Source organism: Hippopotamus amphibius, chromosome 2 (assembly GCF_030028045.1).
Source record: "Hippopotamus amphibius kiboko isolate mHipAmp2 chromosome 2, mHipAmp2.hap2, whole genome shotgun sequence".
Lineage (NCBI taxonomy): Eukaryota > Metazoa > Chordata > Mammalia > Artiodactyla > Hippopotamidae > Hippopotamus > Hippopotamus amphibius.
The window spans coordinates 17,549,333-17,621,421 of NC_080187.1; the positions used below are offsets into that span (position 1 = coordinate 17,549,333).

Sequence of the window (72,089 nt, forward strand, 5' to 3'; positions counted from 1 at the left end):
CCAGGCAAGATGATGAAACTTAGGAACAGAGGAGTTCAGTAACCTGCCCCAGGTCACGCAGTTTCCACTTGGTAGGTTTAGTCTGTCTTTCATTAAACCCCCCATTCTTAATCACTAATCTTTGCCTTGTGTATGTCACACTATAGTGTAACCCACAAGTTCATGTCTGTCTCTCTCTCAAATAAATCAGCAACTCGAGCAGATTAAGAATAGTGCTTTTTGTTCATTTGTTCAGCCCTAGCTGGAGCAGAGCCATAGCAGACATTCAGAAAATGTTCTCTAATTTGTATTCTATTCTATTCTATTCTATTCTATTCTATTCTATTCTATTCTATTCTATTCTCTCCTTGTGGTAGATAGAGACATCATAAGAACTATATTCTAGGTCCAGACTAGTTCAAATCACATTTCTGTGACCTCTGGATTTGTCATGATGTAGGGCAGAGTGGTTAGCTGCTCTGTGCCTTAGTTTCCTATTTGTATAATGGGGTTTGAGTGAGAAGTAAATTCACATCAAGTTTTTGAAGAATGCCAGGCATAGAGGACGTTTTCCACAAAGGTAAGCCCTAGTTATCAGCTGGCTGCCTGCTGACCCACAGCATTTTGTGTTTACTTTTAGGACTGTGCCCATCATGCTGTGCTTCCCTGTCTGCTATGCTAGACCTTGACCTTGACCCTTCTGAGTGTGGAGGTCATGCTTTGTTTGGGTTTTTACACCACTTCCCTTCAGGGCCTGGCAGGTAGTGTGAGCTCAAATATTTTAAATGAGTAGGCACAAGATTCTGGAATTATATATATGCTGCTATCCAGTCTGTGGGGACAAGAAGGCCACCAGGTAGGGATTCTCAGTTGCCTCCTCCAGTTTCCATGTCTGTAAGAACTACATTCGACTGCTTCCTGATGCCTCTTTCAGTGTTTGCTCAGCAGCCAGTTACTGACGCTGACCACATAAGTGACTGTGCAGGAACCATGTGCTGGGCACTGCTGAGTCTCTCATATGCGTCACCCTATTTCATGTGAACACGTTACATTACGTACCCCAGTGTGCTGGAGAGAAACTGGTGAACAACACAGACAAATGACATTCCTCGTGGAGGTGGCAGAGGAGGGAACCTCTGTGTGTGATCGTTCAGCATCTCCTACCTCCCAGAGACCTCAATCAGTGTCTTGGAGAAGGTCAAACAGCCAAGCTAGGAAAAAAAAAGTCTCTGTGGGAGGCTTCCCCCGGAATGGTGTCCCTGCTCCAGGGCAAAGGCTTTCTGCTCCAGGCCGGCCAGGAGCTCCTGCTGAGCAAAGGGCAGGGTCTGGCTCCAACTGCCCTTCTGGACAAGACTTTATTTCACACCCCAGTGCCTGTAAAGCAGCAACTCTCAGCACTTTTTCTGTATCACAGGTGAAAATGATGGACCAACTCTCATGCATAGGAAGATGGATTTGGGCTCAATTTAAATATTTCTATTTATATATCTGTCAACAGAGTTGTCAAACAATGAAATGAGACACTTGGGGGAATAATCAGCCCCATCACTGGAGTTTTGAGCATAATCTGAACAGTCATGAATAATAGATATTTGAGGACGGGATTTGAGAGCCCAGTCTTGGTGATCAGTCACACTTGGGTTCCAGCCTTATCTCATACTAGCTGTCGTTCACAAGCTACATGATTTGGAAGAATCAGTTCAACCTCTCTAAGCCTGAGTTTCCCCTCTGCACAATGGGGATGATGAGGACACCTACCTCAGGAGGTTGTTGGGAACATTGAATGGGGTGATGCACGTAAAACGACCAGCATAGTGCCCAGCACATGGTAACTGCTCAAAGACTGCCTTATTACTATAAGTAGAATTAATTTTTTTTTCAATTAGTGTGGTTCTTTATTCCTATTGTTTTATGGTTGTGGAAGGAATTTCTGCATTGGATAGAGTGCTGAGCAAAATCTTTAGCTGAAAGAAAGAGAAAAAGAAAGAAAGAAAGAAAAGAAAGAAAGAAAGAAAGAAAGAAAGAAAGAAAGAAAGAAAGAAAGAAAGAAAGAAAGAAAGAAAGAAAGAAAGAAAGAGAAAGAAAAAGAAAGAAAGAAAGAGAGAGAGAGAAAGAAAGAAGGAAAGAAAGAGAAAAAGAAAGGAAGGAAGAAAGGAAAGGAAAGAAAATAAGGCTAAAACCCTTAACCAGAGCCCCGACATAAACAGATTCAAGTGGAACCACTCCAGTTACTCCCTCATGTGTTTCCCCACCCTTTTCCCTCCATCTCTGCCCTTCTGTGTCATCATCAGTAGCGGTACCGTTATCATTTTATGACTGCTACTACCCCCACTACTCCAATGGTGTTTCCTTCACACGCAGTCAGTGGGATCAGGCAGAGCTGACTCAAATCTAGGGCTGTGCCTCTCTCACTGTCCCTGTGACATTAGGCAGAACAGGAGGCCAGCAGAGAGAGACAGGGGAGGCCAGTCTTGAGTCTGCTGTACTAATGCGCCTTGTCATACAGAGTTCTTTGGAAGATTTCTTTTTCTTGTGTTTCACATTCTGTCCCTACTACTCAACTGGCATCTCCTTGAGGGCAGGAGGCCGCGGTCTCTTCTCTTTTTACCTTTTCACCATCTGGTATAAAACTTTGCTTTTAGTGAATGTTCTCTGGTTGCTGACTCTGTAGCTGCTAATTTCTGGGTGATGGATTCTTTTCAACTGGAGTGTCTCCTCTGAGAAGCAAAACTGCCGTGTCATGAATCTTTGACTCTTTGTCATAAAATAGGGGAAGGGGAAATTATGTAACCCTGTTATACAACTGACAACAATTTTACAGTGAGTGACACATTCCCTTTAGAACGGTGATTCTCCAGCCCTGATGTTGTAACATTCCAGAATGTCTTCTTGTTCCTTGAAAGGGAAGGTGGGGTCATGCCAATTCCCGGAAAGCAAACTAAATAACCAGTCACATTACCTCAGGTCAAAATTATAACTTCACCTGTGTCGCACAGCAAGTGTATAGCAACATCAGGATGAGAACTTGGGCCTCCTAAATTCCAGGAACCAAAAGCCAGTGGATTTAATGCTAAATTACTGGGGCTTTCAATCTGATTGTATCATCCCTGTCTCTTAACAAAAGCATACACCAAAAGTTAATATTTTTGAGTGATTATTAAATGGCTTGCTCTTTGCTTGTATTAATTCATTTACTACATTATCCTTAATTGAAAGATGTGTCAATTGAGACTGATAAATGAATTTACCAGGGTCTACGGATGCCAATTAACTCTCGGCATCTACACAATTAACTATTTCTGCTATATTCATTCCACCACTTTGTGCTGTAGCTGTGTTCTTCTACCTCCTGTTTCCCAGATTTAAGCTTTGCATTCATGCTGTTCTTTTGTCTAAGAATTTTCCTCCCTCACCTTCCACCATGCTCCACATGCAGAACTATTCTTTTAAAATTTCCAGCTCAAATAGCACCTCTTCTATAAAGCCTTCCCTGACTGCCTCTAGGCAGAACAACCCCAGTTCCCATGTTGGCATAACAGTGTGTGTGTGTGTGTGTGTGTGTCTGTGTCTGTGTGAATTGTCTATTGACACATCTCCCTCACCAAACCGAATCTGAACTCTGGTGTTGAGAGCACAGTCTTTGTTATTTACTCCCTCACCCTTATGTCTCTTGCAGTGTGCTAACAACAGTGTAGCTTCTCCATGAATGTTAGATGGGAGGATGAGTACAAAAGAAAACTTTCAAGGATAAAAAGGAGAGTGAGAGCTTTATTTCAACTAATTAAACTGCCAACAAATCTAAGAGGCACATATTAGTATCCTCATTTTAGCACTGAGGCAGACAAAACAGATACTATAAGACTTAGCATCAGAGCAGAGATCTGTGTACTTCCCAAGCTGGCATTCCCTTCTTTCTTTTAGAAGAAGAAAAGGCACATTCTTTGGGGAATGCAATTGGCATTGTCACGTGTAGAAGCAGTTGATGGAGATCACAGAAAGAAGGGAAGGGAAAGAGCAAAGGGGGAAAGAACATCAAAAAGTAAGGAAGGTGGCCATCTGTTTTATTCTGTTTTACAAGTACCTCACATACTCATTGTGTGTATACCCCACTCTCACAGTTTTAAAGCAATTCATGATTTGTAGGCTTTTCACCAGATCACAAAAATAAGCCTAAGCATTTGTTTGATAGGTTTCTTGAAGTTAGGTTTATGACATAAGCATCTGTAATACATCTCTCATTTGAGTTTGTGAACCATAAAATTTACAAACTAGTTGAAAATATTACGGGCAGCGTTATTACTATCTTCTACTCCACAAAGAACCACAACACACTGGAATGTTTTTCTCTGGAATTATATTTCTACTCTTGTATTCAAAATCTTTTCCCACTTATGTTCAAAATAAAACAATGACATCATTTAAAAAAAAATAAAAGTAAGGAATGCAGAATATTGTCAGTTCGAGGCAGAGAAGACGACATCATTTCCCGGGTAAGAACCAGCCTAGCACCCAATGAGAAGGTGCGAAGGAGGAAGACTGCGGTGACATTTAGACAGGCTAGAATGACTCCAGAATTGGACCCCAGATAATGGGATGAGTTTTCTTCAAAACTGTTTCAAGAGCCAGAAAAGAGTGATGGGCAAAGACAGGGGCCTGCATCAGGCAAAGGAAAAAGGATGATTTAAAGGCAGATGTCACGGCTCAGGAAGGGGACGGCCTGACCTCGCTGCTTGAGAAGGGAAGTGCCTGGGAGGTCTGGCAGCCTGGCCACTGAGTACATCTTTGGTGGCTGTTTGCAATGGCATATGGTTGAGGGATGATAGCAGCTCCAGTGATAGGAAGGATAATCGTGGATGGCATTTTAAGAAAGAGAGCATGAAGAAAGGAGGAACCAGAGGCCTCCGCAATTACCAATCGCCGATTGTGAAATTGATGCAGAGTGTTTACTCTTAACTGGCGAGAATTCACAGATGGTGAGAGGCACCAGGGGTCAGACAGTGCCTCCATGGCTAACTGTTTAGGAGCCTGTGAGATATCACTTTAAATGTCAAGTATGGAAGGAAAGGATAATTGCAAGCATTATAGCATAAGAAAGTGCTTGGATTTAGACAAACTATAGTTTTTTCCTTAAGATAATTCAAAATAACCAAGTATACACATTGCTAAAATTTAGAAGAATCTTATAAAGGTGACATGGATTAATTTAAAAGATTTTTAAATGTGTAGGCAAGTTGGGAGGTACTTGGGGGATTATACCATTGGACAGAAAAGGAACCCTTCTTTCAAGAAGTTTTCCATCCAGAGTGATACTCACCACTCCAATGTAATAGCACTTCCCTAAAATGTCTTGAATCCTCTGTTCCATTTGATTCTCATATTTGTCATAGAAGTGAGTCCATAAACTGTCCACTCCCCAGAAAAGAAACAGGGGGCCAAGGGACAAAGAGATCAGTGACTGTTTGTTAAGCAGATAGTGGTGGAGGCGATTCACCATCCCATTGTCTTAACCCCTGCTCCCACAGTCTTTCACCTAACCTTCAACTCGATTGATAGCTGAATCTTTTCCAGAAATGAGGGAGAGTGGAAAAAATTATAAATGCATGAATAAAACTGCTTGATTAGTGTTTCCCATTTTCATACAGTATCAGGAGCTTTTAAATGCTAGAACCACATGTTAAGGATGCTGGAACATCTGCATGATAGAGTTACACCTCTAATCACAGAATAGAATTGCTGGAAAGGACATTTACTCCAACCCCTGCATTTTATAGATAAGAAAATAGTCCTGGAGAGGTGAACATGCTAGGATGTCAGAGAGCTTGCCTGACCCTCAGCGGCCATTTGGTTCATTGCTTTCCAATAGGCAATCTTTTTTCACGGCACTTTCAATTTTTTCCCCACATCTGCATAGCTCTTGTATTATTCATTTTGTTCTTTGTTTTTTTTTTTTTTTTCCTGAAAAGGCCCACATTATAAACTTACATATACATTTTAAGGGATCATATTCCTTACTACTTACAAACCTTATTACAAATAGAAAATAACCATAAAAATATATACATATTCATGAAGGTAATACACTCATCAGTTATCCACATAAAACCATCTTTTTTATCAACATACCACACTTTGAAAAATGTTGCTCCAGCCCAAGTGTCCTATTTTACAGGCAAGAAACTCGAGTCCAGAGAGGAGTTTTGTACTGTGCATCTACCGCCTCTGCTCACTTACCTGATCTCAGTAACTAGTATTCCAGTAACTGGCAGAAATGTTCCCTGCTTCTTGTGGTTCGCAGTTCTCAGACCTGGACAAGACCCTGAGACCACAGCCAAGCCAATCAAAGATGATGTGTAGACCCGGCAGTGAGCTGACAGTCAGAGATTTATCTGCTGCCATTAATTTCAAAACTGCTCCTTGCAAGAAAGAAGTTTTAACAGCAAGTATTTCCCTCTGGAGAGCAGTAGACCCTTTCAGAGATTCAGGGTCTCAAGTTTAAAGGTCAAATCTATTGAATATCAACCTTCAAGGCCCACCGCCCCACCTGCCCCCAACAATTCCAAAAAGAGGATCCGGGGAAGACTGATAACTGCCCAGCAAGTTCTTGCTCAGGAGATCCCGGTGTTTCCCAGAGAAAACCATTTTTGGAATCTTGAGAGTCAGTGGCAAGCTGAATAGTCAGTTTGCAAAAGTAGAGCTGACAAGTTTTATTTTGATTTATTTTGGAATGGAAAATCAGAAAAATAAAATAGGCAGCAGATGCCTCAGAGAGCTCAGGGCAGACCATGAATCTTTTCTGGTATAAGTTCATGCTGCGTCTCAGCTATCCCGGTGCATGAAGAAAGGAAATTGGCAACACACTAGGAGGAACTAGGAGAACTAAAATCTTGCCTAAGTCACAATGTCTAAATGGATATTGTAAGCTCAGAATCAAACAGGCCAGGCTAGTGCCTCAGTGAGTCTGATCTGATAGGATTGAGGAGAAGCAAATGTACCGTGTGAAAGAAAGAGAAATTTTCTGACCAGTAGGGGAGGTTTTCTTACCTTTAGCAAGAAGAATCACATATTTCATTCTGTTGACCTTGCCTTGGCTGTTATGAATCTTAGCAATAAATCTCAAGGACAAAACCAGTAATCATATTAAACGTAGGGTATTATTTTCCATTTTCTGTTGTAACAGTGATTCTCAGATCTGTCAATGCATTAAAATCACTTGGGAAATATTGTAAAATACAGATTCCTTAGGCTCAACCTCTGATACAAAATCAGAATTTACAGCAATAAGGATGATAAACAAAGCTATAAAAATAGATAGAAATATATAATTAAAGACCTCAAGTGATTCTTAAGTCAAGCACTTTTTTTAGAAGTCAGAGTTGGTAAGCTTTATCATCTTGATATGTTATTTCCAGTTTTAATAGTTCTAAAGCATCTCAATTATAAGCTGCCTGAAGTCCTTGGTGAAAACAGACTGAGTGCAAATGAATGGTGAGGGAAGAGGCTAGAAGAAGAGAGAACAGATGAGAAAGAGAGAGAGACCTAGAGACACAAGAAAACATGTTGGATTAAGTAGCTTAATCTAACTTTAGTATCTTGGAACAGAGAAGTCTTGTCTAACCTTTGGAGAGAGACTTCTGTTACCCATCTAAGAAATAAAGTCAAAGACAGCTTGTCTGGGAATTTTGTGAGAAGTTCAGAGCCTCTGAAACTTTTTCATATAATCTTCCCTTATTTTAAACTTCTTTCCACATAATGCCTCCCAGAGATTTCCTTAAACAGAAAGAGTGTTCATCCCTTTTTTGTGGAGGTGGGAAGACCACCAAGAAAGAGTCTAAAGAGGAAGAAAAGACTGAGTCCCAGAAAGAAGGTGGGCCATGCGACCACATCTCACAACAGGGCCCTGGAAAGATGGAGGCATGTTCTGGGGAGCAGTGGATAAACTCCAGGCTGGGTTATTTCAGGTCAATCCTGTCTTGCATGGCTCATGGGAGATGGGGTGTTGTTAGTGTGAGACAAGAGCTCAAATTGGCGACTGACTGGTTTTGATTTAATTACATAGCAAGATAGTTTCTTAAGAGCATACATCACCATCCTTTCTCCTAAACGTGGGTTTAATTTTCAACAAAACACTTCTCGCATAAACAACATATCGTTTCTAAACACTTATTGCCATTCCCAGAACTGCTTGCAGCCTTTCAGAAACCCATTATTTTATAATTATAATCAAGACTATTAGGACAGGACAATTTGTGCCAAAATGCACATTTACACTCAGAATTGTCACTTAGCACTGTCACAGGGAGGTATCATCTCTATTTCTGTAGAAATCAAGGAGAGTAGCAGACACTGCCTTATAAACTTTCAATTTCTAGATGGTGTGGGAGGTACTGACCTTGTCTGAATTATTCTCCAGTCAGTCCTCTGAACACCCCTGGTGGAATAGCTGTTACTTGGTAGAAAGAATGCAGCCCTGGGAATGAGGCCAGCTTGGTTCATATCCTAATTTTCTTCCTTCCAACTATACAATTCACCTTTGGACCTCAGCTTCTTCATCTGAAAAATGGCAATGCTCTTCATATTTGCCCATTTAATTTTAACAATTGAATTAATACACAGGTTGGAACCGTCCCAATATTAGTTACTGTTGTGATTAATGCGCAGAAACTGTGTGACCTTAGGCAAGTTACTCATCCTCTCTGGGCATACATTTCCTCTTTGTCAGAGTGAGGAAATTGGCAGTGGCAACAATCAGATGCGTGCACATGATGCTCAATGTATCTGGTTCCTTTTGATCAACCGTGTATCCACAGGTTTCACTATGAGTTGAAAAGCTCTGTGAGCTCCATAACAGACCCCAGAGCGTGCGATCTTATTCCAGCCATCTGGAAAGTCCTTAGCTTTAGGAATTTCCCCATGACCTCTGTGTTCAGTCACAGGTCTATGATTCCCATCAGGAAGTCAAACTGACTAGAAAAATGAGACAGCAAACGAAACGTGTTGTTTACAGGAAAGGCATGATTGAGTGCACCTGATTGGTCCATTGTTAAAAATCTTTCATCATGTGTATCTTTTATTTCAAATTAGTCTAACAGCTCTGTTAAGAGAGGAAAGCAGAGCCCTTCTTCCCCCGTGGTCCTGGCGGTGTTGGCCGCAGGCTCTGAGTATCCAGGCGTCCTGTAGCCAGAGAGGCATCATGTGTATCTTTAATTTACTTTTCCACTGGTTCTTATGGCTGTAATAGTAATATTGATAAATAACAATAGTACTAATTCTCTTTGGTCAATACCAATCAAAATTATGATGATGAGATAGGATGTTTTATGCATTTTTGTAGGAAGAGGGTGCTCTTGGCGTAGTCCAGTGCTTAGCAGTCCTGGCTATGGAAGTAGACTTACATCCTAACTTCAGAGCTGCCATTCATTAACAGGTAACCTTAGACACATTACAGAATAACTCCAAGTGTCAGTCTCCTCATCTATGAATTGGAAATAATTTGTATCTTCAAAATTCATTGATGTGACAAAGTAAATGAGGTAGTATATATAAGGCCCTTGCACAAAATGATTGTTCAATTGAAGATAACTTGGTTATTATTTTCAGCATTGTCATAATAGCCCAGTGAGGTCTGCGAAGAAGATAGTATTACCCCCATTTTATGTATTGAAATCTGAGCCTTAAGGCACTTGAATGATTTGCCTATAATCACACAACAAGTTAATGAAAAGCCTGGACCAGATCTTGGTTTCTGCTCTTCAAGGAAGTTCAGCGTCCACTGCATCAAGATTCTGTTCCATTATAAATGGACAGGGTCTGGCTTTTGCCCTTTTTTAAGATATATATACATTATTTTTTAAATATTCTTTTCCATTATTGTTTATCCCAGGAGATTGGATCTAGTTCTGTGTGTTCTACAGTAGGACCTTTTTGTTTATCCATTCTAAATGTACTAGTTTTCATCTACCAATCCCAAGTCTGATCTCTATGTCTGTTTTGTAGATAGGCTCATTTGTGCCATATTTTAGATTCCATGTATAAGTGATATAATATGGTATTTGTTTCTCTTTCTGACTTATTTCACTTAGTATGAAAATCTCTAGTTGCATCCATGTTGCTGCAAATGGCATTATTTTGTTCTTTTTTATGACTGGGTAGTATTGCATTGTATATACATACCACATCTTCTTTATCCTTTCATCTGTTGTTGGAAATTTAGGTTGTTTCCATGTTTTGGCTATTGTGGATAATGCTGCTATAAACATAGGGGTATATGCATCTTTTTGAATTATAATTTTATCCTGGTATATGCCCAGGAGTGGGATCGCTGGATAATATGGTAGCTCTATTTTTAGTTTTATGAGGAAATTCCATACTGTTTTCCATATTGGCTGCAACTTACATCCCCAACAACAGTGTAGGAGGGTCCCCTTTTCTTCACACCCTCTCCAGCATTTGTTATTTGTAGATGTTTTAACAATGGCCATTCTGACCAGTGTGAGGTGGTACCTCGTTGTAGTTTTCATTTGCATTTCTCTAATAATTAGTTATTGAAAAGATATTGAGCATCTTTTCATGTGCCTACTGGCCATCTGTATGTCTTCTTTGGAGAAATGTCCATTAAGGTCTTCTGCCCATTTTCTGATTGGGTTGTCTTTTTGTGGTTGAGTTATATGAGATGTTTGCATATTTTGAAGATTAAGCCCTTGCCGATCAAATCATTTGCATTTTACCCCTTTTAAAATACTAGCAATGGTGTCCGACAATTCAGTGTGTTTTTCAGAGCTGGGACCCTGCCATCTCATTCCATTCTTCCTCCCTGAGAGTCGAATCCCTGAGTTTGACTATGGGTGTGAGCCTCCTGCCTTAGAGACTTAAAGGATTCCAGATTTCTATGTCAGCTTCATGCCAGGCTTGGGATCTTTCTTGCTCTTAAGGCAGCCCCTTCAAGCAGGTTAATTTAGAGCTGTGCTCTCTCTTGCTTCCAGTCTCTATTTTATCTTAGTAGTATCCCTGTAGTGTAGGAGAGACTTACCCTTCATATTTAAGAAAACAAAATGAAATTAGAGAGATGAAGAAACTTGTCCAAAATTGTATTGTGAAGATGTGGCAGGACCAGGATTCAAACCCAAGTCCACTGTACACACCTGCTAGACTAGTAGTCACATAAAGAAGTCCATATAGAATTTTTTAAAACCTGCCCCCACCCCTCACATTTAGCAACAATGACTAGAATATTCTATTGGAAGAAAATAAAAGCCAGATTTTCTACCCACTCCTGATTTTCAAAGCATCTCTATTCTTCATTTAGCAAAATAGATTGTTGACATTCTAGGTACTAAGCTGAAATTCTAAGTCCAAATTCTCAATTATTTGACTCCTCTCATTAGGCAACCTAAAAAAAGTAAGAATAATGGTGCCAGTAGGAAAGTCAGTCCAAGGGACATGCTTTTTGCTCTTCCTCCAGACAGTCCCACTTAAGTCCTATATCAAGGTGCATTGCTAAAGTTGATGTACTCAGACCATATGAGCTAAATCTCCTTATTGTGTGGATTTCCAATGACACATCCCTGCCATTTAATGAAGGCATTGAAAGGAACAGCCTTATTCAAAATTATGTGGCAGAAAGGATCTCTGAGATCAGGTCAGTGAGTAAGTGCTATAAATATAGAAACAGGCCTATCTGGAAGGCCATTTGTATAGACCTATTTGCATAAAAGTCCTGGGAGCCTCATGAAAAAGAATTCACTAATCAGAAAAGAAAGTCGAAGTGGGAAAGGTTTAGTCTGTTATTGTTGGAGGAAATGGTTGATTTCAAGCACTGCTTCATGTCTCTCACAGCTCATCTTTCAGCCCAACACACATCCTTTGGTTTAACTTTCATAACTGTATTCTGGTGTTGAGCCCTGGCCAACCAGCGGAACCATAGGAGGACTAATTCTAATTAGGGAGTTTCTTTCTGAATTGGCCTCCACCCATGAGATTGTCAGAATTCCAGCCTCCTTCTGGACTCTCACTTCTCTGGAAATCACCAGCAGGTTCCTGGAAGGTCCTACATGAACTCACAGGTGTCCTAAGAAGAATGACTGAGAGGTCTGTTGTGTTTAAATCCAAGCTCTGCCATTTCCTACCTGTGGGACTTGAGATAAGTTACTTACAAAGCCTTCATTTCCTAATGGGTAATAATGCTGGTATTACTAGTGCCCATTTAATAGGCATAGTATGGAACTTCAAATTAGATATCATACATAAAGGAGTAGAATAGGGCCTAAACATAGCCATTAAGAGTAATCATTATTAGAGAAGTCCTCTTCTCCCATTCTACAAAGTCTTTTTGAATATGAGAAGTTAAGGAACCAAATAGAGGAGGTGGTTGAGAACATCCACACAGACAGTAGGAACAGGAGACATGTGTGGATGTCTGGAGCCCCAGCTACTGCATGGGCAACAGAGAACTGTGGTCTGGGACTTGGTGGACTTGACTGGGAAGAACAGATGACGTCACCCCCTGCAGAGATGATTCTTTGCTCACTTCATCAATTCTTCAAAAAGCAGGTGTTTTATGTCTGCTATGTGCCTGCCATTAAGCTCAGGGCTGGGGGAGCAAAGGATAAACAGATACGCTTTCTGTCCTGCTGCCCTCTCAGACCACTCAGTCATTCTTTCGAGGACTCCTGTGAGTTCACAGAAGAACCCCTCCCCCCCCACCCACCCAACCCAAGGAACCTGCTGGTGACATTTAGAAAGGTTATAGAGTCCAGAAGAAAGCTGCAGTTCTGACAATCCTGTGGGTGGAAAGAGACTGCCTATACACTTATATTCCCCTTGTGGTCTCACAGGCTGGGAAAACAGCAATTGGTAAAGTGGCATTATTGAGAAAACCACTCAGTGTTCCTCCCTGTGGCCCCTTCTCAAAGCCCCAGAGGATTACTCCCCTGTAAAAGTGTTCCTTGTATTGAACATGTACTATTTTTAATACTTACAACAGTTTTGCAAAGTAATAATCTACACTGCTTTTATATTTGAGTTAACTAGACTCTCAGGGAAGTGAAGCCAATGTCTGCAGGGTGAGCAGTGAATACGAGTTTTGGCTTTTTCCAAAAGCCACACTATCCAAAACACTAGGGGTGTCTCTCTGGAGTTAGGACAGGAAACCACTATGCTAAAGCTTACTCTAAGTATCTTTTGTTCCCCTTTTGTTCTTTGTCCAGATTTTCTAGTTCTAATTAACTATACTTGTCCGTGTATAGTTTTTTTTTAATCTCCCTCATGCTCCTTATGGAAAGAAAGGTGTTATAAATAAATCACTCAGTATATATAATGTATATATGCATATGTACCTAATGATTCATGGTTTCAGTGAAAAACCCTTGACTATTGTCAACCACACAGAGAAATTCAGGAGTTTCACTTCCCATTTTGTGAACTTGAAGCATGAAGCAGTGGGGTACGGTGGAACGCGAGCTGCCCAGTGTCAGCTAGAAGCCAAGTTCAGGCCCTGCCACTTTACTCTGTGGGCTAATAAATTTACTTCCTTGAACTTCAGGTTTTACACCAGTAAAACAGTGAAACTACTTCTTAATCTGCTACCTCACCTGGATCATAAGAGATTTCGGTGTGGTTATAATTGTGTGAATGTGTTCTAAGTTGCAGGGTATTACACAAATTTAAGGCATTAGTATTACTTTTTCTTTTCTTTCTATTCCACCCTATTCTATTCTCTCTTTAATCCAGATAATTTAAATGGCTGCAAAGAACCTGTCCTAGGCCTAATTCTCCTCTTTCTTCCCCTTATGTTTCTGTCATTTCTTTCCTTTCTTGTCCACCTCACCTGCAATTTTCAGAATTCCCAGCTGGGAGAGGGGACTAATGGGAAGAAGGCCAGTAACTGCCTTGTATACAGGAAATATTCCAGTTGTATTTTGATTTTCCTCCTTGGAGTCTTGTATATTTGCTTGAACTAACACACAGATGCAGAATGCATGCTTAAATGTGAACACAAACACACTCACATATAGCCTGGACACACACAATAATACATGCCTTTACGCATACTCAGAATCTAACAGACATTTGTATATAAGCAGTCACATACCAACACTAGAGTGAGGACCTAACTCAAACAGTTGGAGACGTCTGTATCAAATGTAAATATTCCCCTTGCAACATAATCACACTTTCTTCCATGCAGATGTGATCACACAAACATGAACAAGAACATATAGAGGCATGCATACAAACACATACATCGACTTTCACTAGCACATAAGACCTATAAACACACCCAGGCATGTTCAGCAACTCCAACCATGCTCCAGCCAAAATACACCCTGGAACACTCAGTCACAAACACACTCCTAAATGTGGCCATATTTCCAGTTTTTGACAACTGTATTTTCCAAATGTCCTCATTACCTTTCTTTGCATCATTCTGGGAAAGCTAGGTACATGTGCTTTTCAAAAAATTCCCCTTAACATGACACACAGTAACCTCAAGGACATTACTTTCTCAATGAGAACATCTACTCTTTTCTAAATATGGTCATGAAGTGACACCCAACAGGAAAGAACAATGTGTGCTCCCTACCTCAAACTGTTTCAAAATCCCCTGAAAGATTCAGTCATCCATCAAACAATACTCATTTGCTGTAGAAGAAATCTTTGCTGCAACTCTCATCATGCAGTCCCCCCAGCTCTATCAGCCCATGTGTTTCTGGGGTCATTAAGAAGAGCTGACCTCCTGAGGCCTTCCCACCTCTTGCCCTGTCTCTAGCCTGAACTGCTCATGATGACGCCAGGAAGTTGGACTTGTCTCCCTCTATTACAAGTGCCATTTCAACCAAATTATTTTAATGCTACCTTCATGACAGTCATAACTTAGAATGGCATCAAGTGACAAAGTGACAGAGTGTATTTTACATATTTGCTCAAAAGATAGTGGTTAAATATGGATATTTCAACCATGTCTCTAACAGCCTTGTTTAAGATATGGCTTTATAGAGAAGACATGAAAAATGAGAACTGGATTTATAAAGATGAAAATATATCAAGGACTAGTAGTTAATAGACAGAACATGCTAAGGGGTAAAGAGGCTGTTTGTGAACTGACTTAAAGTAGGGGTGGGGGTGGATCTGAAACTGGAGTCTCCTGCGTCAGCAAGTAGAATTTAAATTGTATTGAAAAGAAAAGGGAAAAGTGAGCCAAAACTTAGATCAATTGAAACTACTAAAATCGCTTTGTTTTAACATGGCTAAAACATAAAACATAAAGTGATTTCTACTCAAAAGACTCAGGAGAAGAAGTCTGTCCTTTTCTAATCTCACTGAGACCCTATTTCTTAGTTCTAATTCAATTTGATGGGGTAAGAGTTGAGTTGACTTTCCCTGCCCTGGACTGCTTAGCTGAACTGGTTGAAACATCTCCCTGGAAGTTCTGTATTTCAGTACGATGTTTATTCCCTCTATATTGTAAACTCCACGAGATTAGCAGTCTTGTATATCTTGTGCATCACTGAATCACCAGCCTTTAGCGCAATGCTTGGTATGTCACAGCATTTAATACTTGTGAACTGAACACTGTGTCCAGCTGGGCAAGGAGCACATCAGGAGATTTTGCTTCTCAAATGGAGGTTGTTGCTTCCTGCTGTCTGCTGTCTGAATCTGCTGGTCCTTCTGGTCTCCATGGTTTACCATCCAGCAAGGCTTTTCTGAGTCGCCTCCAGAAGATGTGCCGCCCCAGAGCACTGTCCTCCCACTCCAGGTAGGTGTTCCTGCTGAGAAGGCGATACAGCTCCACCTGCTGCCGTAGCAGAGACTTCTCCAACTTCTGCAGGACGACGAAGATGATGCCAGCGTGGCTGCTCAGAAACTGCCAGGTCTGGGCAATCTCATACTCGAAGATACACCATCGGCTCTGGATGAAGTGCCGGGACACCACGACAATGACCTTCCGGCTTTTGTGGAAACCTTCCTGGATGATGTTGGCAGCAATGGCCACCCCAGGAACAAAGTCTCTGTAGTGAAGGCAGAGCTGAAAGGGGGGCACCCCCTCTTCCAAGTTCTTTACCAATTCATTCCTCACCCAGTCTTCATCCTGGCTTGAATAGATTACAAAGGCATCATAGGTGCTTTCACCTTTGCCATACTTTTTGCAACCAGCAAGAAGCATCAGGTGGAAATAGAACTTATAGGTCAGGACTCCTGCCACAGACACCAGGAGTACAGTGAGAACTGACACACTAATGATTGTCTTGCTCATCTGACAGGTGGCATTCCTGAAACTCAACACAGGCATGCCCTGCATATCTAAAGGTTGTGCACACATCATTTGCTCAGCTCCCACCAAGAGCTGCCTCTGGTCTTTGATCCACTGTAAAAAGCGCTGGTGTTCACAAACACAAGCAAAGTCATTCTGAGTAAGATTTAACGAAGCTAGGCTCCTTGGCAAATGCTGTAGTTCTTGCTCCTTGGACACCACAATATGGTTGAAACTGCAGTCCAGAACCTGGAGGGAGTGGAGTGGTTTATAAGGAAGTGTATCCAATGACAAGAGTTTGTTGTAACTCATATTTAGCACCTGAAGTCTAGGGAGGGAGTGAAATGCCGTCTGGGATATCTGTTCCAGTTGACACTTAGAGAGGTCCAGGAACATTAAGTTAGTCAGGTCTGTGAAGATGTCAGGAAGCAAGTTGTTCTGAAAAGAATTGCCTGCCATTTTCAAGGTTTGGAGGCTGACCAAGCCAACAAAGATGCCACGGAAGACAACTCGGGTTTGGGTATAAGAAATATCAAGGTAACGGAGGTTTCTGAGTGATAGGAATACTGAAAAATCATTGGCCTGTTTCAAATTGGAATGCTGAAAATCCAGATGTTCTAGTTGCTCTAAGCCCAAGAAGTTTGAACCCATGGTAATGACATCATTGAAGCTCAGATCTAAATGCTTCAGTTTGGTTGTCCCAAAATCAGTGTGAGAACAGCAACCTTTGAAACTCAAACGATTTCTTTTGAGGTCTAGAAACTGAAGGTTTGGTTGCTCAAATTTATTAAAAGTGCTTATACCTTTGTTGTTTGTTAAAACAAACTTTTTGAGAGACTTGAGCTTCAATGCGGGAAATTGATTAAAGGCACAGTTAATCAATTCTAAGTGTTGCCATTTGAAATCTTTGGGAAGGGATTCTAGACTCTCTAAACACAGATGCAACAGAGAAATCACAGGAACATTTGCCAAGCAATTAAACACCTCTGTATCAACCTTTGGGAAGTGACTGAAGTATGCTATCCGGAATTGCTCAATGGTCAGATTACACAGCCCCCCCAGGACAGATTTGTCAAAACTTTCCAAGTTCCTTTCATTTTTAAACTCTCCCAAAATCAACCGATTGATTTTTAAACCAGCCAGACCTTGAATACAAGTTTTCATTACATCTGTACTATTAAAAGTACTTCGCAAAGTCAGTTCATTGAGCTTAATTTCTTTAAAGGTACCTGGTTCGATAAAGTCTAAAGGGTTCAGGGACAAATCTAAAGAGAGGTTGAGTAGAGGCATTTGATGTAGAACCTTCAAGTCTTCATGATAAATATTTTGGATTTTGTTATTAGAAAGATCCAAGTACTCCAGGTTGGGCAGGTTAGAAAAATATTCAGGTAACTTGAAGGAATGAATAAGATTGTGAGCCACATTAAGCTCCTTCAAGGTTTTGAGATGTCCAATGGGGAAGTCCTCTAGAGACACTAGGTTTATCTCCACAGCTACCAGCTTCTGTAAACTCGATAGCCCAGAAAAGGCTCCCAGTGCTAAACTCTGGATAGGGTTTCCCGTCAATATCAAGGTGGACAGGTTGTTTAGGCCCTGGTATGCATCATCTTCAATTGTCTTAATTTCACATCTACAAGGAAAAGAGGTACAGATTATATAATATTTCTGCTTAATAAAAAACCGAAATGAGATATCAACCCAGTCATCTAGGTCTTCACTCAGATGTGACATGCCATATGATGGTGCACTGGCAAAAATATCAAGCAAGGCAGTTGCAGCAAAGAAGAAGCCCCAGGATTTCCCTGGTGGTGCAGTGGTTAAGAATCCACCTGCTAGTGCAGGGGACATGGGTTCGAGCCCTGGTCTGGGAAGATCCCACATGCTATGGAGCAAGTAAGCCTGTGCACCACAACTACTGAGCCCACCTGCCGCAACTACTGAAGCCCGTGTACCTAGAGAAGCCACCACAATAAGCAGCCTGTACACTGAAATGAAGAGTAGCCCCTGCTCGCCGCAACTACAGAAAGCCCATGCATAGCAATGAAGACCCAACGTAGGGAGGGAGAGGAGGGAGGGAGGGAGGGAGAGGAGGGAGGGAGGGAGGGAGGGAGGGAGGGAGGGAAGGCAGGCAGGCAGGAAGGAAGGAAGGAAGGAAGGAAGGAAGGAAGGAAGGAAGGAAGGAAGGAAAGAAGGAAAGAAGAAGCCCTGCAAATTTGGTACTATCGTACTGGCCACCATGACAGTCTCTTTTTATCACACTAGGCGCACATGCTAAGCAGAGGCAGCCCATCCAACAAAGGGAAATCAGTTAAAGATCAATGATTGGGGCACATGAAAACTGAACCTTGGATCAACTTTAGCCATTTCCTACCACACATAATTGTGATTATATATCCGATTGGTACAGATGAGATAGATAGTTGTTAGCTGTTAGGCATGATAAATGACTGGTGATGTCAATTTCAAAGGTATAAAAAATTACACCGCAGTGTCATGGATATCCTTAAAGTTCATGAAAAGTTCTCCATATAAGGGGGCTCATCACTTTAGAGAAGTAGAGTATTAAGACAAAGAGAACATTTAATTTGGAAGCAGGAGATGTGAACATGAACCTCAGGCCTGCTGTCCACAAGCCATGTAAATATATATGAATCCCTTAAACTCTCCAAGCCCCAGTTTCCTCACCTACAAAAAAAAAGAAAAAGAAAATGTATCAGTAGATTTCTGTAAGAAGAAAAGGCTGCCTTGCCTATCACAAAGCATCCTTAGAAGATAAGTGGAGTTACTGTACATGAAGAACACTGTTAAACAGCATGAAAAGGCAGAGTATCTATTGCACTGTAATCTGCCCTTGCCCTAATCCAGAATCTCCTCCTGGCTAACCAGGAGGGGGAGCTGGCCTCTCTCTAAGCACGTATTTAAAACCTCTGAGGGCAGTTCCTTGAATGTGTGGTGGGTCAAAAATGAATTATAAAAGACATTGATGAGAAACCCCTTGTTTTGTTTTTTGTTTTGTTTTGTTTTGTTTTAATTAGAGGAGGGTTGGTCTGTCTACCTCAATTCTGTATACTTCTTGACAAAATGCTTACTCAGAAAACTGAAATTTAGAAACTAATGGAATGCTATAATAGTATTTTATACATATAAAGTCTACTTTACAAGGTTTTTAACACATAATAGTTAACATTCAGTATCACAGTTAATCCTGTGGGGTAAGGTTCGTCATTTATGTTTCATAGACATGAAAATATATCAGATGAAGTGACATGCCTCAGGCCACATGACAGTAAATGTTGGAGGAGGGCACAGCTCAAGTCTTCTGACCTCCACAGGGCTCCATGTCACTGCCTTCAAAATGCTTGATCCCCTCTTTGCTATAGCCTATCAATATCCAAGTTAGAGTATAAGGTATCAGATGATCACTCTTCTGCAGAAATATCTACTATCCTCTCATCCTTTATTAAGAGTCTCTACAATAAAGTGTCATATATAAAATGTTTCTTTGTTTTTCACAAACTCTTATAGAGATTATACTCCATTATCTATTACATTTCTAAATAAGGTCCCTGATGATGAAAATGGCTTTAGGGTTCAATTCTCCCCCAAAATGATGAGGATAACTTCACCTGTTCTAATGAATGATATACTTCCCTGTATCAGAAAAGAAAATATTAGTCACTGTTCTTTCTCACAGCAGATGTTTTTCTTTGATCTTGTCATCTTTCTCTTTGGATTACTTGTATTTTCTTAATTCCTTACCCTCTCCCCCACTTTCAATATGCTAGACATTATTTGAATCCCACTCAGTTCATGAACTCTGGATTACTCACTGCACAGAAGACCCTTTTCTGTACAACACAATGTATTGCCTCTAGTTTGCAAATAACTGATCCCCTACTCTTATATATTATGATCCTTATCTCAGGTTCAAAATCCAAAATCAGAATCAGGTAACATCTATTGAATGTCTACTATGTGCCCAGCACTATGCTCAGAATTTAAACATATTAATTCTTTCAAGTGGATATTCCCTCCTTAATAGCTAGGGTTGTGCGCTATATTATCAACGTACTCTTGCTTCCTAGCAGCGTGAACAACGTATAGCAAGTAGTCAATAAATACCTGCTGATGAAAGAGTTCGAGTCAATTTACTCCCCTAACTTAAAAGAAAATCAAAGATAGAATTATCCTTAGAAACTGTCTCATCCAACTGCTCATTTCACAGATAAGAAAGCTGAGACCTGGAGAAGGGAGGTGGCTTGCCCAAAGATACATAGCAAGTAAAATGCCTGTTGAATGAAAACAATAGGTGAATGAAAATGAGACTTCATTAATCAGGCTTTCTGGCTTAAGAATGAAATGATAAAACAATGAACATTTCTCCTTGTACAATGGTAAAACTCATACATTACCTGGATAAATCAAGCACCTGCAGTTCTGAGAAGTTGGAGAAGCTATGGCTGCCTAAATGGCTCAGGTAGTTAAAGCTCAGGTCCAGCATCTTGGTGGATGTGGGGATGTTGTCAGGGATCTTGTAGAGATTCAGCTCCATGCATTGGTAACTAATGTTAGGAATCACCTGAAATGATCAGACATTAAATGCAGTGTCTTCCTTCATGCACCTTAGCAGACGTCCCGGCAACTCTCCCCTCCTAGGCCAGAGCTCGGGAGGTCACTGGGACAAGCACAGGGGCCAGTCAACCTTTCATCCATTCACCCATCCATTTATTTATCTACTCACTTCATTCTTATAAAATGTCTTACTCTAGATTAGGAAGGGAAAAGCACCTATCCATTGTTTAACCTCTACTATCACAATGGCAGTATTTAGCAGGAAGCAATGGAGTCAAGTGGTGAAGAGCCGAAGCTCTAGAGTCCAAAAGCTCTTCCCTGTGATTTGCAGCAAGGGATTTTGTTGTTGTTGTTGTTTTTCTAAGTGCACCTCTCGTTGTACACAAGCTTAGGGAGACTGCCAGTCGAGTGTCCAGACGTTCCTTAGTCATAGCCCAGTTTTTGCCAATTGTATTCTTTCCCTTGGATCACTGACCTTTGAGCAGATGAGACAGAAATGGGGACAAATCTTTGAAGTGCATATACGCCAGTGGTGGAGCCTAGTAAATAACGTCAAGCGCTTGATGCTGCCCTGGTTCTTCAGCTGATTTCTATCATACTTTCCCAAATGCTTTGTAAGCCTTGTTCTCCAACCTCCCATTCAATTTCCTAATTCTCCGATTCTTCAACAAAATTCCTTGCTTAAGCCAGCTAATTTTGGTTTTCAGTTTAATACCAATAGAACCTGTTAAAAGGATGAATGAGATAAGGTATTTAAAGAGATTATCTCAAAGCCTAGTACAGTGTAAATGATCAATAAATGTTAACATGTATAATGATTGGTTGTTATTAATTCCCCACTATATGCAGGCTTATTTCTTATATGTTACATACTTGAATTTAATCTTCAAATAAACCTTTTAAAGAAGAAGAATTCAGCAAGATGAAGTGAGATGTGTGAAGTCTCACAGGCCATAGTGCAGCCCTTTGCTTTATTCACTTGTCTCCTGAAATGTTATTCCTCATGGAATCCTCACTGTCTAATAGAGGATGGTGCCAGGCATCATCCCTGACCCTCTTTTATCCTCCTTCACAGGATGTACTACTATCTAACATTATGCCTTCTATGTGATTGTTCCATGCGAACTGTTGGTGTCCCTCTCTAGAGCGTAAGGTTTGAGAGGCTGGCTCTCTGCTGTGCCTCCAGCGCTCAGTGACGCCTGGAAAATAAATATTTGTTGAACAAATGAATGGATAACTGATTCCATGGAGGTGTATTCAAATCCCAATCGAAGGCATTTTCTGCTAAGTGCTATGGGCAGCACAAAGACCAGTGTGATAAGGCTCCAGATGTCAACAAGCTCACAGTCTAGAGTAAGGGTTACATAGGAGCACATCTCATTCCTGAAAAGGGTCTAAAACCAGCTTGGAAAATGTTCCCTTTGGTTCAGAAAAGGTAGAGCTCAATCCTGCATCCAGGGATTGTAGATTGTAGAAGGCTTCCAAGAAAGAGAACATTTCCACATGGGTCTGGAAGTGTAACTGAGGTTTTGGACACAAGGGAGGAGTGTGAGTACACAGGGGTGGGTAAACAAATTTGTCTTTGGTACATATTAAAGTACACGATTTCCCCCATGTCCTCAGTGTCAGGACTCTGGATGATTATACTTTTCTGCCATACCCTAAATCCCAGGACATTCCTGTGGCTGTTTGGTTCCACCCTGGGCTTTCCAAAGCAATTGTGAAGTCCATGAAGGGGAAAAACAAAAGAGATCCTTTATGAATGAGATTGCGAACCAGCTGGTTTGTGTTTCACAAAGAAAGAAAGCATTGCATTAACTGATATTTTGCATCTTTCTCTGTCTCTTTTCCTTCTCTCATCACTCTGTCTTTCTCTATTTCTCTGTCTCTCTTTTTCTTTTCCAACTCCTTTTCTTTTCACTTTTTGGACAGAACTATGACTAGATTCAGAAGTCTGAAATCCACTTACAAAGTTCTCTCTATTGAGACAAAAAAAACCCCCATCTTCTTCCTGAGATTGAAAGGGGCAAAGCAACAGCTTGAAACAGTGTACAAACCACTAGCAGAAAGGAATGACAGAAAGCAGGCTTCTTACGACTTTCTATTAAACACTATAATTCTTTTATCAATGTGAAAACTAGTCTCAGAGAGGTTTAATAATTTCCTCAAGGTCACACAGCCCCAAAGTGAAAGAACAGTGATTTTTAAGCAGGTCTTTCTGACCTAAAATGCCTATGAGCACTTTAACTCCTAAATGTTACACAACCCAATGGGCTGCCTCTTAATGCCCTGTAGCCATGAATCATTTGGTCCCTGTGGTTTCTTAAGTCTTTAAGGTAATTTGACATCTGTTTGCAAATGAAACTAACCAGGGCCCGTCTAGGGAAACTCTGAGCAGAGAGCAGTTTTTCAGAAGCAAGGCAGCGCTCAGGGAAGCCGAGCTGACTCCCACCACTTACCTGTACACAAGGGTCCCAGCTCTCAGATCTCAGGCAGAAGAAGGCCATGGCTGGGATCAGAGCCGCAGCCAGGCGGGTATGAGGCATCATCCTGGCATCTTCTGTGACCAGAAGTGGTCCTGTGAAAGCATGACCCTCGGTATCTGCCAAGTCAGGGCAGCCTCCCTCCAAGGCACCGTGCTGTCTTCTTTCCCCTCTCAGTGCCCCAGGGCACTGACTCTATTCAAAGCAGCGCTGGGCTAATGGAGGAGAGGAAGTGAGAGTGCCAACCTTAGCATTCTGGACTTTTGTTTCTCTAATATTTATCTCTTCTGTCACCGGAGAGGAAGTTAGAAGAAGAAGAAGAAAACGTCTGCAGATCAGGGGCTGGAGTAACAGCAAGAGGAAGCTGACTTTTATCCCAGGAAGTCATCTGACCTCAGAGTTAGTGAGTTTAGGAAAGTAATCAGACCGGTCAAACAGCCTGTGTGACTAACTACCTAGGACTGTGGCTTTCCACTTTTGTTTGAGTAGTGGAAACTTACTGTCTGTATTGGTTTCCTAGGCCACCATGCCAAAATACCACAGACTAGGTGGCTTAAACAACAGACATTTATTTTCTCACAAGGTTCCAGAAGCTAGAAGTCTGAGCTCAAGGGGTCAGCAGGGCTGATTTCTTCTCAGGCTCTTTCCTTGGCTTGTAGATGGCCGTCGTCCCCCGGTGCTTTCATGTGGTCTTTCTTCTGTGTGTGCCTGTGTCCTAATTTTCTCTTCCTATAAGGAAACCGGTCATACTGGATGAGGGCCCACCCTTATCCATGACCTCATGACCTCATTTTGCCATAAGTACCTTTGTAAAGTCCCGATCTCAAAATACAGTCACATTCTGGGGCAATGAGGTGAAGACGCCAACCTATAAATTTTGGCAGGGGATACGATTCGGCCCACAGCGCTGTCCAGTTTTATGAAGAAACCCACATTTATGAAATATTGAAGATAAAGCTCCAGTGAAACGCATTTTGGAAAGAACAGGAATACTGGGAAAAGATTGAGATAAAGAACCAAATACACTGAAATTCAAATCTGGGCTAGGTGATATACGCTCTTGTAGCGCTGGTCAAGTCACTTAAACTATTGAGACTTAACTTCTGGTCTGTAAAATGGGATAATAGTTCTAATCACAACAGAAGTTCACATTTATGAAATTTCATAAATTTATATTTAAATGTATGCATGATTGGATTAAGGTAATTTACATGAAGTGCCTAGTCTAGTGCAGGGTTCATCAGGATATTCCATAAATTGGTAGCTATTAAGGTGATTAGAAATACAAATAAAATGAGGTTAATGATATGTACCCCAAAGTGTTGTTATGGGATTAAATAAACTGGCATTTGTAAAGCTTTGAGGACAGAGTCTAGGGTGTAAGAAGTACAATGTAAGTTTCTGTTAAATAAGAACATAGTTTAAAATGGGGATGCTACTGGTATTGTATCCTAAATAGTTCTCCCAAGATATCCCCCCAGGTACCTCAAATCCAACACATCTGAAATCAAGCTGTGAGGGAGTACGTCGTAGGGGATGGAGCACAAACTCTTGCAGACTTCTTCAACAACGCTCCTGTAAAATTAAGCTAAAGAGTCCCCCTGTCAAAATGTTGCTTTATGGATTGAGACTATGTAAAGGTCTTAAAGCAGTACCTGGCACAGAGTAGGTGCTCAATAAAATTTATTTCCCTTGAAAGTTAACAGCATTTTATTTCCATAGTCATCCAAAATGGAAATCTTTTTGACTTTCTCATTTCTCTCATCAAATGTATATTAACTATACTTTCGTATTGTCTGTATTCTTGATGCTCTGGCATTGGTGGCCTTGCTGATGGGGATAGACTGGGCTAGTCAGTTCTTAGAGATTGCAAATGATTTGCCCTGGAGCATACTTTTCATATGCAAACTAACAAAACCAGAACCCATACTCTGAAATGCCTCCTCTATCTGGCCTTTATACAGTGAGTCCCCTACATATGAGCCTTCAAGTTGCAAATTTTCAGAGGTGCAAATGTGTGTTCGCATGTCCAATCACGTGTCAGTTCATGTGTCTGGTGTACATTGTCACATGCATGCATCCTCTATAAGTGGTTGTGCTTTTGTGTACTTTACAGTACTGTATGGAGTACAGTAGTGCAGTATCTTTATTTCAAGCTAGATCTGCAAGAGGACGACTTCATTGAACTCCTTTCTGTGCAACACAAGGAGCTTACTAATGAAGACCTGATGGAATTGGAGGCCCGGAGAAAGGATGAAGAGAGACAAGAGGAAGAAGAAGTAACTGAAGAGCCGAAGGGAGTCACAACGCAGGAAATGGCCAGGGGATTTTCTTTATTTGAGGAGGCACTGTTAGTATTTAAGGCGTAGGACCCAAACGTAGAACAGTACACGAAGGTTGCAGCAGCCATTCTGAATGCAATCCAGTGCTACCGTGTCATCTGTGACAAGAAAGAAAAGAGCTACTACCCAGACATCACTGGATCATTTTTCAAGAGGGTAGATATAATTGAACCCAGCAAGGAACCAGAACCTGTGCTGTCAACATCAGGCATGAGTGAAATTGCAGCTCACCCTCCGTCTCCAATTGCAGACGATCCTTCTGCTCTCCCATCTCCCACCTCCTCTCCCTCCTCCAGTCGGTAAGGCTTCTTGCCTTCACTTGATGCCAGCCCCTGTATGCCAGCTGTTGTACTGCACGACTGTACTTTTCAAGGTGCTGTACTTTGTAAGATTAAAAGTGCTTTCTTTATTTTTTGCTTGTTTGTTTTTTATGTATTATTTGTGTGAAAAGTATTATAAACAGTATAGTACTATATAGCTGATTGTGTTAGTTGGGTGCCTAGGCTAAATTTGTTGGACTTACAAACACATTGGATGTACGGATGTACTCTCGGAATGAAACTCATTTGTAAGTAGGGGACCTACTGTAATCTAGAAGGCAATGTTCTTTGGCCTTAATCATCATAGGGCCAGGTACCAGGCAACTAGAGAAAACCCGTATACCCCAGAGCCTGCTGACTTACTTAAACTAGCGAGTCTTAAGCCTGCTTACCCTGCTTTTTCTTGCCTTTCCCACAGAAGCCACAATAAAGGCCCCAGCCTATGCCTTCCCCTTGCTCCTTCTGCCTCCTGATGGGCTCTGATGTTTCCCCGTGTGGTTCTGCAGGGTGTTGTGTGCCCCCTCCTCTTGGGAACAGTAAGTAACAAAGTTACTCTCTTTTCAATAGCAATTGTCTCCTGATCTGTCAGTCTCACACCTGCATAATAATAAAATCAACATTTTAAAACAAAACATTCTACCAAGCTCTAAAGATTTTTATCTGTAAAATAAATCTTCATTTCTGTTAACACGACCATTGAACACATCCCTTGGCCTAGAGTATTACAATGCACTGTTCAAGGGTCTCCCAGGATCCAGACACACTTCTTCCAAAATCTCAACTCTTCTAACCCATCCTTTATCCCCAAATCAAAGCAATCTCCCTAAAATGAAAACAGAACTATCTCATGCCATGGCAACAATATTCTGAGTCTGAAGCTGTGTATTGCCTAGACCTCAAGCATCTTAGTCTACCCCCCACTACACACACACGCACACACACACACACACACACACAGAGTCACTGAAGTGTTCTGCTCCGCAGCAGCAATTCAATTCTACACTATGAAAGGGGAACACAAATCTCTGTTGACCAGGGGGTTATCTGTGCCGCAACCTTAGCATCCTATAATATCCATTTCATGATGATTACAAGGAAGTAACAAGAGTGAACAATTACAACATAGCCTGGCTCAGAGAATAAAGTCCCTCATAGTTTGATTTATCTAAGAACCAAATCTGATTCCATCCAACAATTCCAAGTTTCACATTTTTTTATATGTTAACACTTCTCAAATCAGAATGTGTCTCATAATTGACAATATATTACAATTATCATTGGCAGAGGGTTTTTTTTTTCTTTCCTGGTGGCAAATAAGGTAATGGTACATCTAACAGTCAGTGGTACCTTATATTCAATGAGGAACAGTCTGTCATTAAGAAGACAAAGAAAAAAGTAGTACAGGCTCTGTTCAAACAAATAAAGAAAACAAATGGTTAGAGAATAAAGAGACTTGTTTCTTAAGTACTCCTTAGAACATGTACTAGAGTAATGGGTGTTTAGCATCTACAAAGAAAAATAGAGTACTTGGTGTTTCCTAACCTTTCTGACCCACGGTGACTCTTCTTTTATCCTTGGATACCCATCGCCAGGCCTGCATCCATTAGCGTGCCTTGGAACTGTGTTCCTGTGATCTATAGTACAGAAAATGCTGCTCTTAAGCAGAAGCGTGAAGGATATGCTCCTGGCACCCGGCAACCCAATTCATGTCTCTAGGGCTGGGTCATCACATTAAGTTCTGCTCTGTACATCTCAGTATTTTTCACCCAAATACCCCTCCTACCAGTGACTAGTGAGTGCACCCCACAGGGCCTATCAAGGCAAACAGCCTAAGTGGTGCCTACCCCTCCCCAGCCTGAAATGTCTATGGCATTTCCTTCATTATTTTAAAAAGTACTTTGAATCTCCAATCTCTGTATTGTCTGCCTCTACCAGTAGACTGTAAACTCCATGAGGGTAGAAGCTTTGTCCAGTGTTCATATATACTGAATGCATGGGTATAGACCCAGTAAGTAATTAATGAATGAATCAATGAACAATATATCTGAATTTGTTTTTAATAAGCTGCTGGTATTTTAGAGTATTTGTCACTTTTCCAGTAATATGATTCTCTTATTATATGTTCAGTGATTATTCTGGGGCTTTCTTACTATTTTCATACGTTTAAACACTTGTTCTTTATATTTTTATTATGGTTATACTTTTCTACCCCCTAATATTCCCTGAGAGTGCATGTGCCCCGGTTTGAACAACACAGAATAATAGAGTCAAAGCAAATGGATTGGGATAAAAATCCTTATTGCAGGAAACACCATGCCTTGTCTTGGGTTAGAAAAATCTTCCTTGTCTCTTTGAGTCATGAACCTGAAGCAGAGGCTGGTTGATTACGGCCAAAAGAGTCTTTCCTCCTTATTCTATCTCTGTACTCCCCCAAATCATTCAGTGAATCTCTGCTTGTCCATTCAGACCCTGGAAAAGTATGGTGTAATATATAGAGGGCTATATTTTAAAACATTTAATTATTCTGTTTACTTTCTGGCATCATCATTTCCTGGTATGTGACTTACCTTTAACTTCACCGAGTTTCCTTAACTATGTAATGGAAATAACACTCTGGCCTAATCAATAGTATCGTTTGAGGGTTAAATGAGATAGTGTATGTGGATGTAATTATACACGTTACAGTTCTACACAAATGCTGACTACCATTCACTCATTCAGTCATTCACCGAATACGTAGTAAGTGCTTAACATCTGCCAGGTACTGTTCTAGGCACTAAGGGTACATCAGTGAACAAAACAAACACCCCTGCCTGCCCGGAGCTCATGTTCTAATGAGGAGAGAGACAAGAGCAATTATAAATAAGTATGTTACTTATTTGTTAAGATGTTAAGATCTATGGGTGGAAAATTTAAAAAGTGGTAAAATTCAATGAAGAATGGTAAGTGATACTGAAGTTTTAAATAGGGCAGTGAGTATGGGCCTCACTGAGAAAGTGACATTTTGAGGAAATTCCTGAAGGCGTTGCTGGGCATGCAGGTATCTGGGATAACATTCCAGTTAGAATAGTGGTTCTCAACTGGGGGCAGTTTTGCCCCTAAGGAACATTTGGCAATGTCTGAAGTCATTTTTGTTTGTCGCAACTTGGGAGCAGTAAGTGTTGCTACTGGAATCCAGTAAGTAAAAACAGGGATGCTGCTAAACATCCCACAGTGCACAGGACAGGCTCCCAATCCAATACACAAAACAGTGCCAAGGCTAAGAAGCCCTGAGTTAGAGGGAAAAGCTGGTGCAAAAGTCTGGGGACAGGAAATTGCCAGAACCAACAAGGAAGCCAGTGTAGAGAGGCACAAGTGACCATCTAGATCACTTAGGGCATGGTAGCCCATTATAAAGACTTCACATCTTCTTGATACCTGCCCCAGGCTCCCCAGGCAGACATTGTCACTCTCAGTGCCCCTGCAGCAACCAGCTGTCATGCTCAATAGGGATTAATTGCCTGTCTGTCTCACTAGGCTTTCAAGTCCTTGATGATAGCAGTCAAATCTGGTCCATCTCTGTATACCCTGAGCCTATCACAGTGCTTAATACCCAGTAGGAGTCCAATGTATGTTACTTGCATCAATGGTTATGATAATAACTTTGGGTGATAATAGCAATTGATTTGATTTTTTATTCAATATACAGGCTAATAAGATCCATGAAAGGATAGATTGTGTCAGTTACATTCATATCTGTAGCCCCAATGCCTAGTCATTACCAAGTACATAATAAGTGCTTAATAAAAAGAATGAGTAGGTTATGTATATAGTCAGCCCTTCCCTTGATTTCTGGTCAGAATTTCTCCTCTTCTTAGCAACTGCTCTTGAAAAAGAGGAAGGAAAAATTGAAAAGGAATATTTGCCCTTTATTCTAGAAGACAGCCTATGACAAAATACTCTGAGCTGGTAAGCTGATATAATCATGCTACACTTGCAGGTCACATTATAACATGTAATTGTACACAGCACATGCTTGCATAACCCAGGGTACGTATCTTTGGAAGGAAAAGGGTAAGGACATGAGTAAATAAATATTATTTGTCAACTATCTGGTTGATTCCTCAAGTCACTCCCCTTTTCTCCTATTTCCCACACTAGAGGGATCCAGAAATCCGGAGATGATCAGAGGGGAAAGGATGAACAAATATGCAACCTGGGTAAATAAATGCACATGGAACACTGCAAAGTATCCAGTGAATGCTTTCCTTGAGGTTCAAGAGATACAATTCAGTCCATACAGAGTGGAAAGGGAGGTGCAAGATTCAGAGTGACATTCCTGGTACCCCAGCTTTATCCTTAGCCTTTGAGAGAACACTACTTATAAGCTGTCCCTTTGGCTGGAAAAAGAATTATATGTAAACCCTGTTCCTCATGTGCTCTTCCAGACTCCTGCAGACCATTGGTCCTTAACTCTTCTCTTCCTTCCAAAGTCCAGGTATTGTATTAGCTACAGACTTCATTGTGAGTTGTTAGTTTTTCCCTGCTTGGCTTGGTGTTGCTGATGGGTAGGCGAGAGGGGAAAATATACAGATCATAAAGAAAAGAGCATGGGACAATATGGCCCTTGTGGATTGACCACCAAGTAGAAGGGGGGAGAAAAACCTAAAATAAAAGAAACCCAAAGGATGAATACTTACATGAAGAAGGTGAAACTCTTTTCAATCAATTATTTCATATTTTATGCTTATATAAGTACTTGCCTCCTTTCCTGCCTTGAGTCAAAACAGGAAAAAAAAAGGGGGAAAACTTTTCCTAGTGTCTTGTTCTTAAAAGGTTGAGGCTTCAGGGAACAGGAAGATGAAGAGACAAAGAGAGAAAATAAAAAGGTTTGATGTGACATTGTGGAAAGGGATTGTGCTTGGGGTAACATAAAATATGTTTAGAATACTAAACATAAACATGCTTCTATTTTGACTCTGCCCTTTTGATCCATGCCAAAGAGACTATGCCTTTTGCATCTTTGACTCATCTAGAGCTCAGCAAAAGGGACTGCTCAGAGGAAATATCCATCAAATGTGTCATGAATGACTCAACAAAGGAACAACTCTCAATGACTTGGCATGGAATAATAACTGTAATTTATGGACTATGCATTTCACTGGGAGTTTTTGCTTCTAATGCTTCATCATGTCTTAGCTGTGTGACATCAGCCAAGGCATTTAACTTCGGTAAGGCTTAGTTTCTTTCTCTGTAGAATGCTTGCTGTAAAGACGAAATGAGATAATGTAGGCTAAGACCATGGCAAATTAAGTCTGTTAGTACTTGATGAAGACTTCTCACTGCTTGTGGAAAAAGTAGCACCCATGTTCCTTTTTTATCACAGACAGCTTTTTCTGGGTTGATTTCTTAATATCTTACATTTTTGAGTTAGTCTGAGTTTCCCACAACTTGAGAAGATGCAAAGTAAATGGCTGGTGGAGCTCCTGTAACTTTGAATGCTGGGGTTTAATTCCCACAATCTGTTTGCTCCACTGAAAGAGCACATGTCACCTTTATAAGGACTCCTGGAATTGAATGTGAAAAGAAGGTGGTGACTCAGGGTGTTTGGGGAAAAAATCTTGTTTTCCAAGGCTTCAGACTCAACTCAAATCGGATCTCCACATGGTTCTCTGTTTCCTTCTTCAGCTTCCTCTATTCCCAGTCCTACACACTCACACACAGCAGTCAAAGTAACCTCAGTTTCTGCTGAATTTTTTTAGAGATATTGTTCTGGCCTTTATTCATACTCACTTGTTTTGAAAGACATTTTATCATAGCTCATATCCTCTCAAAGCCAGAAGCCCTCCAGGACAAGAACCGTTCTTTGCACATGTATGTATTCTACATAGCACTTTAGTAAAAATCAACTAATGGAAGTAAGGAAGAAAGGAAAGAAGGAAGGAAGAGAGGAAGAAATGGAAGGAAATAATAGACTGACTTGATAGCAGAATAAATTTTTAAAAGTAAAGATTGGAAAACTATCCATTACATAACTCCCCAAACAAAATGAAATTATTTGACACCACCACAAAGCACAACATTAAGCTCAAAAGCAATGCAATTAAATGAAAAATTCTCATTACCTAAGAACTAAAGTGAATTCTCTCTCCATTTCCTGCTAGTAAGGTGCTCTAGAACTGCACAGTCAGGGCTACACCAGGAAGCCCATGGGTTCAACTACCTTGGGGCCTCTCAAAAGACATTTGCTTCCTTTCCACCAACCACAAGCCTCTGCTTCTGCCTCAGTCCCACTCCAGCTGGACAACACATGCTAGAGGACTGACTATTCTAAAACCTCTCTCCTACTCTTGGTGGGTGGTTTCCGTGGAGGTCCCTCAGTCCCATCTAACTCCTTCACCTTTAAATGTGCTGAAGAGTGAGTTTGAAATTAGACCCAGAGCCATATGGCAAAGCTGAGGGGCAACATATGGTTGCAGATTGCTCAGTGCTGATCTATAGCATCTTTAAGCTCACCTTCCATCACTCTTTACACAGGAGGCAGTGATAGGGTCGAAGTTCTGTATTTTGAATTGCTCTGTCCTTCATGTGGGAAAATGAGACTCATAATCCAGCAGCCATGATAAACTTGTTTTAGTTTCTTGGTCATGGTGGAGGTAGAGTACAGAGAAACATCTATACTCCTATTCGTGATCAATGGGAAGTAAACTGTTAGGGGTAGAGATTTAGTCTGTGAATGTGAATGGTGGTCTGTCCCATAGAAATGTGACTTTAAGTCAAACCTAACTAGGTTTCACCTGCAGATATAGGTCATGCCGACATAAACTGTAGATGGGGATGAATCAGTCCCATGGAAACAGGGAGCATATTGCTACAGAGTTATTACAATGAGATAATAAGAGGACAGAGAAGTTTTGTGGTCCAAGCAGGGAAGCTTTTTTTTTTTTAACAAGCCGAAAAACCTGGAAAGAAGTTGCAAAAGAAGAGTGGGGAGTCAACTGCAAGAAATAAAAGAGAAAGAATAAGCATGCAGAAGGAAGTAAATAATTCAGGATCTATCTTTGCAAATGCTGGGTTACAGCATGTCTTACCTCATTTCACAACCATCATTATTGCAAGGGCAAAGAATACTATCATAATTGAGCAAATTCCAGAAAGCTCGATGGGTCAGGTGGTAGTGGTTTGTCTCTTTTATGAAGGCAAGTTTTCAAGAAGGAAAGCTCTTGTTTCCATGAGCAAGTACATTTTTTTTTCTTTGTGAAAGCTAAAACTTAGCTATACAAATGCACTTTTTCATATAATTAAATCTGGCAGAGCTGGAACACAAAACCAGATTTCTTTTTTAATTCCAGCTGCATAATTATACTATATTATTAAACAAATAAACCAACAAACAAGTAGACATTGAAAAACCCTTTAACATGGAAAAAGGGAGAACCATCACAGGATACCCTGGGGAAGAAAGACAAACAAGGAGAGAGAAAAGGTTTTAGAACTTTGAAATACAACAAGTCCTTGTGACACTTCTCATCATCACCAGTGCCATCGTTAATTGAGGTCCAGTTCAGTACAGGGAGTAGCTGTGATAACAATATACCACAGAACCATCACTGGAGCCCTAAAAGCTTTAATGAGACTTACCACATCATTCACTTAAACTGTACAATTCAATGTTTTTTTAGTATATTCACAAAGATGTTCAACCATCACCAGAGTCAACTTTAGAACATTTTTGTCACCACAAAAAGAAACCCTGGATCCTTTAGCAATCACTGCCCTATCCTATGTCCATTGCCCTAGCTCTAAGCAACTACTGTTCTACTTTCTGTCTCTATAGAGTTACCTATTCTGGACATTTAATATAAATGAAATCATAATATTTCTTTTGGGAGGCCAGTATTTTGTGACTGGCTTCTTTCACATAGCATACTGTTTTCAAGGTAGTTGTATCTGTACTTCATTCCTTTTTATGGCTGAATAAAATTCTGTTGTGTGGATATACTACAGTTTGTTTATCCATTCATTAGTTGATGAGGATTTGGTTTATTTCCACCTTTTGGCTATTATAAGTAATATTGATATAAACATTTATGAACAAGTTTTTGTGTGGACACGTTTTAATTGCTCTTTGGTATATACCTAGGAGTGGAATTACAGAGTAATATGGTAACTGCATTTTTACTCCTCTGGGGAACAGCTAGACTACCTTCCAAAGTGACCATTCCTGCCAGCAGTGTGTGAGGGTTCAAATTTCTGCACACCCTCACTAACATTTGTTATTGCCTTTTTTATTATATCCATTCCAGTGGGTGTGAAATGATATCTCATTTTGGTTTTGACTTGCATTTCCCTGATGGCTAATGATGTCAGGCACCTTTTCAAGTGCTTATTGGCCATTTATATATCTTCTTTGGAGAAATATCTATTCAAGTTCTTTGTCCATGTTTTAATTGAATAGTATTTTTATTATTGAGATATAAGTGTTATAAATGTATATTCTGGATACTAATCTCTTATCAGATATGTAATTTGCAAATATTTTCTCCCATTCTGTAGGTTGTTTTCACTTTCTTGATAGTGTCCTTTGAATCACAAATATTTTAAGTTTTGAAGTTCAGATTATCTATTGTTTCCTTTGTTGCTCATGCCTTGATGTCATATCTAAGGATCCATTGCCAAATCTGAGGTCGTGAGGATTTATCACTGTTTTCTTACAAGCATTTTATAGTTTTAGCTCTTACAGTTAGGTCACTGATCCATTTTGAATTGATTTTTGTATATGGTGTGAGATAAGGATTCTTTTTTTTTTTTTAATTTTTATTTTTGTCTGCGTCAGGTCTTAGTTGCAATACTCGGGATCTTCATCACGTTATACAGGATCTTTAGTTGCATTGTGTGGGCTTCTCTTTAGTTGTGGTGCGTGGGCCTCTCTCTAGTTGTGGCATGTGGGCTCCAGAGTGCATGGGCTCTGTAGTGTGCAGCATGTGGGCTCTCTAGTTGAGGCACGTGGGCTCAGTAGTTGCAGTGTGTGGGCTTAGTTGCCCTGCAGCATGTGGGATCTTAGTTCCCTGAACAAGATCAAGCTGAGTCCCCTGCATTGGAAGGCAGATTCTTTACCCATGGACTACCAGGGAAGTCCCAGGATTCATTCTTTATTCAGTTTTCCCACCACTATTTGTTGAAAAGACTAATCTTTTCCCATTGGCATGTTGAAAATCAGCTGATCACAGACACATGAGCTTATCTCTGAACTTTCAATTCTATTATCATATTGATCTATATATGTATCTTTATGTTAATACCACACTCTCTTGATTGCTGTTGCTTTGCAATAAGTTTTGAAATAAAAAGTGTTAGTCTTCTAACTTTCTCTTCTCTTTCAGATTGTTTTGGCTCTCCTGGGTCTCTTTAAATTCCATGCAAATTTTAGAATCAGCTTGTCAGTTTCTATAAAGAAGCCAGTTGGAATACCCATAGAGACTGCATAAATCTATAGATCAATTTGGGGAGTTTATCATCTTATCTATTTTAAGTCTTCTAATCCATCTAATAATCTAGTGATTTTTTTCATTTCAGTTATTGTACTTTTCAACTCTAGAATTTCCATTTGCTTCATTTTTATAATTCTCTGGCCTACAGTTTAGCCTATATCTCCAATGAATCTAACAGTATCTTCCCAGTTGCCATTCATCACAAGCTCCACTGTTTTTGAGAGAGCTCTTGAGCTTGAAATGCCCACTCTCTTGTAAATGAAGTCAGTTCCTTTGGGAAGTGATTAGGAACTACCTGTTTTAAGAGCTGCTTCTTCCCTTAGGCAAAATTTCTGAGGCAAGGCTCTTAAGCTGGGGGTTGGGGCAATGCTATGCTTCTCTTTGAGAGACACTTCCCACTTTAGGAGCTGAGTGCTCAGTGGATAGGGATGGAAGTAGCATTAGGTCTTCTTGGCTTGCCTCTTTCAGCATGGAACCAATGCCTTACAAGCTGGGACAGGGAAGATTGGCTTCTCAGTATTCTTAGTGATACCTGCCCAAGGTAGAGCCTCCATCCCTTTAGTGGGGGTGCTGAGCAGAAGGAAGCAGTCACCACTTGGCTGCACTCACACAGAACTTAGCCTCAACAGCAAGTGGCTGGGGCAGGATGAAAAATGTTGACATACTGCTTCCACTGGGAAGATAGCCCTTCAAGTGGGAGCCAGGAGAAATAGAGCCCTGTATTCTCAATGGCATAAGTCTAGAGTCCAGTCTCTGTCTCACTGAGCTGGGAGTGGGGGGTGAGTTAGTCTTGCTTTTGATACTATAGATTCTCGCTTTTGATACTATTGATTCTCACTGTTCCTACCAAATTTTAGATTTTCTTTTTTAATTAACTTATTTATTTATTTATTTATTTATTTATTGGCTGTGTTGGGTCTTTGTTGCTGCTGCAATGACTTTAGTTGCGGAGAGCGGAGGCCACTCTTCGTTCCAGTGCACAGGCTTCTCATTGTGGTGGCTTCTCTTGTTGTGGATCATGGGCTCTTTGCACATGAGCTTCCATCGTTGTGGCTCACGGGCTCTAGAGCACAGGCTCAGCAGTTGTGGCACACAGGCCTAGCTGCTCTGCAGCATGCAGGATCTTCCTGGACCAGGGCTCAAACCCGTGTCTCCTGCAATGGCAGGCAGATTCTTAACCACTGCACCACCAGGGAAGCCCAGATTTTCTTGAATATATGTTTCTTCATTTGCTATATGCCATTCAGACCATTTCCAGAGACTTTGAATTTTTTTTTTTCAATAATTTTCACCAGTTTTTATGGGGAGTATGTCTGTAGAGCTCCTCATGCTGTCATTCCCAAAGTGGAATTCAAAATTACATAATCTTCATACCAATGTTAAAATCCTAAAAATAAGGCCAGTAATCATAGGACAGGCAATGGACAACAAAAACAGTGAAGAAGAGGTAAATTGGGCTTAAAGAAAGGAAAGGGGAAGAACGATAAGAAAGGTATACAATGTAGGAAGAAATGACAACAAGAAAACAGAAAAACAGATGGAAAAAAAACAGTGCAAAACAGCCATATTTGACCCAGGTTGGGTCAGAATGAACTTAAATGTGGAGCAACTGACATAAAATTGATATCTCTGGCCCTTCATCACATACTGACTTACCTTCCAGCATCATCCAACTATTTCAGGTGTTCATATATCAAGTTTCCTAAAAGTGATCTTGAATTTGTATGAAAACTATGTTTTCCCCCTTCTGTCTCAAAATATATAAATCCTCCCTATCTTTGTTTTTATATTTATGTATTTATTTATTTAGGCTGTGCCTGGTCTTAGTTGTGGCATGCAAGATCTTTAGTTGAGGCATGCAAACTCTTAGTTGCGGCATGTATGCAGAATCAAGTTCCCCAACCAGGGATCAAACCCCAGCCCCCTGCATTGGGAGCACAGAATCTTACCCACTAAACCACCAGGGAAGTCCTAATCCTCCCTATCTTAGAAGGATCAGCTCAAATGCCACCTCCTCCAAAAAACATCCCCTCATTTACCCACAGCTTTATGTCTGTTCTCTCCATTTTCCATTTTTTTGAATACTTACCTGTATTTCTTTTGTGAAATTACCATTTTTCACCTCTCCTCCAGAGTTCCTTGGCTCCCGTTCACTCCCAAATCTAATCCTCTGAGATACCCTCAAAGATTCTTCCAATGTGTTTTTCTTACGTTGACCAGGGTAAACTTACAATCAATAACCCTAATCAATACAGATTTATATATTTTAAAAAATTATGGCAGGAGATTGGCACAATGATAAACTCATAGTCTTCAGTTCATCAAATGAATGAATAACACTGAATGAACAAGTTGAATAAACGAGTGTCAGAAATAATAAAATATGCATATTATCAGATTGGGAAACTAAGAAAAGCAACTCTGTAACCTTGTGGAGAATGGAGTAAAGACAGAACAGGGAAACTAGGATTCTATTCCTTATGGCTCTGTTACTAAATATTGCTATGTGATCTTGAGCAAAGCATCTAAATCTCTACTTCAGTTCCTTCATCTATAAAGGTAAGAGATATTCTAAGTTTTCTTTTCTGTTCAGAGTTTCCAGCATGTTATGAAAAGAGGTCTATGATGAAACAAAACTGAAAGGGTAACAGATTCTCAGGTAATTATAAATGTAAGCACAAGATCATTTTTTTTAATTAATTGAAAAAATATAAAGAGAAGGTGACTATAGCTATACAATGCTACACTCACCAGCTTCCAAAAAGACATTTCGTTTCTATTCCCTCAATTACACAACCAACACAGAGCACCTATAACTTAGAAATGTTTATTTTTAACAAAAAGAGAACACTGGACATAACATCACAGTTTAGAAAATCTTATCTCTCCAGAGTTTTCTGCCTATATAATTGGATCAGCTTCATCTCACAAATGCTGCTATCTCCTGAGTCTATGTAGAAATCAGGTTTAAAATTGCCACTCAGAGCTGTGAGGGACCTTAACATCTCAATTAAATAGTCGACATAAGAACAAGATGAGAAGAAAATGAGAAGGTGAACTGGATAATTCTGGGAGGAAGGGAATTCATTTCTTTCACTGCACAAAACGTAATTTTCATTTAAACAGAGGTTGTGTATTATCTGCCCCAAATAAAAACATATAAAACTAAAATAACAAATAATTCAACAAAAAGTGTCCAATTTCTTCACGAAGGATTGAAATTTCAATAACTGTACACAGGAAAGCAAGGCACACTGGACTTCCGCCAGATCATAGAATGAATTACTCCTGGGTTTATGCTAAAGAATCCTCCAAATTAGGCCAGACCCTTAAACAACAATTTGCTAGCAGCTGTCTTTGCCAAATGCCAATAAAATATCAGAACCCCACTGACATCAGGAAGGGAAGGTACTTCCTAAGGCTGTACCAGGGATAGGAATTTATCACATCAAAATCTGACCTTCGATAAATATTTTCATCTAGAGTTTCTTGTCTGCTCAGAAGTCATACAAGGTCACACACTGGAGTTTTTCAGATCTTTTTATTCTACACATTCAATTCTGATGTCATCTTTATTAAGCTTTCTCTGAACAACCCATCTAGAAGTATTGAACCCCTCTTCTTAGTTTGAGAGGAACATTACCTGTGCTTTGCCTAATTTTCACATTTGAGCCTTCTCTGAAGTTACTTATATGCATCCTATCTTGAGGCATCATGGTATAGGGGCAAGAGCATGGATTTCAGAATTAGGCATATCACAGTTTGAATTCCAGTTCTGTTACTTACCATCTGAGTGTGCTTGGGCAAATTCCATGAGTTAATGGAACCTACACATGAGAGCTATCATTAGGAAAATGAAATAAAATAATACATGTAGGCACTCAGCAAATGTTAGTTTCTTTCTTTTCATCTCTTTCTTTTCCTAACTATATGACTGTAGGTTCCTTGATGACCCTGTTCTACTACAGTGAAATGCCCTCTCAAAGAAGACAGAACATTTTTAAAATGTGTTCTTTTGTTCTAGGCACACTTTGAGCATCCTTTGCAGAGTTAAATACCCTTAAGACACAGAAGCTCTCTTTCTACTCCCACCCATCCAAAAGAAGAGGTATGGAGCTTTCTGTTATATAGCTACCCTTAAAGGAGTGGACAGGAACTGATTACATATTTTGGTTTCATTCTTTTCTGATTCTCTCAAGCATCAAATTAATGTAAAAAGTAAGTACATATACACATTAAATAAATACCCCAGGTATATACAGTGCTTATTCCTGAAGAAGTAACATCAATTAGTTTATACAGAACCTCAAAGAATTGTTGTAGAAAATATAAGATTAAAAGAAAGAGAATCATAGATTACACCTCTTTCAGCCTTCACATTCAACAAGAAGTATGTCATTTCGTAGGTGATCAAAGGTTAGGAATACTTAATTGAAATACAGTTTTATTTTATGCAATGGTAATCGGGGTCTAAAAGCAATACAGACACAGACACACAGACACGCACAGACACACACACACACACACACACACACACACACACACACACGAGTCAGGGACCTGAATCAGTCTGAACTCCTGGGGGAAAACAAGTAATTAAATTTACGGGTAACGAACATTCAAAGATAATTACCGGTAATACTCAAACACACATTGGATGATTAATAGCAATAGATTCCATGGAGGTGATTAATAAAGAGCCAGGTGGGGTAGAGATAATATATAAATGATTAATAATGAAACTCTTCGGTCCTTGAAGGAAGGAGGAGAGAGAGCTAAGGAGTCTGTCTTTCACCACAACCGCCATTAAGAGTATTGTGGGGCACTGAGAAAACCAGGGAGAGACTGAAGGTGGAAACTTGCAAACAGAGATTATTCACAGTAGTCTTGAGAAAGTCATTGAATCGCTCTTTTCAAATTCCTTGTCAAAATGGGATGAGACTTTTATACTCAGGACTTTTATACTGTACCTTTCTTGAAAGGTTGATTGTCACTGATTTCTTTGTGTTTGTTTTTAGATAAGGAACACAGTGAATGAGAAACTGAAGGAAGATTGGGTCAAAAAGATTTAATATTAAAGGTTAAGAGAGACAAATATAAATATTGTGTATTTCCCAACAGTCGAAATTAAGAATCTCTGAGATTCAGGGAATTCCCTGGCGGTCCACTTTCAATCCCTGGTCAGGGAACTAAAATTCCAAAAGCTGTACAACGTGACCAAAAAATAAATAAATAAATAAAAGACTCTCTGAGATTCAAACCTCAAAGTCTTGACCCATGCACCAGAAAGTATATGTTGAACAATGGTCTATTAACCACATTTATCTAAATTCAGCAGTTGAGCATGGCTCCATCATCCTAAAAGGATGCCTTTCAAAGCTTACTTCACTGAGAAATTTCAGAAAGCCTTTTTCTTCTAGAAAAATAATCATTCTTGAATACAATGGAGACCAGCAAGAAATCTGTCTGTTGTTCAACATGTTATAGGAGGTATTCTCAAAAGTTTTCCTCCCCCTAGCTTTCCTTGATTTCTTTGGTAAGTCTTTGAATCTGATAACAAAACATGGAGGAGAAACACTTCTCTATGAGGAATGACTCAAAAGAAGTGGATCTAAATAATGGAGTTGAAGGGACATCCTTCACAAAGCCGCTGTCTAGTCCTTCCATTTTGCTGACAGGACAAATGAAACCATTGAAGCGATTTTCCCAGAGATAAGCAGTTGGAGGAAAAACTATACTAAATCCAGTTCAATACTGGACACTGGACTTAGAATAAAAGCATCTGAGTCATTTGTCCCTGTTCTGCTACTAACTGCCTACTTGAGAAACTGACAGTAACTCTTTCTAACTGCCTCAGGGTGGTCTTCAAGGGCTGTCAGAACCCACATTCCAGGATTCTGGATTCTTTTCTGATTAGACACATTTCTGAAGAACAGATCATGTTAGCTTTAATCCCAAACCTATGAGGATAGGGATTTGGGAGGATTTTTTCGTTTCCAAACAAATTTTCCTCAGTATTCCAAATGGAAAGAGACCATCATGGTAAGCAGAACCCTACTGTTTCAGGATTATTTCTCCCTGATACTTTTAGGTCCTTGACTTTAATTCTTGTTGTGTTGTGTTTTGTTTGTTTGTTTTTGTTTTGTCTTTTGTTTGTTTTTTAAATGTTCTGTTTTCTTGCTATGTGGGGACATCTCAGGGAAAAAGACATTTGGCTAAATATTTTGAGACAGTGGCTACTTATTTTGATTATTTACAAGATTTGCATACATTTTTAAGGTTTTATCCTGCTTGAATAAGTTAATAAAAAGATTACCTGTTTTGTGTAGCTGCCCACAGAACGGTGTTCCCAGATTGGGTTATTTTGGTCGTATCTTTTGCCAAAATCGTAAGCCAAATTTCTCCTCCAACTTTTGTCCCTTTAAGTAAAAGTTATTCTATATTCGACAGTTAAAATTATGTAAATGGAAGACAGACAAATCTTTCTTGCACACTTCTCATTAAATCCCCCAGATCTCTCTGCAACTCACCCTTAATGCTTTATACAAAATGATATTACTAAAAATGTCCAGCATTGCCAAAAGTTATTACCTTCTGCTCTCTTGGTCATGAGACCTGAAACCTAGAAAAGGTCTTCATTAGGATGTAAGCATTTTGGGATACCTTGCAGAATCTGCTGTTGAGTTAAAGTAGGAGAAAGGAAATATACAAAGAAAAGAAATGCACCCCCCACCCCCAGTTTTGACAGCATCAGCATCATCTTTCTCATCATCATCACCAGCATCATCATAGCAGACTCTCATAGCATCATTCGCTTTCAGGTGCTGTTTTGAGTACTTTACACATATATTGACATCATAAAGTAGAAATGAAAATGTATTCACAGTTTGAGTTATAAAAACTCAACTTGTATATGTCCTATAGAAATTTTCGTCTTTTGACCACTCAAATACAGGTCTAGTCTGCAAAAAGCAGTCTTGGAATAAGAGTACCACCCAGTGATGATTTTTTTGTCCATTAAGTTTAATATTTCTTTCCTATTAAGATTGCTTTTACCCCCTCCAGTAGGGATAGTCATATAGCTTTTCAGTAAGTAGAGTTGTATTTCAACCTCAGATGGCCTCTTTGTGGTGGACTGTAGTATTGGATCATAATTTTCCTTCTTTCTCAACCTCTGTCATTATTCACTAACAAATTATACTTCTCTACCCTAATGACCTGGGGGTTGGCAATGTGGTTTTCTTGGCCAATGAAATGTATGTGAATGTAAAGTGCACCATAGCAACTGCTGTTTGGCTTGGTCTCTTGCACACCTGCCCTGCACCTTAAGAGGATCATACTCTTGTAGGCACTGCTCCTGAAACCTGAGTCATGGAATGAAAGATGGAAGTGGAACCAACCTAATCCAACTCATAGCATGAACCAGAGCCTCCTAGTGAGCTTGCAGACCTGTAAATGTTTACTGTAAACCACTGAGATTTGGGGCATAGTTTGTTACCCAGCATTGTCGTAGCAGTGGCCACCTAACATATTTTCACGTGTCCATAAGTGTGCAGATTAACTCCATCACTCCCCCCTGCTTCCTCTACCAAATCTTGTTCAGTTACATTCAGTAAATCTATGTTCTCCCTTCAGTTATTTCTCCTGAATCTATTTATGAGCCTCTGAAATCTCTAACAATGGCCAATAAACATAAGTAAGTTTTCTGATAAACCTTTGTCAAAAAGAGAATTAAAGAGGGATTTCCCTGGTGGCACAGTGGTAAAGAATCAGCCTACCAGTGCAGGGGACACGGGTTCAAGCCCTGGGCTGGGATGTTCCCACAAACTGTGGAGCAACTTAAGCCCACGCACCACAACTACTGAGCCTGTGCTCTAGAGACCTCAAGCCACAACTGTTGAGCCCGCATGCCACAACTACCAAAGCCTATGCACCTACAGTATGTGCTCCGCAACAAGAAAAGCCCCCACTTGCCATAGCTGGAGAGAGCCCATGCACAGCAATGAAGACCTAACGCAGCCAATAAATAAATAATTAATTAATTAATTAAAAAAAGAATTAAAGTGTACTTAATTAGAAATTTGAAAGATGACTTAGATGACTTTATATAGAGAGTAATCGCTTTCATATTTTCTTTCAACGCTATTCTTGTAACACTCAATCCAGATTATCTGGGCTTGAATTCTGTCTTCAACTCTGACTAGCTACAAGGTCTTAGACAAGTTTCTTAACCTCTTAGAGTCTCAGATTTCTCATATATAAGTGGGAAAAACAGTACTATCTACTGTGCAAGGGTCTTGGCAAGATAAAGGTAGTTCATGGATATAAAATGGTAAAACAGTCTTGGAAATGGGCAAGAATTCAAGATGTTTGGCAAGTAATTTCATCATCATCCATCACCTTTCAAAGCTAACGGATGATGTTTGGCCTCCTTCTGGTTTAATTAGTTGTCTGTGAGTATACTTGAAATGAACAGTTACCTCTGTTGGGGGGTGGGATAAATTGGGAGATTGGGATTGACATACATACACTACTATGTATAAAGCAGATAACTAATGAGAACCTGATGTATAGCACAGGGAACTCTACTCAATGCGCTGTGGTGACCTAAATGGGAAGGAAATCTAAAAAAGAGGGGATATATGTATACATAAAACTGATTCACTTCGCTGTACAGCAGAAAGAAACACAACATTGTAAAGCAACTATACTCCAATAAAAATTACTTTAAAAAAATGAACAGATACCTCTAATTCCTTCTAATGGGAAGATATAACTACTACCTATAATTCTAGACAGCATATTACTATATTCAAGTGCCTTAATAGTCCTGAAATAATATAGTCCTCAGAAGACCTCTCTAAGGGAAAAAAAGGGCAAGCAGTAATGCTCAAATTTTAATGATAAAAAGCATAAGGCTGAAAGAGGTTAAAGGATTTATACTGAAATATCATGAGTAGTTGCTTCAGAGCCTGGGTGGAAAGAACCGGTTTATAAATAGACTCTTGGGGAAAATATTTGTTAAAAAGTGCATATAAAAGTCCTTAACAGGCTTCTAGTGTCTATGTTTCTCTAGGATAGTCTAGATCCGTTTCCTTCTCTTCTCCCCTCTGCAGTGTGTGCCCACCTCTCGCTGTCAATCTGTTAAGCGGCTTTGAACAAAGCAACTAGGGAGTGAAATCAGGCCTTGGATATTTGGTCTCCAGGAATTCAATTGTCCCTACTGTACTGATCACTCCTGATCTTTAAACCCTCTGCTAGATGATTGTCCTAGATCCTGTAATGTTCCAACCTTGTATCTTAAATTTTGCAACCTGTCGCCTCTGATTTAGCCTGTTGAGAACCTACCTGTGTGCATCTTGCTTATTTCTCTCTCCATTTCTCACATCATATTCCTCACCAGGATTGCCTCCAGCTCCCCTTTAGCAGGACAGCATTCCCCTGAACACCCTGTTTTAATCTTGTGGCTTCCAAAACTCTATCTCTGATTTGCCCCAACTCATGCTGGCCCATCTTCTTAGTTTGTGAGCCTTCAGTACTTCTATATAGTAAATGCCAAAAAAGATAGATGAGAGCATAGCTATTACAATTAAGAGGAAAAATTTTTATATGCATATGTTCAGCCATATGTGTGGTTATAAATTTTCAAAAGAATTAAAATATAATAAAGTACTATGAGGAAAATTAATCTTTGATGAATCATATTTCAGTATTTTTTCACTCCTAAAGATGAGTAAGAGGAAGAAAGTAACCTTAATATCAATATCTTATATTTGATATTCTTCATGCTTTTTTAAATATCCCTAAAGCAACCACACGAGTAAAGCTGAATAGACAGTAATATTTTAAAATGAAGGTATTCTTCCCATTATACAATGGAAGTATATGGCCATCCTAGAAAATTTGGAAAACATTGAAGAAAAAATTTTTAAAAAGAATAAAAAACCGTCTTTGATACACCCTACTCTGTCACATGTGGTGCAATATTTGACATAATTTCACTAGTGTCCCTTTCGTTTTACATATTGTATTTTAAATTTATTTTATCTGACAGTATAAGATTTGAAATATGTAACAACTGCATGGACAGATATGATCTCCATTTCACATATAAAGAAATTTCCACTTCCAAAGATAAGTGATTCACTCAAGTTGGTACATGGGAATAAGGCAGAAAGACCAGTCTCTTCAATGTCCTGTAAATACTGTGCTTCTGTCCATTTTTGTATTCTGTCTATCACCTTGAAACTCCTTGCCTGGAGAATTTACTCTTCCTTCTCTGCCTAAGAAATTCTATTCATCCTTAAAATCCACATCCATGTAGCATATAGGATTTACATTTGGAGTCAGATCTGTATGACCTTAGACAAGTTGCCTATGAATTCTGAACCTCAGATCCCTTGCTTATGAAATTAAGCTAAGAAGTGGTCATGCGAATTACATGAGACAGGACATGTCCATGACTAGGAATGGGTGGAGCCAGGGTTTAAATATGGTCTGCATGATTCTGTGGGATCATGCTGCCTCACAAAGATTAGAAGTTCCATGGACGTGCCTCTGTCCCAACTGCTGTCTGTGATTCACTGCATGAAAACTCTGTCATGAAGAAATGCCAGGTTCCTAGAAATGTCAGGTACCAGCTCTGTGACCTCGGGCCAATTCTTCCCCGCCGAGCCTCCTCAGATCTCATTTGTGAAATAAGGTTACCAATAATGCTTACTTCATGAAATTGTTATAGAAATTAAATAAAATGATGCATGCATCTAGCACATATGAGAGCTCAGCAGATGATAGATTCTGTTATTCAACCCTAACAACAGTAATAAAACAATAATGGGTGATTGCATCTAGGTCCTTTTGTGCAATCTATGACTTTCTTTGGCTTCCGTAATTTTCAGTGCCAGTCTGGAAAATACCCTGTGAGGGATGTCAGCAACATTTCCTCGAAGGAGAGCAAAAGAATTTCTAATGCAGGCCTCTTCCTAAGAAAGAAAAAAGGGAGGAAAACGAGAAAGGTATGGGAGTGGGCTCAGGTTGTCACAAGAGCTTTCCCCCAGAGCTGGCTGCTCACCATCTGGCTTCTTGCTCTGTTGAATCCTACACTTAAACATCTGCTCCTAGAGGTGTCTTTGCAGGAAAAAGATGAGAGGAAAGCAGCAGTGTTCTTTCGGCACAACACAAGGGATGGGGACAGATGGGACTAGGAATGAGGAGGCAAGTGGGGAGGAGTAAAACAGTCCGTGCAAGGAGTTCAGGGGAAAGACAGTAAAATGAAAAATGGAAAGGGAGAGAAGAAAGTGGAAGTGGCAAGATAGAGGAAATGAAAAAGTGCGGAAGAGAGAAAAACATAAGTGAGGAAATAAATCACAGGAAAGAGAAAAATGAAGAGGGAAAAGAAGGGCAAACGGGAATGATGAAAATAAATGTGGGAAAAGGGGAAAATGAAAGTGATGAAAAGGGAACAAGGAAAAATTAGAATAAAAGGTGAATGAATGAATGAATGAATAAAAATGAAAATAATGGAAAATAAAGTGGCAGTTGAAGTGAAATAAAAGGAGAAAGGCAAGAAAGAGGAAGAGAATGGAGAAAATCAGAAGAAGGAAAATATTAGATAATGAAGTTGAAAAAATGATGAAGCAGGTGCTGGAAATTAAGAAAACTACTACTATTACTATTACTGCCTTAGTCAACTGCCATAAGAAAATACAATAAACCGTATAGCGTAAATAAAACAAATTCTCACAGTTATGCTGACTGGAAGTCCAAGATCAAGGTGTTAGTATGCTTAGCTTCTGGTGAGAACTGTCATCGTGGGTTGCAGACAGGTGTCATCTTGTGTTCTCACATGGTGGAGAGAGACAGAGACACACACAGAGAGAAGTCTCTAGTATCTCTTCTACAAGGTCACTAATCCCAGCATGAGAGCCCCGCCATAATGACTTCATCTAAACCTAATTAACTACCAAAGGCCCCATCTACAAATATCACATTGGGGATTAGGGCTTCATACACGAATTTAGCGGGGAGGGTACAATTCAGTCCATACCAACTACTAAAAATAATAACATATTAGCAATAGAAAGTGGGAAGCATGGAGCTTATACACTTTGTGTATTCTGTGATAGTCACCCTAATAATGTCCTAAGACACACATGGTAACTTCACAAATAATTTAAAAAAGATGTCCATATTTTCTTTCCTGGCTCTAACAGCAAATCAGAAGTTATTTCACCCTGAATGCCTTTCTATTAATGTCACAGGGACACATCCCTCTATTTTGCTTTGTGATTTTAAATATAAGATCTTAGTTGATCCTATTTTGCAGGGGTCATGATATTTAAAAATATTTCAGGATATTCCACAAATACCTCAATTTGCAGGGTCAGAATAGGTATTTCTAGGCAAAAATGCAGAAAGGAGAGGAGAAGATGGGCCCCTGTTCGAGGATGTGAGATAATGTTTTGACCTGAATCATTTAACAAACACACACCAAAAAAAATATTTTGTAAGAGAAAGACACTGGAAGAGACATAAAGTAATTCCAGATAAATGAAGAATAGTCCACAAGAAGGATGAGGCCTCAAATCATGGATTGAATGAGTTTATGACCTCACCTTCCATATTGGATCAAAACCATGTTACATGAACAAGCCATCTCTTTCTACAGCCTTGAGTGATAATTGCTAAACTTCTCTGAAAAATGTAGCAAGTTGAGATCTGCCAAATCTCAATTTTTGTTTAAGAAAAATAAGAAATATTAATTTCATAAAAATTTAAAATTTTCTTACATTAATTTGATTTCAGTTAATGACACTGCAAACACTTTGTTAATTTTCATGTAAAGGAAATTTCTGAAGACATCTCAGTAACAGATGATGGAGTTGAATATGCCCCAAACAAGCCAAATTATACGTCATTACCCAGTACTGGGTCTAGAATGTACTTCTGATAAGGAAAACATATTAAAAAAAGGTGATTCCAAAAAAAAAAAAAGATAATAAAAACAGAGCAACCTTACTTCTAGGAATTAATCCTATAGTGACTCACAAAGTGGAGAGCACCTGGAGAAACCCAAGATCTTTAAGGGTGGAGTTAATGCAGGAGTAATTTACTCAGTTCAGTATCCTTGATGGAAATGCCTGGTCAATCAGAACACCATTCCCTATCTCAACTTTTGAAGCCATAGATCAATGGTAACAGTAATATCAGTTAATATTTATTCAGTACTTTCTACGTATCAAGGACTGTTCTAAGTCTTTTATAAGTGTTGATGCATTTTTTTCTTACAATAATCAAATGAAATGTTATCATCCCCATTTACAGATGAAAAAGCTGGGGCACAGAGAGGTTAAGTCACTTGCCCAAGTTTGCACAGCAAGTAAAAGGCAGAGCCAGGATTTTAGTGAAGGAGTCTGGTTGCACAAGCAACATTCTTAGTATAATCTGCTACCTCTTTAGATACAAAGAAACCAGTCAAGGCCCATTTCTTGTGTACTTTTGCTGTTTCAGACAAATGCAATGCACTTGTAATAAACACTTTAAAGAAGCAAACTCCTAGCCCAGAAACCCTGCTTCTCACTTGACCATGATCCACTGAAGAATCCCATATGTATACAGTTAGATCAACACAAAGCAAAATATAGTAAATGCTTTGATATCTGTACCTATAAAGAACACAAAGGAAACAATAAAGGAAAATATGCTCTAATTGAAGAATCTAAAAATACCTTATGAAAGTGGAGTGGGATTCCAGGCTCAGAAGGATAGAAATTCATGTGATAGTTAATGTTATACAGCATCATGGATAGGCCAAATGCCAGTCTACACATTACTGTAAAAGTATTTTTTGGTAAGATTAATATATAAATCAGTAGATTTTGAGTAAAGTAAGTCACTCCCTGTAATGTGGGTGGGCGGGCCTCATGCAGTCAGTTGAAGGCTTAAAGGAAAACAATTGAGACCCCCGCCCCAACCAAGGTAGAGGAAATTCTGCTCCAGACTGCCTTCACACTTGAGTTGCAACATTAAGTCTTCCCTGAGTTTCTAGCCTGCTGGCCTGCCCTGCAAATTTCGGGTCCCACAATAAGTCAATTCCTTAAAACAAATCTCATTCTCTACCCCCCACCCTCTCTCTACACACACACACACACACACATATGTATACACATATACATATACACATATACATATATACACGCACATACATCCTATTGTTTCTGTTTTTCTGGAGGACACTAATATAGCTCACACTGTGTTTTCCAGTGGTAAGCGTTCTCATATGGTGAAATGTAGTGGTCGTGTAATGATTTTGTAACACACAAGGCAGGAGTGATAGGTCAAGCCAGATCATAGAGGATCTTAAATGCCTGTTGGGGGAATGGAGAGTCACCAAAGAATGCTGAGCGGGAGAGTAACACAAGGATTTTTAGAAAAATTTGACCTAACAGGAGCATGTAGGTTGGATTTGAGGAGGCAAAGTAAAAGGCAGGGACCCAGTTAGTTGCATGGTTTCCATAACCACCCATGTGAGCGAGTCAGAGGACCCATAGGCTGCCACAGCTAATTGGATGGAGGTAGTGATAGAAAGAAATGAGGAAAGGATGGAAGTTTCAAAAGGTTGTTTTTTGCTGAGTCTTTCTGAGAGATTGTTCCTTCAAGATACTTTGTAAAAATACACTGTATTCATACGTGTGGCAAATCCTAAACCATCTCACCAGGACATTATTTTCCTTCTTTTCTACCTGAAGATGAGAACTGGTCAGTTCTCAGATGCAGGAAACCCTCTATGCCCCCATTACCCACTAAGTGTGGACAGTAGACTTGTAGCTCACCTACTAGTCTGCCCTGACTAGTTCAGAAGCATATTCTAAGCCCCAAGGGTGGAAGGGAAACAAATGATGACATCTTCAGGATACTATTTTAAGAGCCCTCAAGAGAACAAAATATCTCTTATTTGGAATCTTAGACCTTAAGAGTGGAGAAAGGACTTAGTTGCTGCTTAAGCTCTGGAGGTCATGATGTCCTTGAAAATCTGAAGAAAGCTGTGGACTTTCTCCCCAGAAAAATGCACATTTACAAATGCATGTGATTATTACACATAATTTCAAAAATTCACGGAGCATGCCTCCTCCATTCATATATACTTTAGAGATACATGTTAAGAACCCAGTGTCTAGGCCAGTGCTTGCCAGGAAAATACTCTGAAAACTGACTAAAGTGATTTGAAAATGGGACTCTCACTGAGAATTTCCTCACCCACATCCAATGAACTGGCCTGGAAGTTGTTGATCCATATATATTAATGAGAAAAAATAAACCAAAGATCCTGTTACAAACTAAATTATGTCTCCCTGGACTTCCCCTGTGGCACAGTGGTTAACAATCCACCTACCAATGCAGAGGACATGGGTTCGATCCCCGGTCCAGGAAGACATGCCGTGGAGCAACTAAGCCCATGTGACACAGCTACTGAGCCCATGTGCCGCAACTACTGAAGCCTGAGTGCTCTAGGGCCCATGCTCCACAATAAGAGAAGCCACTGCAATGAGAAGCCTTCACACCACAACAAAGAGTAGCCCCCACTCGCCACAACTAGAGAAACCCTACGTGCAGCAATGAAGACCCAACACAGCTAAAAATAGTCTCCCCACAACTCCTATGTTGAAGCCCTAACCCCCAAAATGACTGTATTTGGAGACAGGGACATTAAAGAGGTAACTGAGGTTAAATGAGGTCACAGGGATGAGGTCCTAAACCAGTAGGACTAGTTTCCTTATAAGAAGAGAAAGAGACACTAGGAGGGCACTCCCCGAGAGCAAAGCCCATGTGAGGACACAGAGAGGAGGCAGCCGTCTACAAGCCAAGAAAAGAGGCCTCAGGAACCAAACCAGCTGACACTTCAGTCCTGGACTTCCTGCCTCCAGACTGTGAATAAATTCCTAGCAAACTGCTCCAGAGAGCCATATTAAGAAGGTGAAAGAGAAACAGACTCACAAGAAACAAGTTCTGGGGATTTAGGAGAAAAGTATATACTTTGGGCTTGGCTGACCTGGGTGCACACCCCAGCTCGTCAATGAGATTTTCAGAAGACCACCTAGCCCCTTGGAGATTTGGCTTCCTCGTTTGTAAAACATGAATGCTTTCCTGGAGAAAGTGTTCTGAGAGTTAAATGGGAGGATAGAAGGAAACTGACGGACAATACTACATGCTATCATCAAGGACAATCAAATACTAAGAATGGAAGCCAGGAATGGAGGTGGTTTTTACCATTTCTAGTCACTGCCAAGAGCACCACAAGTGCACACATCTCTGTGTGTCCCTCTTTCCTGGATACAGCCCACCCTCGAAGACAGTGGCAACCACCTGATCTTCCTTGGGAAGACCTGCAGAGGGGATACCTCAGGAACCTGTGGGATATGTGATGAGGTACCATAAGTTTTAAAAATCAAACCTGGTTTTGGTTCAAAAAGCCTAACTATGTATGTTAGAATCACCTGGAAATATGTCTAGGCTCTCCTCTGATCTCTGAACTCAGAGGCAAGGTCCAGGTATTTATCATTTTAATTATTCCCAGGTGATTCTAATGCACCAAGAAGATGAGGGTCCACTGTTCTAGCTCAGCTTTGTCCTATAAAAAATGGGAAAATAAGATGGGGGTGGGGGCAAAGGGCACAGGGCCAAGTCTCACCTCCAGGTCTCCTGACTCCCTGTCCTAATTAGTAGGACATACCAGTGCTTCTCAAAGGTCACCCTGTGGCTATCGACATTAGGATCATCTGGCTCACTGTTAAAAATGGGTATTTTTACTACCCCTATGTTTACTAAACCAGAATCAAAATTAACAAGACCTCCTGATGATTCTCAAGCCTAAATTCTAAAGCCAGTTTATGACATTATGCCCCTGTCATACTGTTTGAAAGATCCTTTGCTCTTTGTAAGACAGAACATAATGTTCTTTGCAGATATAAAAGACAACGAAGAGAAAGAAGATCCCTGGACTAGGAACTCAGGGTCTATTTCTAGCCATGCCCCTTTCTAGCGCCCTAAACCAGTTACGTGATCCAGAAGACTCAAAGGAGTAGATGAGAAAATATACATTAAAAAAATTAGTAACTGGATAGCAGTCATTAAGGTTTAGGGATGATTGTCATTGCTTTTTGCAGCTTAAGTGACATCACTTCTGTTTCCTCAAATGTGATATGACTATTAAACTCAGACCTCACCAAAATGTTGAATATCAGATGTGACATTGTATGTTAAGTGTTGAGCACAGTGTCTGTTCCACAGCAGATGCTCAGTAAGATTCCTGTCTCCACTTTCAGTTTTGAAAGACAAAGTCCAAGTGGCTGCTGTCATGGTGTTCCCCCCACTGTGGGGAGCTGCTGGCCTGACTGGGCTGGAAGAGAGGAAGCCCTTACTCCAGGCAGTGGAGTATGATGAAGCAGCAGTGACTCCAGGATTTCTACATAGGAGTCACAATTTGATTAGTGATGAAGTAAGGAAGGATCTGTCTTGAGGTTGTGTTCATGCAGTAAACACATTATAACTTCTCAAAGGACTGTCCACATACCACCAACATCAGCATCACCAGGGAGCTTGTTAGAAATACAGAATCTCAGGGCTCACTCTGGATCTATTGAATGAGAATGGTATATTTTAATGAAATAACCAGTTGTGTGTACACTAAAATTTAACAAGTCCTGGATTAGACTACATATAAAAGGCATGGCTGGAAGGGTACCAATGGAGATTAAGGAACAAGGGATCATCACACCTCTTCCCACCAAAGCCATCCCTGGACACCAAGTCTGTGTTAGGAGCAATATACCAAACATCTGTGGAGAAGATCCTACGACCACCAAATCTAAGAGGGGAAGGGAAGGATTAAGAGGAGAGAAGAGCTGGAACAATTACCCTAAAGTGTTGTTTCCAAAAATGAATACATAAATGGGACCAAGAATACTTTGTAAAATGAAATTTTTCAAAGAAGCAAAATATAAAACAAATATAAGCACAGTTGTTCTGCCTAGAACAGTGGAGAATCAACCAGAACCTCAGAGCCGCCTGCCCTCACCTCTACCCAGGTCGACTTGAAGTCACTTCCACGAAACCCTAGTTTGAAAACCACTGGCCTAGATGCATTCGTTTTTATGGGTCAATTGGGGAATGATGTGTCAGTCTAGGAGAAGTGGCCTGAACTTACGAACTTGTCCTTAGCTGAACCTAGTGAGCGAATCAGTCACACATCAGTGTTCTGGGTGATTGCACCTATATTAGGGGTGAGCAAACCAATGTGTGCACCATGTGACTTCCAGGCCAGCTCCACACCGGGATCAGCAGATCTGTGGGTAGTTCTAACACTCAGCTAAGGAATTCGGGCATTCATGAACTACTGAGACAGACCTCTCCTTCCCAAGCAGTGTATCACCTCAGTGTTTGATGAGGTACTTCTCAAGACCTATTACACAGACCTAATACACCGGGAAGCAGATGGACCCGGGAAGGACATGAAACTCACAGTTGCTGGTGCCATCGTTTAATTCGGGAGAGTTGGGCTAAGAACCAAATTACCATTGCTGGTCCCTCAAATACATTTTGAGAAGTCGGTGAGAGGAGCAAATTCATTGCAAGGCATCATCATTTTTGTAAACACAGATGGAAGTAAAAGGATTTCCAGGGGTGAAGGTCTGATTTGCCACTCAGCTTCTTATTAAATGGAAATTTAGAGGCTGGAGTTGAGGTCAAATGCAAGGTCCCATGGAAGATAAAACACATGCAAATGTCTGGAAATTCAAATGTTTGGTCCCAGTGGTCTCTGTAACCTGTAACGGGCTGTTCAGACTGTCAGTCTATTAAAATCACACATGCACAAGAAAATAAATATATCTAATGGGGCACTGGTAATTTTGAATAGATAGTATTAATGCTAATCATAACTATAACCAAGTTTGACCATTAAAAGCTGATCTGTCACAATTATTAGTAACATGTGGTTAGCTTGCATTTAAGTTCCTACTATCTGCCAAGCACTTTACAGGTATGTCACCCTTACTTACTGCTGATTCTCCAGTAACTAGAACATTTCCTAATGCATAATAGGGGCTTGACATAGATATTTGAAATAAATGCATAAACAAATGAAAATCCCCTCCCTGGCCCCACAGGGTAGTTCCTATCTTCTTTATGCAGAGACAGCAACGGTTTTGGAGAAACAAGGTGTCCTTCTCAACATCCAACAGATATTACTGACATTCAGGTGTCAGAACCAGCATGGGGGAAGGCGTCATTCCGAGATGCTGCAGGGATGTGTATACATGTATGGCTTTCCACGACAACTGAAATTTGGAACACTTGCTTTGTGCTAGATAGTGCACTAGCAATTTTATACATTGTGTTTCTTTTCATCCTCCTCCCAACTCACACAAGGTAGGGACCTATACTCCCATTTACAGAGAAGGAAAATGGAGCTTTACAAGATTAAGTAACTGCTCAAGTCCTCACATAAAAGTCTGCGATACAGGCAGATGAGGCTGACTCTAACGCCAAGATATTCTTCACTGTGCCACTTACCATGTCCTCCCCCAACACGCACAGAAAACTCACACACGCAACAAGCCATGAATTTCGATGCCAAAATGTGACTGTACACTTTGCTCTGAAGTGCCAACTAAGGAATACAAGCCTTAAGTATATTTAAATGTTTGCAAGGAGTTAGTGAGGAGAAAAGCTATCTACAAACTTCTCTGGATTAGAATGTTTCAGGTTGGTTTTCTTTGATCTGGCCATGAACTAATAATTATGCAGCCTTTAGTAAACAATGTATGGACTTTATAAAATGTATTTTATTCCTGCAGACTTTGAGACCTTAAAGAACAAGAACCTTGCTATCCCAGCTTTGTCTCCTTAATCCATAGCATGATGCCTGCCACACAGCGGTTCCTTTTTATAAATTTATTTTATTGAAGTACAGTTGATTTACACTGTTGCACTAATTTCTACTGTACAGCAAAGTCATTCAGTTATACATATAAACACATTCTTTTTCATATTCTTTTCCATTACAGTTTATCACAGGATATTAACTATAGTTCCCTGTGCTCTACAGTAGGACCTTGTTGTTTATCCATTCTGTATATAATAGTTTGCATCTGCTAATCCCAAACTCCCAATCCAGCCCTCCCCTACCCTCCTCCCGCTTGGCAACCACAAGGCTGTTCTCTATGTCTATCAGTCTGTTTCTGTTTAGTAGATAAGGTCATTTGTGTCATATTTTAGATTCCACATATAAGTGAGATCATATGGTATTTGTCTTTCTCTTTCTGACTTACTTTGCTTAGCATGATAATCTCTAGGTCCATCCATGTTGCTGCAAATAGCATGATTTCATTCTTTTTTATGGCTGAGTAGTATTCCTTTGTATATATGTACCACAACTTCTTTATCCATTCTTCTGTCAATGGACATTTAGGTTGTTTCCATGTCTTGGCTATTGTGAATAGTGCTGCTATGAGCAGAGGGGTGCATTTATCTTTTTTGACTTGTTCAGATATATGCCTATTTATCTAAACTGGGAGTAGGATTGCAGGATCATATGGCAATTCTATTTTTAGTTTGAGAAACCTCCATCCTGTTTTCCATAGTGGCTGCCTGAATTTACATTCCCACCAACAGTGCAGGAGGGTTCCCTTCTCTCCACACCCTCTCCAGCATTTGTTATTTGTAGACTTTATTTTTTTATTTTTTATTTTTTTTGGCACATGGGCTTAGTTGCTCCGCGACATGTGGGATCTTCCTGGAGCAGGGATCGAACCCGTGTCCCCTGCATTGGCAAGTGGATTCTTAACCACTGCGCCACCTAGGAAGCCCTATTTGTAGACTTTTAATGATGGCCATTCTGACTGGTGTGAGGTGGTACCTCACTGTAGTTTTGATTTGCATTTTTCTAAAAATTAGCAATGTTGAGCATCTTTTCATGTGCCTGTTGGCCATCTGTATGCCACACAGAGGTTCCTAATGAAGTTTGGAATTAAAAAAATAAGTAGGGACTTCCTAGGTGGTGCAGTGGTTAAGAATCCTCCTGCCAACTCAGGGGACATGGGTTTGATCCCTGATCCAGGAAGATCCCACATGCCGTGGAGCAACTAGGCCCGTGTGCCACAGCTATTGAGCCCATGTGCCACAACTGCTGAAGCCCACATACCTAGAGCCTGTGCTCAGCAATGGGAGAAGCCACCACAATGAGAAGCCTGCACACCACAATGAAGAGTAGCCCCTGCTTGCAACAACTAGAGAAAGCTGTTTGCAGCAACCAAGACCCAACGCAGTCAATAAATAAGTAAATAAATAAATAAATAAATTTATTTTAAAAAAATAAGTAAAGCAATGATGAGTTGATATGTATGTTCTTCCTTCCAGTGGTAAATTAGATTGTATATGAGTCTAATAAACTTAGAATTAAAATAATTCCAGGTAAACCATTCCATTTTTTGCCCTCTGTATAAGCCTAAAGAATATATAATAAGCATCCCACACTTTCTAGCTCAGATTGGAAAGTTAATATACTGGGAGGCTAAGCTCAGTCTTCCTAAGCCTACATACCAAAAGTGGTAGATGTGCTGACATTAAAACTAGATTATACCATAAACCCAACAAAATCCAATAAATGGGGGGGGGGGGGGAGGGCCACTTTATCTGAGATTTAATTGGTACCAGTCATTGCCAAGAACATAAGTAACTGGTTTTCCTATGTCAGCCAACTGGGTGAGACAACAATGCTGCTTTCTGGAAGTAGTAGTCAAGTGATTTTCTCACCTGAACCCTCTTAAACACCAGACAAAATCTAGTAAGATCTCTTTGGATAATATCTATTTCAAACTTTCATAGAGCACTTGACAGCCTACCAAGCACTTTTGCTTTTATTATTCCATTTGATCCTTAACAAGCAGGGTAAATATGCAAGGGTGGGGAAAAAACAGGTTCAAAGAAGTTATGTGATTTTCTCAAGTATAAAATATTGACGGAAAAATGCTATAATACATATCTTATGGTTCCTTCAGTGAATCCTCTGGCCCTTCCTAAACATAAAGCAGATTCCAGCTGTCTCCTAATGTTCTGTTGAGGGGAAGTCTGGGCTAGTGGAGCCAAGCTACTTAGATGTCAGAGAGAAAGGCTTAGGTCCATCTCTGCCCATTGTCATCAGTACTAATTTAAGTAAATAATTTAGGAGCATCAATTCCCTCAGCCATGTTATAGGATGGTACTCTGTTCTTCCCAGGATCTCTCTGAGGACTAAATATGATGGAGCATGGCATGTACCTGCACGATATGTCAGTTCTTCGTCTTCTTCCTGAAGAATGTGCGCACTGTGCAGAGTGATCTTTCCAGAGAGAGAGACCCTGAGATACTGTGAAAATAGTGATGTAGGCCAGTGGTGGACAGGACCAAAAAGAAGAATCCATGCTGGCTTGCCTAGGACACTGCCTGAGCTGAGTCCTTCTACAGAGAGGAAACAGAAAATGGTTTTTTTTCCCTTTGATGAGGATTAATATGATTATAGACCATCTACTTCAAGGCAACACAGAGACACAGCTGGATGGGTAGATGTCTCACCTCAAACAGGCCTCATTAATGGTTCACTAAATTCCATTGGTGACCCTGGTCCTCTTCAGGGATTTACACCTTAACTCTCAGCTACATCCAGATGCTGATGTGAAAGGAGATTAAATCTTAGGGAAAAAAATCCTAAATAATACTAAGGAAAAGCATATATGGCATATTGAAATTTCCAAAATGTTTTTCCCAGATACATGTTAACCGCATGTAACTCTCCCAACAATGATCTGAGTGAGGAAGTACTCACCACCATCTTCAACTTAGACATACAATTGAAAATCACTTGCTAGAAACCATGAAGTTAGTAGGTGATAGAGTTAAGGCCTAGACCTGGTCCTTAGACCACCTCCTCCCTGATCTTTCATTATTTCTATAACATGCTGAGTTTGCTGTCATCCAGGTTTGTGAAATGAGCTACAAGTCTGGATATGAACCTGTCCTTTTAAGGTCCCATATTGTTGTCTGCTTCATAGTTATTAAAGGAAGATCATCCTCAGATAAGGTCCAGTTGAGAAGAGATGACCAAAGTTCTGATATCTAAGTCATATAGTAACATATCTTTCCCCATAATAATTCCATATAACCCAATACTATGGTTCTAGTATCACCTCCAAACTCAAGGCTTCTGTAGAAATAAATGTCTGTTCACAGTTCTCGAGTTCACCATGGTGTCTGCTAACCCAGAAAGAAAGAACTGTGAAAAAGATTCTGGAATCAGAAACTGTGCATCCTAACCTATTAGCCATAACCACGCAGCGTATAGCTTTCTAGCAGATCCTGGTAGATATTCAGAAACATTAACATTTTGTTTCTTTATTCATACATTTTATTATAAATGCAATAAATCTTATTCTCAGATATAATCCCTAATGAATCCCGTGAACAACTCATATTAGCCCAGGACTAACTACAGTTTTCATAAGGTTTAAACAAGTTCTATCAAAAGTCTCTTATGAAGATATATCCAGAGGTACAAATAATTCTTAGAAACCTTTTTTAACCACTGTAGTAAGTTCAAATGGTATGCATAGAGTTGCATATTGTTGAAAGTCTAGATTAATTTCTAAAAGACTAAATTCTTAGACATATTAAATTTTAATAAGCAGTTATTACTTTCCTGTCACCTGTCAGTATCAACATATATAAAATAAGAGCATGTGCCTTTGTTTTTCCTATGATAACTGGAAATTTGTGCATTGAAGGGAAACTGAATAAAAGCCAAGCCAGTTCAACTCTGTAAATAGAAAGAGCTGGCTGACTGGGGGCTCTGGGCTCTCTCAGCTTGACCCTGCCATGGGTAGCACAGTGGGGCTTCCCAGATGACTATAGGATCTGAAGTGATACATCCATTTTAATCCAAACAAACCAACCAGACTCTCATTCAGACCCAACTTTCTTGCTACATAATCCTATGAAGTGTGGTTTCCATGTTTTTCTAACATGTAGAAGATTAGAAGCTGGGTAAGAGGCGATTTCCAGACAATAAGCAAGGAAACATAAAAATCATAAAATGCAGGCACAAGACTTTAAGAAGCAACGTAAATGGAGCTATTTGGTAAACAAGCAAAATCTCTGCCTCCCTCAATAGGATGTCCCTTGTGAGAAGCCAATGAGATAATTGATGGGATCATTAAGCATAGTGCCAGGTCCAGTGTAAGCACTCATTACATAGAAGCTACTAAAAGATGTTAAAAGAAGACATCATGGTAGTATTGCAGTGGGGTATGGTATCAGAGAAGATGGTCATATGCCAATTTCAAACAACGACACGAAGGCAAAATGAAATTTGTCAGCCTCTACAGAAACCTTCAAAAAGTATATAATCTATTTAGAAAGATTTCCATAAAAAATATTACAAAGGAAAGCATGTTCTCTTGAAAGGACCAAGCTTCTGTTTTTGAAAAATGTCACTTAAGTAGAATGCCTCATCTTCTGGGAACGCCAGATCAATAAGAATAGTCCTATTCATGTTCTCCACTGTAATCTTTTTTATACCTTCACACGTGATGAGAGGTTATATGTCTCTTATCCCAAATTGCCCATTTTCCCTTCCAGCAGGTCAGCCAAGTTTTGACTCAGGGCACTATTTACACATGGTTCTTATCTGCTCTCCATATCCTCTTCATGTACTCGCCTAAAGTATAGATTCATTCATGTCTTTACTTATCGCCTATCTTACTCCACAAAGGATTCAGGGTGGCTTACAGGAAAACATACAAACTGATAGTGAGAAATAAATACATAAAAATGAGGATCAGGAAATGCATTTGAGTGGAAATATTTGCTTGCAGGTAGGCTCCATCCAAAAAAAAAGAGATCAGTTATGGCGGGCACGTCTGGCAACCACATGGCCCAGCTGTACCCTAAGTGGTAATAAGCACCATAGGGTGGCACGGCCATATATCAGGCAGCATGTTGTGTCCTAAGGGAAGATAAGCTGACCAAGAACAAAATCGAATCATCAGAAGGAATAATGATTTTAGTTACAGCACCACGGTTGTTTCTCAAATCCGTTGCTAAGCCAGCCAACTGGAAGGTTGTATGCACTATCATTAAACAATGAAAGCTCTAATTCAGCAAATTCTTTTACGCAGGGTGGAACAGTCTTCACTACTATGGCTTTTCTAAAAGAATGTAACATAAAGGAAGGAGAGGAGTTAAATATTCCCTTCAAATCACCTAAGGCTGCTGAGAATTGTTTGCTCTGCAATAACTCAAGTGTCAAAGGATGGTGACACCTGGCAGATCAGTGGCAACCACTCCTAGGAAACTTTAGAGCAACAGGAGAAACTATGGTGCATGGTAGACAGAGGAACAGAAATACCCTCCCAGGAAAGCCATACTACCCAGAAAAGAGGGGGCACTGCTGGTGAAGCAGTGGCAGCTGCCAATGCAGTGGTGCTAAATTAGTGACAGTGCCAGTTGTGTGGACTGTTGCATCTTCTGGATGGGACCAGATTTCTTAGCCTTGCCCTTCCTGCTGACCACAGAGGGGGTTCAGGCTTTGCCCACCACTTTACCTCTTGCCCTCCGAGGACTGTTCTGTAATTGCCTTATTGGTCCTCTAGGTTTTTATGACACAGAAAATGGAGAAAGAACCACAGAGATTATAGGAAAGCAGAAAAGGACAAGAGATGCATGAACCGTGACTGGAGGAGTTTTGTTGTTTTGTTTTGTTTTGTTTTTGAAGCACAAAGCAAGGCTGCATGGAGATGGGATGGAGAAGGTTTTGGGGGTTTGTATGCATGTGTGGTTTTTTTAAGGGAATGGTGCCAGAAAACGATGGGATGTAATGGATGTGGCTAGAAGGGAAAGGGGGAATTTTAATGAGGGTGGATGTAGTCTGTGCATGGCATTGCTATCATGATGCTTGAGGACTGCAAATAAAGAGGATGAATTCATACTGAAAATGTGTTTGGGGGACTGGACCATATTGCCTGCTATGGTGCTCTAAGACTGGACCATGAAGGTCATGGTTCTATAAGTGTTGTCCTAGAGATGACTTTTTCGTCTCCTGTGTGAAATTCTGCTGTCCAGCACAACAGCAGTTCCTAATGGAGCAGTGGAAGTTGCAGAAAATGTGTCCAGGAGCATATGTGAGAAATTTACAGGGACTCAAAAGAAAAGAAAAGACAGAAAACACTGAAAAAGGGAGAGGGGGTTTTGCAGGAGGGGAAAAAATTTGCAGATCCTGTGTCAGCAGGTGGAGGCAGGAGTTAGTGCAACTTGAATTACTGTTGTTAATGAATTCACAGGCTGGTAAAGTGGGAAAATGTGCAACCTCTGTGAGTTATAATAAGAGGATTCCCCCATGTGCTTATAACAACATTGTTCCCAATCACCTAAAAGAAAAATAGAAATTAGTATGGCAGAAGAAATTTGCTACGATCTGGCTGTCAGTTCAGCTTCATTTTTTCATGACTCCTCCCTTGCAATCTACATTCTAGACCAGTGGTTTTCAGCTGTGGGAGATCCCCCTACCTTCAAGGACATTTGGCAATGTGTGGAAACACTTTTGACTGTCACAACTGTTGCAGGAGGGGGGAAATGCTATTGGCATCTAGCGAATAGAGGTCGGGAAAATGGCTAAACATCCTACCATCCACAGGACAGCCCCAGAAGACAGTCCTCACAACTAAGCCAAATGCCAAGTGCTGAGGGTGAGATACTCAAGCATGCTTGACCGGCTTTTCATCTTTGACTCTCTGATATGATTTTTCCCTCTTCCCAGAAAGCATCCCCCAACCCCAAGCATCAGATTTGTTTCTCCACATGTCTGTTCAGCTCTGATCATCTTTTGGAGAAGTTCCTTGGCTTTGAGAGAAAGACTTGCATGCCACTTCCTGGATTCTGCCCCTGCGTTTTGTGTACACTTTCATTAGGGCAGTATTATAATCATTGGTAATTTCTTAATATCGTCTCTTCCTTCCCCTCTCCCACCCTACAATGCTATAAGTTCACCAAGGCAAAGAGGGACCAGGTCTTTTTATCTCTAACTCTTGGCATTGTGTAGTCAATAGATATTTGTTGGATGGAAAAACAAATAAGAGGTTTAATCCCTGAGGTGGTTTCTTTTCTTTTTAAAATTGGGCATAATATCTGCTCTGCTTTCTGCACATAATTCTTGTCATGGTTGAATGAGATAATAGATGGAAAGTTGTTTGATATTTCATAATGATAACAGCTTCCATGTACCAAGCAGCTTCTCTGTTCTTGCCACTGGATGAGATGCTTTACATATCACACATATAATTTTTTCATATTGATAAGTGGAGTGCTACGAACCCATAGGGACAACTGAGCATAAGGAATTCAAGTGACTTGTCCAAGATCACAGAGTTAGTAAATAGTGGATTTGAGACTCAAATCCAAAGTTTGGAAATGGGAAATTTTGGAAGTGTTTTGGATATAAACATTGATATCACTGCAAAAATCTAGCGGTTCAAAGGTAGGGAGATTCCCAAAGATAGGAAACTTATCCAAACTGTCAGGGAAAATAAATTTTTTTTTCTGTCATCTGACCAACACTGAGAACTTTCTCAGGGAAACTAGAGTTTTAATAGCACAATTACCCCATCTGATTAATCAGAATTGCTGTTTGTTTGTGCATAAAAGATAACTCATTATGGCAAATAGGCATTAGAAGGCCATAATATATGCATTTATTCAATTAGGTCTAATGTATTATTTAAGGCTTGGTGTGTGATATTTATCACCAGCAAATGCTAATTTATACAGATTATCAGAGTATAATTTGGTGCACAGCTTGTGAGGATAGCCTGTTACTTGGAAGGTGCAGCAATGACTTACTCTACTCTGGGCCAATATAGTAAAGGGTCTGGCAACATACACCATACATAAACTTTGGCTCCCAAACAGCTTTAAAAGCCAATGATTGCACCCCATTACCGTGGCCCCTCCAACTGCTAGTGAAAGCCACTGCTTATATCTTGGAGAGGTACCACTCGCTCATGAGGGTTTACTTAGAGCCATGCACCCTCTTGAGCATCAATGCCCCCATCACTCCACCAACCAGAGTTAGTGCTAATGAAGTAGGTGCATTCCCCATTACACCCTCTATGCTGTATGCAGGGGACAACCGAGTCCTTGAAACATCCACTCAGTAAACAAACACTGAAAATCTACTCTGTGCCAGGCTTTGTACTCAGCTTAGAGGATATGAAGATGAATGAGGCAGGGGCCCTGTATCAGGGGACAAGGGTTATGCAGACTTCTAGGGGACAGAGTTTAGCATCCCACAGTCCAGAGACAGAGCTCTGACTGCCTTTATCAACTATGTGATCATAAGGAAGTCACTTTTACCTTTCAATCCCCAGTCTCCTCACCTCTTGCAGTGGAGAAACTACACCCACTTACAGGAGGGTTGTGTGTACAAAAGAAGCCACTGTTTTTGACACGAAACCTGCCCTTCTGCCCATACTCTTTCCTCCAGATACCCAATCACACCCAACATCACTTGATTGTTTCTTTTTAAGACTTTACTGTAGGTTTTCCTGTGGAGACAGAAGTAGGGCATTGACATTTCTTGTTCCACAGCATTGACCCTAAAAATCTTTATCAGAAATATTTGTGTCTCCAGTTTGTGTTCCTGCTCTCTGTCCCACCAGGTATTGCTTCTCAGTCTTTCCCCAGACAGAACACACCTTGTTCCCTCTGGTTTGCTCTCTTCTCAACTTTCCATGCCTAGCATTTCAAAAACAAATTCCTGAGGTTTACAGAGCCCACTTGGGCCAAGGGAGCCTTGAAAAATCCTGCCTCTGTAGGCTGAGATCCTTGCCTATTTACATGAGATGAATTGTATATCACTGACGTGGGGAAAAGATTCACTTGATAATCTATCACTGAATATGGGCTTTTCCATTATGAAGAGATCATTTCTTTGTAACTAAAAGAGAAGGGAAAGAAAGAATTAGATGGCCTTCAAATGAGGCAAATACCTTACCAAATTTAAATCTTGTAAAATCTGTCTGCAAGCGGCTGGAGTAACAGTAACAATGCTGTATAGCTGTGAATTATTTTGGTTTTCAAGCTGGAGGGCATTTTATCAGAAGCAATTTTTGATATGAAATGTTTAGTAAAGTGAAAGAGAACAAAATAAGCCCCCACTGTCTTAGTTTATCCCCAAAAGAAAAGTTAAAATAACTGTACTTACCACAATACACTCCCCACCAGAACTCTGCAATTAACATTTTACTATACTAGTGTCATCAATGAAGTAAGCAAGCCACCAGAAAGAGGGAGATGTGATCTCAGCCCACCTTTCCACCTGACTTTCCTCTATGCCTCACTCATCCTTTTCTTCTGCTAAAGGTACTTCCCCTGATCCCATAAATGCCTGGAAATTCCTCCAACTATTGGTTTTTCTCTCATTATTGTCTTAGTCTAAAATGACCTCCATCTAGTCATGCCCAAATCTCATCCATTCATCAAGGCTCAGCTCAAGAACAGTTAACATTTTTTGAATTCATACTATATACCAGACACTGATTAGTTACCTTCCTTGCATCAACTCACTGAATTCTCATATCAACCCTGAGATGAATTCTATTATTATCCCCATTTCATAGAAGAGGCAACTGAGGCCCAGAGAGGTTCATGGGCTTGCCCCATATCAACCAGCTAATACCAGGTAGAGCTGGGATTTAAACCCTAGGATATGACCCCAGAGTCTTATGCACTTAATGTCAGTGCCTTCTGTGATTTTCCCCTGGAATGTCCTTTCCTTGGAGCTTCACTAATGTTTAATGTTCATTTCTCCTGAGACCCTCTTCATGTTCTACCTTGCACTGAAATTATGCCCCTCTTCCTTTTCCCCTAATAGATTAGATGAGGGCTGAATTCATTTCAGTTTTATCTGTTTGCTTTCTTAAAAAAAGGACACAGTAGGGACTCAATAAATATAAGGGCATGGAAATGGTAAAACAGAACTAAACCTCGTGATTTTTCTGCAGAGCAGACATGCCCATTTTAATAGCCAAGAGGTCACTCTTGAACAGTGGAAATCTAGGGAAATATTATTTGATTAAACCAGGATTTCCCCCTTCATTTCTTTCCTCTATGCAATATTTGAACTGAAAATGTCGGTTTATAAGCAGACTGATTATGTTGAGGGCTTAAAAAAAAAAAAGTAGGAGATTTGTCTCCACAGCAGGAAATAAAGAGAGAAAGAAAGGCGGCAACTGTAAAGAAGTCAATTTGTTTTTTTTTTCAAACATGAAAGGAAAAAATATATAATTTAACCAACACATTATCACCAAACGCCCAGGGAACCCCCTGCCTGTCCAAACAGACTAAACACACAAACATTCTGTTTGTTTTTGTGAGTTGCTAATTTGGTGCTGGCAGTGGAGGGAAGCAGTATTAGAAGTCCAGAAATGCACATGTACAAGACAAGAAGCAGAGGAAAAAGAAGTTGGTGGATGCATGAGGCTGGCATAGCCTCTGTGTCCAAAGATCCAGAGTTATGAGAAATTTCAATGCACAAGTGGTGTGATGGAGGGAGAAACTCAGGTCTTATAAATTCATCAGCTCTTTACTAAAGTACCTTGGGCCTTACCAAACTTGATAGTAAAGTCACCTGGGATGACTGCTAAACACACAGATTCTCAGCCTCCATCCCAAACTTCCTAAGTCAAAATTTCTCTGAGAGACACCCTGGAATCGTTACATTCAATAAGTGCTCCTAACAATTCTTAGTATCAAAGGAGGCCAGAAAACACTGCCTTGGATGACAGGAGCTGAATGCCTGCTTTGTGGCAGGCTGGGGTACAAGGATTAGAATGTCCAGGCCCCTAAGGTAAGGTACAGAAGGAAGCCAGATTGGAAACTGGGAAGCCAGCAGGTCACTTAAACTCTCTGGGCCTCACTGCCTCAGTCTGTGAAATGTCATTGCCAGCTTCACACATTTCCTGCTAGGTCCATGCAGTGCTTTCTGAAGTTGACCCCCTGGCTTCTGAGGGGTTATTTGACAACAGCTACCTCATCATGACATCTAACTCTCCGAGGGCTGAGTCCTTCCCCAAACAATCCCTGATATAAAACTACTAATCCTTGAGTCTGTAGGAAGGAGCTCCATGGCAGCCAGTTTCAAAGGTGGCCTCCGATGATTCTACAATAAGTCCCCTACATACAAACCTTCAAGCTGCAAACTTTCAAAGATGCAAATAACAAGGAGCTTACTAAGGAAGACCTGATGGAATTGGAGGCCCTGAGAAAGGATGAAGAGAGACAAGAGGAAGAAGAAGTAACTGAAGAACCAAAGAGGTTCTTGACGCAGGAAATGGCAAGGGGATTTTCTTTATTTGAGGAGGCACTGTTAGTATTTAAGGCACAGGACCCGAACGTAGAACAGTACACGAAGGTTGCAGCAGCCATTCCGAATGCAACCCAGTGCTACCGTGTCATCTGTGATGAGAAAACAAGAGCTACTACCCAGGCATCACTGGATTATTTTTTTAAGCTCTTTATTGGAATATAATTGCTTTATACTGTTGTGCCAGGGTAGATAGAATTGAATCCATCAAGGAACCAGAACCTGCACCGTCAACATCAGGCATGAGTGAAATTGCAGCTCACCCTCTGTCTCCTATTGCTGGTGATCCTTCAGCTCTACCATCTCCCACCTCCTCTCCCTCTTCCAGTCAGTAACTCTTCTTGCCTGTTCACTCGATGCCAGCCCCTGTATGCCAGCTATTGGACTGCACTAGTGTACTTTTCAAGGTACTGTACTGTAAGTTTAAAAATGTTTTATTTTTTGTGTTTGGTTTTCATGTACGTTATTATTTGTGTGAAACATATTATTAACCTATTACAGTACAGTCCTATATAACCAGTTGTGTTAGTTGGGTACTTAGGCTAACTTTGTTGGACTTACAAACAAATTGAACTTACAAATGGACCCTCGGAACAGAACTTGCTAGTACGTAGGGGACTCCCTGTATCTACCTGCATTCGTGCCTCCATGTAGCCTGCTTCCATACTGGATGATCCATGATAGTGGAAAATTACTCTGCGCAAATAGCAAAGCATGGCTTCTAAGGCTAGTCATCCACGACACTGCAGCTTCCACTTTACTCTCTTGGATCATTGGGTCACTCTCCCTAGGGGAAGCCAGCCACCATATTGTGAGGAAACTCAAGAAGTCCTATGGAGAAATCCACATAGCTAGGAACTGAGGCCACCTGCAACAGTCACCATCATCCTGCCAGATAAGCCAACCTGGAATCAGATCTCACAGCCCAAGCCAAGCCTTTAGATCATGGAGGCCCAGGCCAATATCTTCCTTGCAACCTCTGAGCTAGAACCACCCTAGTCAGCTTCTCTTGAAATTCTGATCCACTGATTATTATTGTTTTAATCTGCTATGTTTTGTGGTAATTTAGCATGCAGCAATAGATAAATATACAGTCTCTCTTTCACCTATGACTGATAATGGCTTAGAAAGGGTCTAGGAATTGACAGTCAATTCGGATTCTAGTTGGTGTAATGGTAACTAGAAAGTATTGAATGCATACTAGAACTTTGCATGCATCATTTCATGTAATCTTCTTAAGAGACAGATACCATTATTCCCATTTTATAGATGATGAAACTAAGGTTTAGCAAAGTCTGTTAATAAGTCCCAGGCCTCCGGGACAGGGAGGGTGGGGGGGAGTCGAGGGAGGGAGGGAATATGGGGATATGTGTATAAATACAGCTGATTGACTTTGGTGTACCTCAAAAACTGGTACAAGAGTGTAAAGCAATTATATTCCAATTTAAAAAAATGCTATATTCCAAAAAAAAAAAAAAAGTCCCAAGCCTCTAATTTAATACAGGTGAACCAGAACTTGAAAGAAGTTCTGCATCAAAAAAGATTCTCGAGAGCCTCCAGGACGCGATGACTGTCACCCTGTCTGGACCCCGGCAGCCATGGATGAGGACCTGATTTTGGCACTGCGGCTGCAGGAGGAGTGGAACCTGCAGGTCTCGGAGTGCGATCCGGCCCAGGAGCCCCCGTCGCTGGTGGACGCGTCCTAGGAACTGGTGGACCCCACCCCCGACTTGCAGGCGTTGTTTGTGCAGTTCAACTATCGTTTCTTCTGGGGCCAACTGGAGGCGGTGGAGGTGAAGTGGAGCGCGCGCATGACGCTGTGTGCTGGGATATGCAGCTATGAAGGAAGGGGTGGAATGTGTTCCATCCGTCTCAGTGAACCCCTTTTAAAGTTGAGACCAAGAAAGGATCTTGTGGAGATAAACCGAGCAGAGGGGAGGCACAGCTGTTAATCCCTTTTAGTGGGAAAGGGTATGTTCTAGGAGAGACAAGCAACTCTCTCTCTTCTAGGAGATGGATCACTTCACGTGCTGTTGTTAATAAAACCCAGGATCTTTTCAGTCAAGACCATTCAGCAAGTGCCCTAACACCTAATTCTAAAACTCAAGTGAAATTTGAACAGAATGGTTCAAGTAAAAAAACTTCCCTAGTCTCCCCTATTCTCAGTTCCAGTCACCAAAATGTTTTAAGCAACTACTTCCCGACAGTATCAGTCGCCAACCGCAAAGCTTTCCAAAGTGTGAGTGGGTCTCCGACGAAAAGCCTCACAGTTGGTGACATCACTGAAAACTCAGTCTCTTCTAGTTCTCAAAGGAGAGTTACATCTAAGATATCCCTAAAAGATTCTTTAAACGCCATGGAATCAACATCTGTGACCACCCCCCAGGATGCAGGTGGGCCTGAAGATAGATTCCCAAGTAAACGACCCAGGCTAGAAGACAAGACTGTTTTTGACAACTTTTTTATCAAGAAAGAGCAAACACAGAGCGGTGGTAATGATCCGAAGTGTGGCTCATGCCCTCCAGCTGCAGCGCAGAGTCCCAGTGGCTCATCTAGTCAGAGCAAAATGGTCCACTGTCCTGTCTGTCAGAGTGAAGTTTTGGAGTCTCCGATTAACGAGCACTTGGACTGGTGCCTTGCAGGTGATAGCATCCAAGTCAAAAGCTGAAAAATTCTCTGAAAAATGAATGGGTCTCACATGTCCACCTGTATTAGCTCACTAACACAGCATCAGCCACTCAGGAAGTTCTGGTTAAGACTAAGATTTGCAGCTTTTAACCTCGTTCCCCAATACTAAATGTTCTATTTTATATATACATATATGAAATTGTAATTAAAAATATTTTATGTCTAATGGTGTTATAACTCACTCTTGCCTTATGTATACTGTAGCCCCAGAGTTTGTTCTGGTTGCATACACGTATGATTTTTAGATAATTTCGTTCTTTCTTGCTTTTAAAAGTATTTAGACCTGTTAACCTTTTTTTGGTATGTTTTCCTTAAAATATTCAGTGAGGAATCCTGTCAGGTGTATTTGGTTAAATTGAATATTCCTTTATTAGTATTAAAACTCATAGTGTCAGACATATTGACCAAAAAAAAAAAAAAAAAAAAGATTCTCACTCTTTATTTTTTAAGGATGAGTAATATTCCATTGAATGCATATACTACATTTTTTAATCCATCCATCTGTCAATGGACCTTTAGTTTTTTTCCTTATTTTGGCTATTGTGGTAATGCTGCAGCGGACATGGGAATACAGATAGCTCTTCATGATTCTGATTTCAATTATTTTGGATAAATACCCAGGCATGGGATTGCTGGATCATAGGGTTATTCCTACCTTAGTTTTTGAGGCCTTAAAAAAGAACAAAATTCTCCAACATGTGACAATATGGATGAACCTTTAAGACACTATGCTAGGTGAAGTACACCAATGACAGAAGGACAAATACTGTGCGATTCTATTCATGTGAGGAATCTAAAATTGTCAGAGAGTAGAATGGTGGTTGCCAGGGGCTGGGGGAAACGGGCAGATGCTATTTAATGAGTATAAAGTTTCAGTTATGCAAGATGAGTAAGTTCTAGAGATCTGCTGTACAGCACTTCACCTGTCACCAACAATCTTGTGTTGTACACTTAAAATTTTAAGAGGGTGATCTTGCAGTTAATGTGCCTATTACAAAAAAGAGAAAGAAAAAGAAAAAGAAAGAAAGAAAGAAAGAGAGAGAGAGAGAGAGAGAGAGAAAGAAAGAAAGAAAGAAAGAAAGAAAGAAAGAAAGAAAGAAAGAAAGAAAAAGAAAGAAAGAGAAAGAGAAAAAAAGAAACAGAAAAGGGGGGAAGGAAAGGAAAGAAAGAAAAGAAAAGGTAAAAAGGGAAAAAGAAAAGAAAGAAAAGAAAAGATCTCTACTCAGAGTCTGCTCACTATTAGAGTCTCCAGGCAGTCTGTATCCATCTCAATTCATTCTGGTTGAGGGTTTGCCATCTCTCTTGGCCTTGGTTCTTATCTCTGTGGAAAGAGAATATGTTAGGTTGACCCTTGATCTGCGCAGATACAGTGGGAGGAGTAAGTTCAAGCTCTCCGAGCCTCAGCTGCCTCATCAGTCACATGGGGATAATCATTATTTCACAGGGCAGTTGAAAGAATTCAGTTTCACAGTGCATATGCCATCGTTTTGTAAACCCTAACACCAAAGCAAATTATTGTTTTTATCAGTATTATTATCCTAATTTATGCCAAGCACATAGAGATTATTGGATTAAAAGAGCCAATTATGACTGCCCACCCAGGGGTTATGGAAAAGCCCCCAGCTTTAAAGACAGTCGATGCGTTCTTCTCCCCCAGAACGTGGAAGAAGCACTGACAAGCTATTCATTGTCTTCCAGCTATAATTGATTATGGTATGAAAGCTGTTTTGTGGATCTTCCATCACAGTCCTTGAATAAAAGGTTAGTAAATAATAATGATTAAAAAAAAAAAGAAACAACACATTCTCTTTTGAATCCTGCCCACACAGCCCCTCCTACTTATACCTCTTTGAAAATGGTCTTTACGAATATCAACGTCTGGAAAAAAATGTTTCTTCTGTTGTATCATCAATAGTAAAGAAAAAATGCAAATTAAAACCGTTACCTTGGCTCCCCACCCTTGGGGCCCTCCCTGGTGTAGCTGGGGCAGGAGAAGAAGGAGTGAGAAAGAAAGGAAGGGAAGAGAAAACCCATGCCTGGAATTTCCAAGCTAGAGGGACATTTTTTTTCCTTTAAAATTAAAAACACAAATCAATCTCACTCAAACTCTAAAAGCAGAAAGGAATGGGGGACTTGACTGGTAATGTTTAGAAATAAATGATTTCTGGAAATTGATTGTGACTTGAAAATTGAGAGGTTCTGCTTTTTTAAAATAAAAAGAAGAGCTGCAGTTTCTACACACACATACACATCCATCTCATCTGCTCCCCCACTCCCATCTCCTGGACACAGCCATGTTTTCCTCCCTTGTAGCTGTGAGGTGGGCTTTCTCCTGGACAGCAGCCTTCTCCATCTGGGGTTGACCTGGTCACCATCGCTCTCCTCCAACACTGCTTCCCCTCCCACCACCCCAACAGCACACTTAAGCAAAGATCCCTCCAGCCTTCTGTTCTTTCTCTTCTTGGGAGGACTGCAGATTCTGACCCTTGTTCCTCTCTCTCCCACCACGTTTTTATTTGAGAGCAACAGAAAGGAGGATGGAAAC

General features: G+C 40.3%; 1 protein-coding gene and 1 pseudogene across 1 annotated transcript; one reads left to right on the plus strand and one right to left on the minus strand.

Moving 5' to 3' along the window:
- Nucleotides 1-14,772: 14,772 nt before the first annotated feature.
- TLR4 (toll like receptor 4) lies at nucleotides 14,773-23,783 on the minus strand. The gene is made up of 3 exons (XM_057722290.1): nucleotides 23,257-23,783; nucleotides 20,638-20,804; nucleotides 14,773-17,855 (listed from the first exon to the last, which is right to left on the minus strand). The coding sequence occupies exons 1-3, from the start codon at nucleotides 23,344-23,346 to the stop codon at nucleotides 15,590-15,592; spliced, it is 2,523 nt and encodes an 840-aa protein (XP_057578273.1). The 5' UTR covers nucleotides 23,347-23,783; the 3' UTR covers nucleotides 14,773-15,589.
- A 44,671-nt stretch (nucleotides 23,784-68,454) lies between these two features.
- On the plus strand, nucleotides 68,455-69,524 carry LOC130846527 (DNA-dependent metalloprotease SPRTN-like; annotated as a pseudogene).
- Nucleotides 69,525-72,089: the final 2,565 nt, after the last annotated feature.

Excerpts from the sequence above, each read along its gene's own strand:
- TLR4 (XM_057722290.1), bottom strand. The coding sequence starts at position 23,346 with ATGATGCCTCATACCCGCCTGGCTGCGGCTCTGATCCCAGCCATGGCC. Across the intron at positions 20,805-23,256 it reads GCTGGGACCCTTGTGTACAG|GTGATTCCTAACATTAGTTA; the intron begins GTAAGTGGTGGG and ends TGATCATTTCAG. Across the intron at positions 17,856-20,637 it reads CAGGTGCTTGATTTATCCAG|ATGTGAAATTAAGACAATTG; the intron begins GTAATGTATGAG and ends TTTTCCTTGTAG.